This window comes from Odocoileus virginianus, chromosome 21, assembly GCF_023699985.2.
Source record: "Odocoileus virginianus isolate 20LAN1187 ecotype Illinois chromosome 21, Ovbor_1.2, whole genome shotgun sequence".
Classification (NCBI taxonomy): Eukaryota; Metazoa; Chordata; class Mammalia; order Artiodactyla; family Cervidae; genus Odocoileus; species Odocoileus virginianus.
This window is the reverse complement of record NC_069694.1, coordinates 51346390-51418478: the sequence shown is the minus strand read 5'-3', so window position 1 is coordinate 51418478 and position 72089 is coordinate 51346390. Positions and strand designations below refer to the sequence as shown.

The 72089-nt window shown below is 37.7% G+C and overlaps 1 long non-coding RNA gene across 1 annotated transcript; it reads right to left on the bottom strand.

Moving 5' to 3' along the window:
• Positions 1-62245: 62245 nt before the first annotated feature.
• LOC110134604 (uncharacterized) lies at positions 62246-63268 on the bottom strand. The gene is made up of 3 exons (XR_002313128.2): positions 63186-63268; positions 62793-62992; positions 62246-62318 (listed from the first exon to the last, which is right to left on the bottom strand). It is a non-coding gene; the product is annotated as an uncharacterized lncRNA (long non-coding RNA).
• Between the last annotated feature and the right edge of the window lie 8821 nt (positions 63269-72089).

The following is a 72089-nucleotide window of genomic DNA, read 5'->3' as shown; positions in this document are numbered from 1 at the left end:
ATTTAGAAAGAAAATTGCTGTGGACAGCAATATACAGTTCACACAGGGGGAGAAAAAGGTTGTTCTTCTCTGGTTATCTTTACATTCAGAGTGGAAGTAAAAACAGGGAGAAGTCACTCAAAGACGATTTCTAACAATCTGTCACCCACTCAAACTCATATCTTTCACAGTTTATTACATAAAAAGCAAACAAAAACCTTACTTTTGATATAAGAGATTTGAGTCTGTAAAAAGATAACATTCAATAGGCAGCAGTATAACCTGGAGAATTATGAAATAAGACGATCCTTTAGCTAGTGGTATTCAAACCAGATTCCTTAAAGCCCAACTTTAATGGTCATTTTTTTGGGGGAAATGAGAATCAAAATAGACAACACAAGAAGACACATCTTTTAATCAGAATTTTCCTTTTAACTATGATGATTACTTATAAGGTTTTGAATGGAAAATGTTTCAGCACTAGATAAATAAATAAATAAGTAATTAGTTTGAAAATTACAACTAGAAATCAGAATGAAATTAACAAGACCATGATAGACTCATCATTTAGGAGGAGCTACTCTCTTAACTCATATGCAGAGTACACCATGAGAAACGCTGGGCTGGAAGAAGCACAAGCTGGAATCCAGATTGCTGGGAGAGTTATCAATAACCTCAGACATGCAGATGACACCACCCTTATGGCAGAAAGTGAAGAGGAACTAAAAAGCCTCCTTATGAAAGTGAAAGAGGAGAGTGAAAAAGTTGGCTTAAAGCTCAACATTCAGAAAACTAAGATCATGGCATCTGGTCCCATCACTTCATGGCAAATAGATGGGGAAACAGTGGAAACAGTGTCAGACTTTATTTGGGGGGGGGCTCCAAAATCACTGCAGATGGTGACTACAGCCATGAAATTAAAAGATGCTTACTCCTTGGAAGTAAAGTTATGACCAACCTAGACAGCATATTGAAAATCAGAGACATTACTTTGCCAGCAAAGTTCCATCTAGCCAAAGCTAAGGTTTTTCCAGTGGTCATGTATGGATGTGAGAGCTGGACTGTGAAGAAAGCTGAGTGCCGAAGAATTGATGCTTTTGAACTGTGGTGTTGGAGAACTCCGACTCTTGAGAGTCCCTTGGACTGCAAGAAGATCCAACCAGTCCATCCTAAAGGAGATCAATCCTGGGTGTTCATTGGAAGGACTGATGCTGAAGCTGAAACTCCAATACTTTGGCTACCTCATGTGAAGAGTTGACTCATTGGAAAAGACCCTAATGCTGGGAAGGATTGGGGGCAGGAGGAGGAGGAGGGGCCAACAGAGAATGAGATGGCTGGATGGCATCACCGACTCGATGGACATGAGTTTGGATAAACTCCTGGAGTTGGTGATGGACAGGGAGGCCTGGCGTACTGCGATTCATGGGGTCGCAATGAGTTGGTCACGACTGAGCAACTGAACTGAACTGACTGAACTGAATCCTCTTAATGTCATGGGACTTGAAGATATAAAAGTCAGTCAGAACATGCCCCTCGTTTTCTAAAGGGCAAACAGTACTATAAATCAATCTCCAAATAACTTACTCCACATATTAACAATGTAAAATATACTGACTCGCTAAAAGCATTTGGCTAGGAGGCTGACCTCTGCTATGTTGTGTTCTATTGTTTTTGAATCACATTTTTACCAAGAATTGATGGCACTTTTCATCAAGACCTGTTACATCACTGTAATTGTCAGCATAATTATGTAATTTAAATATTGTATAAACAAATGAGTGAGTATACAGCATCTTTTCTGTTAATATTTTTGAAATTTTATATAGTTGTGAGGTACTAAAAAAAGGCTGCTTGCCAAAATTAGAGTAAACAAGGCAAGTCTTAAAATCTGGAAAATTTATAAAATATAGGGATTGCTGAATTAGAGCTCTTTTCACTCCACTTATGAGAAAATAAAACTAGATGTGTTTTTTTGTTGTGAGAGATCGACACAGATAGATGTCGCACTCAAAGGAAATGCCTTCTCCCCAAACTGACCATTAAATGTACATTTATATGCTTTAAACTAAAATAAAATGTTTAAGAGGTTTATACATCCTTACTTTTTTGTTACTTCAAATAACATTTTCAAACAACCAATCAACTATTATATCTCAACAGTTGGGTAAGACAGCTTCTACTCTGCATGTCAGGAAGGGAATATAGTTAAGTAGGAATTTCCTAGCATTAGATAGAATGGATGAAAGAGATTTTGAGACACCCGCCCCCCTTTTTTTAAATCAGGAAAAGTATTCCTGCAAAATGACACTTAATATACAAGGAGGTATGGTGCAGTTTCTATCAATACAGCCTTAATGTTTGTATGGCAAGCATAAACATGAAATCCAGAATGCACTAACAGTTCAAAACTTCTGTTTCCGGTAGTGATTTAGCACAACACTCAGAGTGCACTAAAAATGTTGCTGCTCAAATAGAGCAGCGGAAAGGAGATTGGGGTGGTCTTCACTCCATGCATCTCACCATAAGCTTCTCTAGTGGGTGTCAGGTACAGTGGATGCTTTTGGTGCCTTACCCAGGTTCCATTTTCCTGGACGCTGCACTCATTAGCCAAGGGTTGTGAGTGATGAAGGTGCTTCCTCCTTGAAAGAAGTAACCACAGGCAGATAGAAAGCCCCTAGCTTAGAGAGCTCTGCTCAGCTACAGATCACAATGATTAAATGGCTCGAGGGTATTGGTCAGGGTCCATGTATAGGCATGAACCAGAAAAGAATTCCTAGGAGTGGATATTGAGGCTGTTGGGTCAAGCAGGGAGATGGATAGGGGAGAGTTTGTCAATATGGAGGTTTTAACACAGCTCCAGGCTGATTCTAACATGCTGCAAGATGCCTCTTGAAAGCAGTGTACATGATAAGTGGCTTCTGTCAAGTCCGACTCTTGATGACCCTATGGACTGTAGCTGGCCAGGCTCCTCTGTCCATGGGATTCTCCAAGCAAGATGCTGGAGTGGGTTGCCATGCCCTCCTCCAGGGGATCTTCCCAACCCAGGGATTGAATCTGCTTCTCTTGTGTCTCCTGCATTGGCAGGCAGGTTCTCTACTACTAGTATCACCTGGGAAGCCCACCTTAAAGCAGCAGTTCACGGGACATGAAGCAGAGATAACCAGCAAACTGTGAAAGAAGGAATTTGTGCTCCGCTTCCTAGGCCATTAGACTTTGTGTATCTAGAGGCTCCAATGCTAGAGTAGGGCTGTTTTTACCAGCGGTCGTGGTAAGAGCCTTCCCGAACCTATGAATTTTACAGCTCTCTGGTCACTTAAGACTTCTCATACCAGAAGGAAAGTAATCAGACTAGTTACCATACTGGCATGGTGTTAGACCTCGTTATCATTAGCAGGTAGGGCTGCTGCTAAATTGTAGTGAGAAGCAGGAATTTACGTGGCATAGAAGTGACTTATTAGGCTGTCTCTTGGTATGTTATGCCCTTGGAAAGTATAACTAAGCAAATTTCACAACTACAGCCTGATGAAAAGATATGGTAACAGGTGCCTCATGATGAGTAATAAAAGTCTTCAAATAAATTACATAGCACTAACCAAAGGGGAAAGAAATTTAGGATGTCTCATGCAGGAAGGAGATGCTCAATATCAGTTATAATCTCAGGACCAACTAAAGCATTAGGAACTATAGTTCAACCTACTAACTCTCCTCTGAAAAACTTTCACAGGATTATGATGAATTATAGTCCTGGAGAACCTGTGCTTGGATGGTGTGAACATAATATGAGAAGCTTTCAACAAAGTGTCTATAGCCAATAAAACTACTATTCTGACCAGCTTCACTACCATCCCATGCACCCACCCCCAGCGGATGTGAGGGCTGGCTGATAACAATAAACAAGTTGCCCCCTTTCCGGAAAATTGCTCTTGGCTGAATAAGAGCCACCTTTACCACTTGGATATGCTCTTCTTAGCCCTCCTCCCTCAATATAGGATTGTGAGATTATGATCTCAAGAGCAGTTCTAGAGCTTTGCTATCAGATTTGACTAAAGCTAGTCTCCACCTGAGAACATGTGTCTGCTTGCTTGACTTTTTTTTTGCTCAAATTTGCATTCCTAACTCTTCTTGTCTCAAGAGCAATTTCTTAATAAATCATTTGAACAAGAATCCTCACTCAAGGCTTTGCTTCTCAGGAAACCTCTGTAAGACATGAGCTACTATTTTTTTATTTGCTTAGGATGCATCAAATAACCTTTCCTTTTGCATTGTATTGATTTTTATTAGTTATTTTTTAAAATACAATAACAATCCAATCTTTATTTCTCTGTATTTCTTATATCATCAAAAATTAACAAAAACACAGACTTAGAGAACCAAATGCTGTGGATATTCAGTTTTTAAAAAATCCTCAAATTACTATTTCTTTTCTCTTAGAACATACCTGCATGGATTAAGGGTTTTGTATTATTTGACGATGCTCCTCTTTTGCACAACGCATCTTCTCATGAAGAGAAAATATGCACTTCTCAGAAATGAGGGAGCCAATAAAGTTAAGGCTGTTCAAACTCAGTTCCTTGGGCTCTTAAGTGGGAAGCACTGGTTGCAAGCTACATGCTGTTGATTTCCAAACAAACTGTTTATTTTCCTACATTTAGATATGGTATATCTTTAACATTTCTTGAGCATTTTAGGAGTGTGGTTAAATTCTTCCCATAACCTGTTTGTGATAGTAGTGTGCAAACACTTGAAAGAAGCCGGTACTAATACTGAGCATGTATCTACTTGAATAACACTTTCAAGGTTATAGTCACACAGAAGTATTCAGTCTTTATTCTGCCAACCTCAAAACTTTCTCTGGAAACTCCATCCTGACTACAGTCAATTCTTATACTTTTATCTTTGCATTAAAGCCACAAAGGCAGAATCATAGCAAATTTTATCAACAGAAATTGGTGATATAGGCTTATAAAATTACTGAAAATTTTAAAGTGACTTGGCATGTTCCACACAAATTGACAAAGTTCTCACTTCATCTGAATCTATACTTTCAACCACCCAAGGAGAAGGAAATTTGAGGTAGGGTGGAATTGAGGTCACAGCGCTGTGGAGTTGGACCCAGTGATCTGCAAAACCCAGCTGCACCAGGCTATAGAACCCTATGAACTTTTGGAGATTGTTCTAAACATTCCCTATTGTTTACAACACAAATGAGTGGTTACATGGGAGTGTGTCACTTGGAGATTACATGAGTATACGCAGCCATGAAATTAAAAGATGCTTGCTCCTTAGAAGGAAAGTTATGACACCACTAGATAGCATATTGAAAAGCAGAGACATCACTTTGCCAACAAAGGTTCATACAGTCAAAGCAATGGTTTTTCCAGTAGCCATGTACAGATGTGAGAGTTGGACCATAAAGAAGGCTGAGTGCCAAACAATTGATGCTTTGAACTGTGGTTTGGAGAAGACTCTTGAGGGTCCCTTGGACTGCAAGGAGATCAAACCAGTCAATCCTAAAGGAAATCAATCCCGAATATTCGTTGGAAGGACTGATGCTGAAGCTGAAGCTCCAATACGTTGGCCAGCTGATGGGAAGAGCTGACTCATTGGAAAAGCCCCTGATGCTGGGAGGGATTGAGGGCATGAGGAGAAGGGGCGACAGAGGATGAGATGGTTGGATGGTATCACTGACTCAGTAGACATGAGAGTGAGCAAATTCTGGGAGACAGTGAAGGACAGGGAAGCCTGGATGCTGCAGTCCATAGTGTAGCAAAGAGTTGAACATGACTGAGCTACTGAACAGCAATCACTCTTATTAATAACAAGAGTTGGGATAATTTTGCCTGGAATTTAAGCACAATCCTTCTTTTGATACCTTACCTCCCTTCCCAAATTTGAGCATGTAGGTTCTTGACTCCCACTGCTGTCTCTTGAAAACTTTTTTAACACAAGCTTGGTGCTGAGCCACCACTCCTGGCAATCTATTTCAAATGAAAAACTTGCTGTGTTCTCAGCTTCTTTTCCACCTGAGTTAATTGCATTATGTGAGAAATTTAAGAAGGCACTGAAGTTAATTTTGTTCCTGATTTTGGCTTACATTTCTTGGCAATAAATGCTTCCTTATAATACTTCTTTGAACTACACTGGTTTTCTGGTCAAGTTCCATGTGTCCTCTGCATTGTGAAGATTTTCATAAATCCTATTACTTAATTCAAAATCTTTAAGCATTCTACCAGAATGGGTCATGAAAACATGTATCATGGGTCATGACATATGTATTCTTACTACATTCCACTCTTTCAAAGATGTATTCTAAAATCAGTAACAATAAATTAATTAAAAATAGTAAAACCAGTAACAAATCATGCACCAAAATTGATACATACATCCTTGACTTGCAGTTCATATATGACTTTAAGAAAAATGTCTGGGAAACTCTCTAGAACTTGAAGGGTAGCAGGATATACCAGTACAAGATATGACTATAGGGGATGTGGACATGCCATCCCAAAATATGCACCTTGGTATATTGATTATTTTTAGTTGTACATGCTTAAAAAAATAAACGTAGGGAGAAGCCTTCTCTGTACTGTCTTTATTTGCCTAAATACAAAGCTATCAGAAGAACTCAGTTGTCATAAATCCTCTCCCTGGGAGTTTCACAAACCAAAGGAGACTGACATCACAGGAGAGGAGACTAAAGCTTGGTGAAACACTTCATCACAAACTATCACTCCTACCAACTCCTCATCTTTCTTAAAAATTATTTACTCTAAAAGGCCTAGAGGGGGCTTTCCTAGTGGGTCAGATTGTAAAAAAAAATCTGCCTGCAATAAGGGAGAACCAGGTTTGACCCCTGGATTGGGAAAATCCCTCAGAGGAGAAAATGGCAACCCACTCCAGTATTCTTGCCTGGAGAATCCCCTTGGACAGAGGAGCTTGGTGGGCTACAGTGTATGGGGCTACAAAGAGCCAGACATGACTGACTAACACACAACACACACACAGAGTTCAGCTCAGTTCAGTTCAGTTCAGTCACTCAGTCGTGTCCACTCTCTGTGACCCCATGAATTACAGCACGCCAGGCCTCCCTGCCCATCACCAACTCCTGGAGTTTATCCAAACTCATGTCCATTGAGTCGGTGATGCCATCCACTCATCTCACCCTGTCGTCCCCTTCTCCTCCTGCCCCCAATCCCTCCCAGCATCAGGGTCTATTCAAATGAGTCCACTCTTCACATCAGGTGGCCAATGTATTGGAGTTTCAGCTTCAACATTAGTCCTTCCAATGAATATTCAGAACTGATTTCCTTTAGGATGGACTGGTTGGATCTCCTTTCAGTCCGAGGGACTTTGAAGAGTCTTCTCCAGCACCACAGTTCAAAAGCATCAATTCTTCCCTATTAGTATAGTATTTAAACCTAAATCCTGAGCCACCCCTTTCAACCACTGATTTTCCCCTTGCTGTCTCTCATGTACACATGAGGTACACATGTTTATAAATTTCTGTTTGTTTTTCTCTTATTAACCATATTTTATTACAGAGGTCTCAGCTAAGAACTCAAAGGAGTAGAGGGAAAATTTATCCACCCCACACAAGCCTATGTTTTGCTTCTTAATTTTCACACTTAAAACATTTGCCTAACATATTTTTGTGGTTCAAAATTATCATCCCCAACTTTTGCCTCTCCTCAAAAACACTTTAACTTTTAGGACCTGGAATAACAAACAAACAAAACATCCATACGTGCTTGCTAAGTCATTTCAGTCATTTCTGACTCATTGCGACCCCATGGATGGTAGCCCACTGGGCTCCTCTGTCCATGGGATTCTCCAAGCAAGACTCCTGGAGTGGGTTGCCATGCCCTTCTCCAGGGGATCTTCCAGACCCAGGGATGAAACCGTGCCTCTTAGGTCTCCTGCTTTAGGAGGCAGGCTCTTTACCTCTAGTGCCGCCTCAGAAGCCCCAGCAAACACAGGGGCTTCAAACTGATTTGAAGGTGGTGGTTTCAAGTGATCTGCCCAAGGTACACATCAAAGGGCCTCCTAGTCACATCTGCTCTGGCCCATCTCCCTTTCTGCCACACCAGTAGTGGCTATGCCTTTCACTTGATCTGAAAGCAATTTATCTGTTTTATAAAATAATGTTTGAGAATACTTGCCAAACAGCTTGGGCTTTTAAAACAGCACAGGTGACATCTCTAGTGAGAAATTTTGGAAGGATACCAACAAAGTAACCTTCCAGCATGCCTAATTCTGGTTCTCTGGTTAAAGTACTTATCTCAAATTCTAGTCTCACAAATTGACTCTAGTTGTGAAATCATTACTGAGCATTCTGTGTACTTTACTTGAAAGTATTTTTTTTTTTTTTTTTAGTTGAAATAAAACTGATGAATAAAAAAAATTATGCTAGTTCCTGAAAGTATTTCTAAACTGATTTATAATTTGCACTAAAACCATTTTTCCTCATTGGCACATTTCATTAAAATTTAAATGATATGATGGAATAATCCTTCCATCAGAAATAATGAATATTTTGATATAGAAATAGATATAGATTTAGACTTATATATACCATGCTGAACAATCTCAGGAAGTAGCATCTGCTTTTCTGTTACAGTTTATTGCAGTACTTTTACCTCTACCAAAGAAAGAAGAGAATTAAAGTCCATAATTATATGATTAAACCAGCCAGGAAAATGGACATAAGCAGATAAACTTTTACTTTTGTGTTTGTGTAACTGCAGGATAGATGAAATGAAATATGAAAATGGTTTTCTCTTTCATTAACTTTTATCCAAAATGTATTGGGCTTTAATACTTATACCACCTTATACAGTCACCTACTGATTGACTGTGGTCACTTTCATCACAGTATTTCTCCAACAACTTTTCATCCTTTTAACCGCTTCTTCCCATGAGGTCTTGTACTTGGTTCATGTTTTGGGTTGTTGACTAATAATCTTTGTACAGTTTTGTTATTGGATAGGACCCAAAATATGTGTGTGTATGTGTGTATTAGGGCAAAGTTGGGGAGGCAATGGGGGTGGAGGGGCAGTTACACTCTGTGATGGAACAGGGAAGATAGAGTCTTATGATGATCTGACTTATTCTTATGGTCTATATGGGCTTCCCAGGTGGCGCTAGTGGTAAAGAACCTGCCTGCCAGTGCAGGAGATGTAAGAGACATGGGTTCGATCCCTGGGTGGGGAAGATCCCCTAGAGAAAGGAATGGCAACCCACTCCAGTATTCTTGCCTGAAGAATCCCATGAACAGAGGAGCCTGGAGGGCTATAGTCCATGGGGTCACAAGAGTCAGACACTGTACAAAAGGTATTAAAGCACTGGCAAGATTAAATCTTGCATTATTAATCCTGCATTAATTATCTTAGATTATTTCTAATATATATTTATACTAAAACAACATCTCCATATTGTGTTGCAATATGAAAAGCCATTCTGTTTCCTAGCCTTGTTTTCATATAGTCTTTCACACTACATTGACCACTGCCTGCTGAAATGATGGAAGTGCATCCTTGCTCCAGCAATCAAGAGCGGTCCTTCTTCAGCGACTGTCACAGACAGTGAATGACAAGCTCCTACTTACTCAATCTACTCTTGTCTGCTGAGTCCATTTTTAGTTTCTAGGAGGTTGATCACCTTAAAGATATTGGGACAGATTTGTTGTACATAGAGAAGGCTATAAATAATAAATAGGATATGAATAGAGTTTAGCACTATACTCAATCTAGTGTATGTGAAAATTTTTCAAAGACATTTATTTAGTACAGTGATAATTCTATGCTCTTTAGTAAATAGTTATTAATAACATTCTTATCAAAACAGCATGTCAAGATAGAAACCTATCTAAAATCATCTTAAGAAAATAAGATAGACGATTACACATTTAGCCAGAAAGGAATCACAAATCACAGGAATATTTGGCACTACCAAGGAAAAAGATCTAGAATGGAGTGACATAATGGGTGCCCCTGGTTGCCCCTCAGACCAAAGGCAGAAGGGTCTGGGTTGAATCGGGACTGTGACAAATGAGAAAGAAGAGAGTTTGCAAAGGGAAAGTGAACAGAATTGGTGAAAAATAGCTCTCCTTTTGCATCTTGGCTAGTGGTTTGTTTTTGTGAGGTCAATCATAATGTGTAAATGGAAAGAATTAAAGAAGGGAAAAATCTGTGTTTATATTTAGCTTACTTCTTCTTCCCATGCCTACCATAGTAACTATTGGTATCTATTGTGGACTGAATATTTGTATTCCTCCAAAATTCTTATGTTGAAATCCCAATCCCCAACATGATGATTTTAGGGGATGGAGGCTTTGGGTGGTAATTATGTTATGAAGGTGGAGCCCTCATGGATGGGGTTAGCATCCTTATAAAAAGAGACACCCAGAGAGATCTCTCGTTTTTTCCTCAGTTATGTAAGGATGCCACTAGAAGATTTGGTCTATGAACCAGGAGGTGAATTAGGGTGTCTCCAGACACCAAATCTGCAAGTGCCTTGCTTCTGGACTTCCCAGGCCTCCAGAACTAACAGAAATAAATGTTTGTTATATAAGTCACTCAGTCTGTGGTGTTTCTAAAACAGATCGCCAGTCCAGGTTGGATGCACGAGACAAATGCCCAGGGCTGGTGCACTGGGATGACCCAGAGGGATGGGATGGGGAGGGAGGTGGGAGGGGGGTTCAGGATGGGGAACACATGTAAATCCATGGCTGTTTCATGTCAACAAAAACCACTACAATATTGTAAAGTAATTAGCCTCCAACTAATAAAAATAAATAGAAAAAATAAATAAATAAAGCAGCCCAAATGGACTAAGACAGTGTATAATATAGAAAAGTAAGTTACTTGAGCCCAGGGACTTTATTTTGATTACTGCTATCCCACCTGCACCTATAAAAGTGCTGGGCACTTAGATATTATTCGATAATACTTGTTAAGTGTGTAAAAATGAATCAGTGAGTGAGTGAATGAATGCATTTTATACTGTAAAGCATTTCATACATGTATGAAGAAAGGAAGTTACCTCTAACAAACTCACACGTTCTCTATACAAAAGGTCCATTTGAAAATAAGAAGATATACTCTTAGTATTTTATCATTGTGCTATTCCTAGTCACTCGGTTGTGTCCAACTCTTTGTGACCCCACGGACTGCAGCACTCAAGGATCCTCTCTGTCCATGGGATTCTCCTCCATATATAAAATTAACTATAAAAAGAAGCAGGTAGTTCTTCCACAGGAAATAATATCACTGCAACATAGAGCTTCAGAATGTAAATCAGAAAATGGAAATGTGCTACAAGTTCATTTTATGAGGCTTCATACACATTTAATTCTGTGATTATAAGTGGAAACATCTTATATTATAGCTGGAGGAATCATGAACTTAACCCCAATAGGTGAACACAAAATCTATTGAACTGTGAAACTATTGAAAACAATGGTATGAAGTGTATTTCCTTTTCAGTAAAAATGAAAGGTATTTAGGGAAGTAAAAGACAAAATTGCGTGCAATTTCTCCGCCTTATTCATATTTTTATACAGCTTCAAACGGTAAACATTTAGAGGATTTTATGGTGACTCCTGCAAGTTGGTTTGTCATTGTTACATAAACCTGCACTTAAAAATCATGTCTATTATTTAAGGCAATATAATTTGGGGAAAATTTCTAACTTCTCTGGACCTCAATTTCTCAGTCAGTAAAATAGGAAAACAAAAAATGATATTCATACCAAGTATGAACTAAGAGAGATAACACATAAATAATCCAGCACAGTGAAAGTCAAAGTCGCTCAGACATGTCTGACTCTTTGCAACTCCATGGACTATACAGTCGGTGGAATTCTCCAGGCCAGAATACTGGAGTGGGTAACCTTTCCTTTCTTCAGGGGATCTTCACAACCCAGGAATCGAACCCAGGTCTCCCACATTGCAGGCGGATTCTTTACCAGTCGAGCCACAAGGGAAGCCCAAGAATACTGGAGTGGGTAGCCTATCTCTTCTCCAGCAGGTCTTCCCAACCCATTATAAAATGTTTATAAATAAGAGAGACAATCTGGCTGCCAATGTTCTAGTTCTACACTACTATTATCTTGTGACCAAAGACCAACATTATTTGGGCCACAGGAAAATGAGTGTAGGGTTTGCTCTTTTTTCTTTTATGTTCTTTTCATGAAGGAGCACTTTGATTTCATTTTAAAGAGAATTAAGTTCCACTAAGAAATATTTCTTAGGTATGGTCACAATGAAAATGTCTATATTTAAATTGCATTACCTTCAGTATTTAAGAATGAGCTGCTACTTCTTTTTTTGGTGTTGCCAGTGCTGCTGGAAGTTCTGACATGAATCGGCCAGCCCCCATGTCAGCTTTCGAGATGGTGCTTTGATGTGGTGCTGAGCTGGAGGCTGTAGAAGAGTGGGTCTGGGGTGGGGGCAGTTATTAGAGAAGAATTCACTCTCAGATGACAGTGTTTTGCCCTGGGGATCTCAGGCATGAACTTCAGCTGTATCATTTGTAAAATGAAGAAATTAGAATTGGGGGGGGGGGGGGGTGGTCCTAGGGTCCTTTAAGTGTTAACAATGAATGATATCCTGCCATCTTAAATTCTTGTCTGTAAGGATTTGGATGCTAGTATAGGTTTTGGATGCTATCATTCATGCTTTTTTTTTTTTAATTTATCTAGTCTTTCTAGATTAAAAAAAAATGTATATTTATAGTAACATGCCATCAAATGGTAGTCATTTGATGCCCTCTTCTGGCTGAAGGTCAAAGTGCAGCCTTTTTCTGCTACTGTTCAGTTCAGTTCAGTCACTCAGTCCTATACTCTTTGAGACCCCATGAAGTGCAGCACGCCAGGCCTCCCTGTCCATCACCAGCTCCCGGAGCTTACTCACTCATGTCCACCGAGTCGGTGATGCAATCCAGTCATCTCATCCTCTGTCATCCCCTTCTCCTCCTGCGCCCAATTCCTCCCAGCATCCGGGTCTTTTCCAATGAGTCAACTCTTCACATGAGGTAGCCAAAGTATTGGAGTTTCAGCTTCAGCATCAGTCCTTCCAATGAACACCCAGGACTGATCTCCTTTAGGATGGACTGGTTGGATCTCCTTGCAGTCCGAGGGACTCTCAAGAGTCTTCTCCAACACCACAGTTCAAAAGCATCAATTTTTCGGCACTCAGCTTTCTTCACATTCCAACTCTAACATCCATACATGACCACTGGAAAAACTATAGTCTTGACTAGATGGACCTTTGTTGGCAAAGTAATGTCTCTGATTTTCAATATGCTGTCTAGGTTGGTCATAACTTTCCTTCCAAGGAGTAAGCATCTTTTAATTTCATGGCTGCAACCACCATCTGCAGTGATTTTGGAGCCCCCCAAAATAAAGTCTAACACTGTTTCCACTCTTTCCCCATCTATTTGCCATGAAGTGATGGGACCAGATGCCATGATCTTAGTTTTCTGAATGTTGAGCTTTAAGCCAACTTTTTCACTCTCCTCTTTCACTTTCATCAAGAGGCTTTTTAGTTCCTCTTCACTTTCTGCCATAAGGGTGGTGTCATCTGCATATCTGAGGTTATTGATATTTCTCCCAGCAATCTTGATTCCAGCTTGTGCTTCTTCCATCCCAGCGTTTCTCATGATGTACTCTGCATATAGGTTAAATAAGCAGGGTGACAATATATAGCCTTGACATGCTCCTTTTCCTATTTGGAACCAGTCTGTTGTTGCATGTCCAGTTCTCACTGTTGCTTCCTGACCTGCATACAGGTTTCTCAAGAGGCAGGTCAGGTGGTCTGGTATTCCATGTCTTTCAGAATTTTCCACAGTTTACTGTGATCCACACAAAAGCTTTGGCATAGTCAATAAAGCAGAAATAGATGTTTTTCTGGAACTCTGAAAATTTGCATGTTCTTAGTTATTTTCTACATATAAACTTTTAATTATTTTTTCAACAATTTTTAGTCTGTTTAGCTCTTACTAACTCTAAAAACAAATGCATTTTATTAATGATGTAAGCATTCACTTGCTTAACAACTCAATTTAATAAGTATAGGCAACCTAAAATAATTTCTTAAAAATCTTGGACTGTAATCTGTTAGTTGGGATATTTCTGCTGATAAAATTAATCAACTAGACCCACATTTTACATTGTATTTATAAAGGACAAAGTGGTAGATAAGCTCTAAAGACAGCTTTTTTTATAATTACTTTTCCCTATATGTTCAAGTTTCTGCCACTAGATTTACGTGGGAGCTAGCTCAATGATTTGTGCTACCCCCGAATCAAGGCATAATCGCTGTGACACTATTTTATCATTACTTTTCTTACAGTTTTCACTATCTAAGAAAGTGACTGTCAACCGTTAGGGCCACATCAGAATCACTTGTAGATATGGTGGGAAAGACTAAATTTTCTCCAGTGACGAAATGTGTGGTATTCTTCGGATGTGTTGGGACACTTTGAATGTGTGTGTGTATATATATATGTATTTGCTGAGTTGCTCGCTTCCGTCATGTCCCACTATAGCCCACCAGGCTCCTCTGTCCATGGGACTCTCCAGGCAGAATAGCAGAGTGTGCCGCCATGCCCTCTTCCAGGAGATCTTCCTGATCCAGGGATTGAACTCAAGTCTCTTATATCCCCTGCATTTGCAGGTGGCTTCTTTACCACTAGTACCACCTGGGAACCTATATATTAAAACAAATAATAATAAACCTATTATCCAAATTGCAACACTTTTGAGGGTGAAAGAATTAACAATAATTCCAGGATACTGGCCTAAACTAGGGCTATTGAATGTGAAGCAAAAGCACTCTTTATGCTTTAAAATGTATCAGCTGAAATAGTAGGAAGCTGAGAATCACTGTGGAAGATCTGCTTTTACCTTTATTTTCAATGGTGTTCCTTATCTTCAACTTACAATTTCTGTTGCATGGCAAATAGAAATCATCTTGAACATTGTATTCTCCTTGAAGCCAGATGGCCTAGTTTCAAATCTTGACAAAGTGCTTAATTTTTCTGGGCCCCCTTTTCCTATCTGTGTGATGGAATTAATAATAGTATTATAGAGTTGTTACACGGATTAGAGAGTTGACAATGAGTAAATACGTGGTAAAACATTTAGAATAGTATCCCTGGAGTATATTACTGTGTGTGCTCATTACTCAGTCTTGTCCGACTCTGCCACCATGTGTTCCGTATTCCCTCCAGGCTCCTCTGTCCCTGGGATTTCTCAGCCAAGAATACTGGAGTGGGTTGCCATTTCCTCCTCCAGGGGATCTTCATGACCTAAGGATCAAACTTGCATCTCCTGCACTGTGCCATGTAGGAAGTCCAGAGCGTAATAATAAACCCTAGTATTCATAATAAAATTATTAGTGCCTGCGAGTGAACGGTAATGTACTTGAATCTTTATAAAGTCTGAGCATTTTGGGGTTATGCATTTGTCTCAGGAAAGCACTGTGGTGGGCAGCCTCTAAGGCGCCCCCAGAGAGCCCTGCCCCCTGGTGATCCTGCTGTCTGTGGCCCCCTCCCCTTGACTGTGTGCTGACCCCATCTCTGATAAACAGCAGAAACGACAGTGGTGGTAGGCTGTCACTGCTGAGATTAGGTCACAGAAAGACTGTGCATTGACTTTTGCCATTGCCCCCTCGATGTTTCTTCTCCTTTCTTGGATCTATTGCTCTGAGTGACGAGCAAGATGGGGTCTTGTGAGCACCTGTAAGCAGAGGCCCCCATGGTAAGGAACTGCCTCCGGCCGAAAGTCAGAGAGAACCTCAGGCCTGACAATAGCCATTTGCAGTACAAATGGTAATTTACAGATAGTAAAGAATCAAATGGTGGATCACAATAAACTGGAAAATCCTAAAAGAGATGGGACTACCAGACCACCTGACCTGCCTCTTGAGAAACCTGTATGCAGGTCAGGAAGCAACAGTTAGAACTGGACATGGAACAACAGACTGGTTCCAAATAGGAAAAGGAGTACTTCAAGGCTGTATATTGTCCTCCTGCTTATTTAACTTATATGCAGAGTACATCATGAGAAACGCTGGACTGGAAGAAGCACAAGCTGGAATCAAGATTTCCGGGAGAAATATCAATAACCTCAGATATGCAGATGACACCACCCTTTTGGCAGAAAGTGAAGAGGAACTAAAAAGCCTCTTGATGAAAGTGAAAGAGGAGAGTGAAAAAGTTGGCTTAAAGCTCAACATTCAGAAGACTAAGATCATGGCATCTGGTCCCATCACTTCATGGCAAATAGATGAGGAAAGAGTGGAAACAGTGTCGGGCTTCATTTTGGGGGGCTCCAAAATCACTGCAGATGGTGACTGCAGCCATGAAATTAAAAGATGCTTACTCCTTGGAAGGAAAGTTATGACCAACCTAGACAGCATATTGAAAATCAGAGACATTACTTTGCCAACAAAGGTCTGTCTAGTCAAGACTATAGTTTTTCCAGTGGTCATGTATGGATGTGAGAGCTGGACTGTGTAGAAAGCTGAGTGCCGAAAAATTGATGCTTTTGAATTGTGGTGTTGGAGAAGACTCTTGAGAGTCCCTCAGACTGCAAGGAGATCCAACCAGTCCATCCTAAAGGAGATCAGTCCTGGGTGTTCATTGGAAGGACTGATGCTGAAGCTGAAACTCCAATACTTTGGGCCACCTCATGTGAAGAGGTGACTCATTGGAAAAGACCCTGATGCTGGGAGGGATTGGGGGCAGGAGGAGAAGGAGATGACAGAGGATAAGATGGCTGGATTGCATCACCGACTCGATGGACATGAGTTTGACTAAACTCCGGGAGTTGGTGGTGGACAGGGAGGCCTGGCATGCTGCATTTCATGTGGTCACAAAGAGTCGGACACGACTGAGCGACCTAACTGAACTGAACTGAAAGAATCAAAATAAATAGTAGGAAGGTGTGCTTTCTGAAGTATCTATACCTGCCTCCTCCCCCTCCCCCCAAATCTAAATACTCCATATCAGGTCCATAAATAAAATCATCAGAATTACCAAATTAAAAATAGCTCAGATTGTGCTCTGAAATGAGGAGATATTTGATTATAAACACAGCCTTGGTAAGAATTCTAGTATGGAAATTAAACTGATTGCATTTTGAGACTAATATAATCCTGCAGTTTCATGTCAGTTTTACCAGTTGGTGGAGCTATAATTCCAGATAACACTTTTATATGCGTCCATGAAAAAACCATAGTGTTTACATGGAAGCAATCTCTCAGAATGTAGATAGGATGAATATTGCTAATTATTAGATATAAGTACTCGCTCCAGTGGTTATTCTCCAAATTTGCCAAGCAATTTTTGAAACATATCAAAGGGAAAACTTTATATAATCATGGACTGTTAGTGCAGGATAATTTGCTTATTTTTAATTCAGAAGATTTGAGGAGAATATTTCTTAGAAAATAATATGTTTGTACTGGGAAAGATATAATCCAATAAAAATTTAAAGATGAACATTAGGTCTTCTAAGATGTCATTGTTTGGAGATTATGAGAAGGAAAAGTGAAGCTTTGTCAACCACAAATCAGCACTTACCAAGAGCGTCTGCCAGCGACTGAACAACAGCAATGGCGTCTGCCATGTGCCTCTGCAGAGACTGCGCCTGCGCTTCTGCAACTGCGGACCTTCAACACCCGCCGAGGGGAATTCAGGGTGGAGAGGGAGGCACTCTGTGCTCCAGGGAAGCTGGCAGAACAGGTCTTTAGATGGTTTGTTACTTTCAGGAACTGATTTCATGATCCCGATCCTTACATCTCCTTATACCTAGAAAAGCACTAAATCCATTCATGGTGACACCAACTGCTCCTGACCAGCAGAAAACTTCTTGTAAAGCAAGCACTTCATTGCACTGAATTTCCCCTTCACCAAAATCTTATATAGTGACCTTCCCCTACTACCTCTTTGGAGGAGTCTCTCAGAGTGATCTGAGGTGCTCTCTCCTGGACTGCAGTACTCATTTTGACCCAAATAAAACTCAACTCACACTCTTACTTTTTGCATCTTCTTAGTCAACACCTTGGAGAGCAAAGCCTACGAAAGTTTCCTGAATCAGGCAGTAGTAGAAGACTGATTTTCCCAAAGAAGAAAGAAGACAAAGGGTGGAAGTGTGGATCACAAGCAAATATAAAAGATGCATAAAAGTTCTATAATATAATCCTTATGGCCTCTTCCCCCTATTCCATTTTATTTAATAAACACAAGTCTGAAATCCCTTTTCTGAAAACATTGGGGCCAACAAAACTTAAAAATTAGAAGCTTTTCAAATTTTTAAAAAGGAAAACAATATTTACACCATATGTGTGTACGTGCTTAGTCGCTCAGTCATGTCTGACTCTTTGTGACCCCATCGACTGTAGCCCGCCAGGCTCCTCTGTCCACGGGGATTCTCCAGGCAAGAATACTGGAGTGGGTTGCCATGCCGTCCTCCAGAAGATCTTCCCAACCCAGGGATTGAACCCAGGTCTCCTGCATTGCAGGCAGATTCTTCACCATCTGAGCCACTGGGGAAGCCCATTATACCACATAGTACATGACATTTCCAGCCTGTTGGAGGAATGACCTTTAAATAAATGTGAATCTCAGACTAGGTTCCACAGGAATCTGACTCTGAGACAGAGGTCCATGGAAGGACGTTTATCATTCCCGTGGCATGATCCAGACTAACATCCCTGAGGTTTCTGAGTCCCAGATAACCTAGCTCTATTCAGAAAAATATTACTAAGTTTTTCCACCAAACTTTTCCATTGACCACCAAAACTTGGGAAGTGGGCACCAAGAGGTACCCCAATGATCATTTGAGTATAGACATATTGCTCCCTGCCCACTTTGTATTACTTCTACTGGTGAAAATGGTCAGTTACTCCTATCAACGTACTAACTCCATTCATACTCTGGTCATTTGCAAGAGGAACATGATGCATGTAGGAGGCAACCCTTAGCTGACAGTTGAGTAGAGGTCTTGTCATGTCCTGGTGGATATGCTTCTTTTTTGAGGGAAGAGGACCCAGAGTGGCAGGGATGGGAAGCACACATTTGCCAGGTGAGTCACTTAGACTGATGACAAGTGGGATTAATCCTGCGTCTGCGCTTTGGTTTCTGGATTTATACATTCTATTTACTAGGGACACAGCATCATATAAAGACCTCTGAATTAGAGGGGACACTATGTCCAGAAGGAATGACGTCACTATAACACATCATCTCTGAACTTGTACATACTTCCTTATCCTGCAGCAGGCAATTCCGTTGCTCTATCTGGCCAGTAGCTTCTGCGTGCCACTGTGTGGATCATGTGTCACAGACCATCAACGATTCCCCTTTTCAATAGAATGGGTCCTTTGACCTGACATAATATTTGTGGAGTCTTGTAGTGATGAGTCATATGTTTTATAGATCCTAGAACAATGGTGCTGGCTAGGGATTCATGGGTAGGAAAAATGACTCCATAACTGTAGCTGTTATGGACATAACAGCTATGTAGACATAAAGTTATGTAGACATAACTCCATGTCTGTTCTAATCAAAACGAATCTGTAAACCTTCCAAGGTGGAAAGAGTCTAGTGTATTCTGCTGGCCTCCCACTGACCAGCTGGTGCCATATAGACAGCTCCACAAAGGTCTCTGTTTCTGGCAGGTGGGATATTCTGTGGCTTTGGCAGGTAGGAGCCCAAACTGTTGCATAGCCTCCAACTCTGTCATCATGGATACTTCTTTTATGTTCCTCGTGTGTCAGCACTGGGGTGGATGATGACAGAGGCTGGCTCATGTAAGTTGGTCAATTCAAGTTTATTTACCGGGGTGTTTAGTGTTGTTTTCATGGTGGATATCTCTGGTGGGCATTAACATGTGCTACAAATACATCCACAGTGTGTGACCATACTCACATGTCCAAACCCACATCTCTAGCCAGAACTCACTGAAACTGATCTTTCAACATTTCTCTTTCCAGGACCCTGATCAACCAAGCCACTTCCCATTGCCCAGAATTCCACATATCTTCTAAGCTTGGACCACTTCTATATCCCCACAAGATGGATGAGTAGGGCACCGTCTGAAACCTCTGATCATTGAGATGATTTCCTACCATCACTGTCTTATCCTTGAATAAAGCTATAGTAGTGTTGTCATATAATTCTGTCTTGTACCCATATCTCCAGCTTACCCATTCATGAACGCAACCCCTCCATCAGCTGGTTGTAAATGATCTTTGTTGCAACCAGAGATGTGAGCTGAGGAACAGGAGCTGGTGAAAAAGTGATAGAGGGCATGAGGGTCATTATCATCAGTCGCACCCACCAGGCTTCTAATGGTTAAGCAATACTACCAGCCTTTATTGTTTTGGGATTTTACTCATTTCTTCTGTTCCTAGTGAGTTTAGCCTTATAACACATTCTCCTGCTCCAGGCTGCAGGAGAGAGTCGTCACCTGAATTCTTAGCAATGTTGGTGCTCTTCTCACCATTGTAATCTTTACTGTATTGGAAAATCATGTGACATCTGGGTTCTTTAACTTATTGGCTTTATTAATGATAATTAAAGCTATAAATGTCATCATGTCACTTCAACTAATTTTCTGCTGCCAAATGAGTTTGCAAAAAGAAAAATAACTGTTGGATGTCAGAGATCTTGGGATTTCAGAATTGTGGATAAGGCATTGTCAGATGGACAGAGAAAGTAGGAAAGAATACATTCTATGGGATTCCTGTGACAATCTTTTATGAACAAGGTGTCATGGTCCTATACCCAGAGACAGCAAGGCTTCAGTGCTGCTTTTTGTTCTCCACATGTGCCCATTCTCCTATGTCGATCCACATGCCTCTACACCAGACCTCCTTGATCTTTTAACCATTTTCCTTCCAGGCTCCTGATCAGCCAGAATATTTGCCATTTCACATGATTCCATATATCCAGTATGCTTGGGCTTAGATATGTAGTGGGAGGTAATTCTGGAATATAGGGGCAGAAATGAAAGTAGATCGGGAGGCTGGGGTCTCATGTCACAGCAGATCATTGCAACCACTCACCTATGACCTGGTACCAATGGGGACAGGAGGAGTAGCACAGCTATAGTAGGAAGTTAGAGCGAAGACAGAAAATCCTGTTTATCTGGTAGCCACTAGCTAACAACACAATTAGTGGTTATAATGAAATATAACAAAACATGAGTTTGGTTATTTAAGAATGTGTTTCAAAGACAGAAAAAAAATTCCCAAGACTCTTCACTGTTCATATTTGTAGACTGTTGTCACCATAAACTGTTTATTTAAAATAGAATAAAACAAACTTTGAGAAAAACAATGGGGCAGAATACCAACATTTTATGTTTCTAGCACTGGTACATTCTTCTCAGTCTCAAATTCTGGAATCATTTGTGATATATCTCTTTAGATTGTACATTGAACCAATTCCTATCATTCTTCCCTTAAAAGGTTTGTGTGCATGCTAAGTAGTTCAGTCGTGTCCAACTCTGAGACCCCATGGACTGTAGCCCACCAGGCTCCTCTGTCCAAGGGATTCTCCAGGCAAGAATACTGGCGTGGGTTGCCATGCCCTCCTCTGGGGATTTTCCCGACCCAGGGATCAAACCCACATCTCTTTACATCTCCTGTTCTGGCAGGTGGGTTCTTTACCATTAGCACCACATCCTTTAAAAGGTATTTGACACTTATTCATTAAGTTTTGTTTCCCTCTCTGGCTTTTGACTGCAGAACCTTGTCTCATTTTTCAATTATGAACTGATGTACTAATTGAGCTTTCCTTATCTAATCAATCCTGCCTACCACTGCTAGATTAGTTTTCCAGAAAAATATATTTTCAGTACCTCACTTTTTTTTTACCAAAAACTATAAAAAAAATAAAAGTTGCTTTTTAAAATAATTTTAACAAGATTTTTGTTAAACAATTTAAAAAAGAAAGTCTAAACTGAGAAAGTATTTTAGCAACCCATTTGAGGGATTAGTGTTGAAGCTAGCTGTTACATAAAAGTTGTTTCCAACTTTGCAAAAATCAGTCTCTAAAGAAAAACTGGAAAACATCATGATCATTCACTAGTGAAGACATATAAACCAACAATGCACATGAAAAAATGTGTGAGTTGATAATAATAAAAGTACAAATAAAAATATAACTCACCTTTCTGCACTAACCAGAGAGGACTCCATACAGCATTGTTCTGGGCTCCTATTGTAACTTAAAGGGAAACTTTCATGACATCCAGAGACCTTGATGTTTTGCTAATGAGAGATAAGGATGTCCACAGACTCCTTGCAGCAGTAACCCACAAGGTGACATTAACCTTGACTTCCAAATGGAACAGCATATCAACAACAACAAAAAGTGGAATCTAATTCATTAATCTGTAGGGAAACTGGGAAAAGCTTAGAAGCTTTTGCTGGCAAACTCAGCTAATACCAGTATCGCATAATCGAGGAATACTGGCGATTGAACTGTGCTAAATAAAGTTTGCAGCTGCCACTGGAGCCACTCCGATTGCTGGCCACTTAACTCCTGGAATCTTCAGCAGCCAGATCCAGGCAACCTTCTGCGAACCATGGTTTCTGGTGGTGACTGACCCAGGGTTGGTCACTAGCCTCCCACAGGGACGCCTCGTGTGAACTTGCCTGCAGGCACTCAGCAGAATACGGACTCTCCTCTGCACCACGTGAAGGCTGTGATGGGGAAGACAGAGACCGTGCTCTCCAAGGGGGCTCACTGGTGAGTCTGAGCGGGTGGGTGCTGACCCAGAAAGTTCGGCACAAGTATGGCACCTTCTCCTGTGAACACCCATGGAAGGTCACGTGTGATCTCTACTTCTTCAGAGGCCCTAAAGGGACGGAAAGGAAGCTCAGGCTGTTGCATAAAAGGCTGTTACAGACTTGTGGACTCTGTGGGAGAAGACGAGGGTGGGATGTTTCAAGAGAACAGCATCGAAACATGTATATTATCGAGGGTGAAACAGATCACCAGCCCAGGTTGGATGCATGAGACAAGTGCTCGGGCCTGGTGCACTGGGAAGACCCAGAGGGATCGGGTGGAGAGGGAGGTGGGAGGGGGGACCGGGATGGGGAATACATGTAAATCCATGGCTAATTCATTTCAATGTATGACAAAAACCACTGCAATGTTGTAAAGTAATTAGCCTCCAACTAATAAAAATAAATGGGAAAAAAAAAAAAAGGCTGTTACAAAGGAGGGATTTCAGGATGAATGAACTGCTCCAGCTCTCAAATTTACTGCTACTCAATCCCAGGTTCCAGGCCGGTCTGAAGGTGGGAGGGGTCCTCGGTGCCTATCCAGCAGTTTCCTACTGAAGAATGGAGAGCTCCACTCACCACTGGAAGACTGGTCTGCAGTTCCCACTGCTGCTGACTGGATAGTGAATGGAGGCAGGCATTGGAAGAAAAGAAGTCCCCAGGGCATGATCAATTTTCATTTTAGCACAGGATAACCTTTCATGACACTCATATCATGTTAAAAAAAATATTACATGAATCAGCCATGGATTTACATGTGTTCCCCATCCTGATCCCCCCTCCCACCTCCCTCCACATCCTCTGGCAAAAACCACTACAATATTGTAAAGTAATTAGGCTCCAACTAATAAAAATAAATGAATATATATAACACAATATTAAAAAATAACAACCTGAATTACTTGATGAAAACCATGAGAAAATAACAATGTCTATGGGGAACAACAACTCATAAAAAGCACCCTGGGGGTGACGCAAGGACCATTTGGTGGGGGAAGGGGTTCAGTTTCAAAGTTTTACCTATAAGATATAGGAACAAGTGTTCAAATCTTAAATTTTAGTTGTAGGTGGAATTTACATAAAACATTAAAAGTGGACATTCCCCCAATTTGTGTTTAATGTACTCTGTGCATGCTTGCCAAGTTGTGCCCGACTCTTTGTGACCCCACGGACTGTAGCCAGTCAGGCTCTCTGTCCATGGGATTCTCCAGGCAAGAATACTGGAGTGGGTTGTCATGCCCTCCTCCAGGGGATCTTCCTGACCCAGGGGGCAAATCCACATCTCCTTTGGCTCCTGCATTGCAGGCAGATTCTTTACTGCTGAACCACTAGGGAAGCACTTGATGTATTCTGATGATGATCAGTTTGAAGGAGAAGCACTCCTTCCAATCCCTGGCTGCTCAAAGAAACAGACATCCTCTTTTGTGTCTTAACTTTGGCGAATGGCTGAACCAGGAGGTGTTTTCCTTTCTTGTTGGTGGAGCTTCTCAGCCACCTATCGCTTCTACTGTTCAAAACTCTTTCATGTGAATGTCAATTGTTGTGTCCAAAACACCCAGTGGTCCATTTTCTACTTCAAGTTTCAAACAATCTTCAAGAGTTTTCTTCATCAGCTTCTGCTTTGTGGCTGTATCTTTGAAGCTTCCGAGCTCTTCTCCAGCTTTGATCACATAAAACTGGAACTTGTGGACCATCTGATAGTCCTCCGTGAGTCCTTCCTGCTGCTTCTGCTTGGTGGAGAAGTCTGTGTTGTTTCCTGACCTCTTCGACACAGTTCTTTTCAACATCTGAACTCAAAAGTTTCTGCATCACTTTGTTTTCCTCCCAGTTCTTTATGTTCTTTTTCATGAAGTTCTTGTTGCTCTAGGAATCTTAGTTTCTTCTTCCTTTTTCCAATAATTTTTAAGCAGGGTGAATTCAAAGGTCTAAATTCTTCACTTTTGTTTGTCTCCTTGGAAGTCAGTTCTCTCAAATGTAACTTTTAAACCATCACTCGTAAGAAAGAATATTAAGAGGGCTCTTAACTTTGTTCTTCTATGCAGATTTTTGCTTCTCCTCCTCTTCCTCAATTAAGTGCTAGCTCTTTGTCAACTTTTGGCAATTTCTTTAATTGGATTCTTCTTGCACGTGCTTCTTTTGTCTTTTGTGGATCTTATCTTTCCCATATGCTTCATGAGCACATGGATTATTGTGCATTTCATGAGTCTTATAATAGAGTTGTATCCATGAAAACTCCATGCATATAAGCCCAGAGAAAAAAGTGATCCAACAGGATATATGAGCCCTATATTTTGAAGGGCTTTCTTGGTCACAAATTTATAATCATCATAAATTTTGCTTTCTGTATCCTCTCCTAATTCTTCTGTCAAGTTGTCTAAGAAGGAACACATCATCTGGGAGCTGAACCCAAAACTAGATGACTGGTTTGTTACAAAAGGATGTTACTCAGGAACAACCAGATGGAAGAGATGCATGTGTTGAGGTTATAGGAAAGGGCAGGAGCTTTCATGACCTCTTCTATGGCATGCCTTTCCCTGAATCTCCATATTCACCAAGCTGGAAGCTCCAAGGATAGCATATATTTCATGAAGCAAAACATGAAACATACATGTTATATATAAAATTATATTTATGAGGACATGAAGCAGCATATTGTAAGTTGGAACTGCCCTCTGATAATCTAGGACATATGATTGGCTAAGAGACATCATCAGAAAGTGGCGGGAAAATTGTTTTTCTACTTATGTTCATTATCACTCCCAGGCTTTCAGTATCAGTGAGAAAAATCATTGACACTGAAACAGGGTAAGCTGTTCTTAAGAGTTTGAGGACATTGTGCCAAAAAATTAACAATAAAGCATTTCTTAAGAGTAGCAAATATATCAACATTTTCATAAGGAAATCCTAGGACTAGAAAAGGATATGACTTTTAAAATGCATTCCATATGCTAGGTACCTTCTTATACATTAACTTCTTGAAGCTACATATCCACTCCATAGGATATATATGGAAAAGGGTTTAGCCTAACTACTTTAGCAGAAATACTAAAGGAAATTAAATACCTCCTAGAATCTCCAGGAGAACTGGAAGAGAACCAGACTTGGGTACTGCAGTGACAAGAATAGCACAGGAAGGAAAAACTCCCAAACAGGCTTCAGACGTGAAAATTATTCTGAGAAGTTAACAACCATGAAGGAAATTCTTTCTGATGGCATCATGAGGAAATATAAGTACATTAGAAAATATATTCAGTATCTTTTCTCAAATCTCATATGATCTTCATATTTCATATGATTGACCTTCATCTGATTTCATGGCCACTATAGGTACTCAAAAACAGTGTGTGTCCTACCTACTCAATTACATTAACTATGATTCTAATGATTTTTAAGAATATTTTGCAAATTGCAAGACACTCAGCAAAACGATTTAGTTATCAGCTAACAGGCTAGAGTAGATTTATTATTTGCTCACAATTATTTGCCTCCTCTCCACCTTTGTCACACTTCCCATTGATAGGGAGTATATCCTCTTGCTCCAATGACATTGGCTTAGCCATGAGACTTCCTTTAGTCAGCAGAGTGTGAGTAGATGTGCATACAATTAGAAGCTTTAACGCTCTGTCTGGGTTGGCTCTGTCTTACCTAAGCTGTTGCCTTTCGGCCACAAGATCATCACCTCTCAGATGGTGGCGCTTCCTTCGCAATGGTTAGAGGCACGCAAGGAAGGACTCATAGAGCTGGGCTGAGCTCACTGATGCCCAGCAAAGAACAGCTTTCTAGTTACATACACAACAATTAAAAAAGTGTATATTGTGGAAAGCTGCTGCAATTCTGAGTTTGTTTTTGCATTAGCAAAAGTTGTTGATATACAGATCAAAATAATTTTTTACCATAGGGTCAAATTTAGACATTACTACATTTAAAGGAAAAAAGTCCTAAGATTAAGGTTGAATTATATTTGCTCCCACATATCATAACTAGAGTATATTCCACAGGGGACTCAGTCTAATGAAAGAAAGTATGTATATCACTTTTATACAATATATCAAACCTTTAGAGAATTTCCTAAGTTTCTTATTATAATTTTTATTCATTGTAATCAGTTTCAGATAAAAATACAACATAAAATTGAATGTAGAATTCAGAAGTCATGATAATTAGTATGGATTTGCTTTAAAACAATGATAAACTTCTATGAATTATACCTTATTATTACTGCTGGCCTTACACAAATATAAACCAAAGGTTTTTTCCTCCTAAAATATTAACCCTCAGATAAGAGGATATAGTTAGTTATTTTATATCTAAGTTCTTACAAAGTCTAGTTATAGCTCATCCTCTTTCAATTTACTAAATTTGGACTAATCAAATACTGTTTGGGAAAGAAAATATGTTAGTCTGAAATCACAAATTCAATAGTAACATTAAATTATTAACTAAATAAATTGATGAACGAAACAAGAAAAAAACTTTAATACAGATTTCTTCATTACTCTCACTGGGATGACTTCACAACTGCAAGAGTTACTGTAAACAAGGCTTGTAAAATTTACTTAAAAAGCAGAAAGTGTGGTTATGTTTTGGAGATCATAAATGCATGCACACAGGACAATATAAAAAATGTGTTAAAGTTTTGTGATTATATGCTCTCAGGATAAATTTTCCAGTGAGAATAACAAATATTAATACTAATCCAAAATGTGTTCTATCTAAAAAAAATGTGGTCAGACCAAATTATGTTCTCTCTGTGAAAACGATTCAGCAAGCAACTCTGAAGGCAATGAGGCTACTTTTTAAGATACATCATGAAAAGCAAATAATGTGTTTGCAAGAAATGTGAAAAAGCATACTTCTATATAAGTAAGGTAATTATATAAGTTATTTTGAATATGTCTTATAACATTTAACAAATTAAATGTTAAAAGTTAATATTTTACAATTATGGTATAGTTAATAAAAAAATCACAAACCTTTTGGACCTTCTCCTTGGGAAAATGGGAGATGGCTTTATATTTTGGGGTTAACTCATATTAGGAATGCATGGTATCTAACTCAATTTTGGATCAATTCATTTTAATATTTACTAAGCACAATTAATCTCTCATCCTTTTTCCATGCAAGATCAGTTCGCCCGTTTACTAATAAGTTAATCAGTAGAATGTAATTTACAATAGGAAATGCCCATGTCTCCTAACTCCAGAAGCCTAAACATTTGACGGAAAGGCAGAGCTCTTATTTAATCATTCTAACATATTTATTTTTCTTTTGATTAACGAAGAAGCAAATAGAATTCAAGAGCCAGAGGGTAAGTTGTCACCTCAGACTCAGATCAACCCTTTGCTAATTAAGATATTGCTGGGCCCAGTAGACAAGTGATGATTTGACTACTGTCATCTGTAAAGGGAGGCAGCCAAATTGGTTTCCTTCAACCACCAATGAAGTTTATTTATTTATTTATTTATTTATTTATTTTTCACTATAATGAGCCCTTTTTTTTCATTTATTTTTATTAGTTGGAGGCTAATTACTTTACATCATTGCAGTGGTTTTTGTCATACATTGAAATGAATTAGCCATGGATTTACATGTATTCCCACCAATGAAGTTTAAATCAAAACTTCATTAAAACTACCAAGGCACATTTCTTCAAAAGTGGCAAAAAATGCTATATAGTCCACTTTGGGGATCTTTTCCCCCATAGTTCTGAAGTTCCAAAATTATAGGTTGACTTTTACTAAAGTGAAAACCCCAAAATAGAAATACTTTCCTATAGACCTGTGAATGGATTAGTATCAGCACATATAGGTTAATCCTTCGAGAATGACATTTAGTAGGACAATCAAAGTTATACTAGAAACTTAAACTCACATTGTCTCCAGGAAAACATGGCAAAAAAATGATAACCCAATGATTCTCTTGGTGCCAACTTGCAAAAATTTGATTTTGACCTGTTTCACTTGGTCCAGTATTTTTATTTAAAGACCAGTCTTTTTTTAAAAGTGCTGGAGAAGACTCTTAAGAGTTCCTTGAACTGTAAAGGAGATCAAACCAGTCAATTCTAAAGGAAATCAACCCTGAATATTTGCTGGAAGGACTGATGCTGAAGCTTCATTACTTTGGTCACCTGATAGAAAGAGCTCACTCATTGGAAAAGACTCTGATTCTGGGAAAGATTGAGGGCCGGAGAAGAAAGGGACAATAAAGGATGAGATGGTTAGATAGCATCACTGACTCAATGGACGTGAATTTGAGTAAACACAGGGAGACAGTGAAGGACAGAGGAGCCTGGCATGCTGCAGCCCATGGGTTGCAAAGGGTCAGATGTGACTTAATGACTGAACAACAAAGACAACATTTTTTTTTAAAGTACTTGTGTTTTGTCATTGATCTAAAAACATTGTAAAAACTGAACATGTTTGCAAACTCTACTGTCTTCTACTCCCACTTCTGATATCTCTTCCTGAGCAACCAATCCTTACACCAAACTAGTCACCCCCAGCTAATCCGTTGTTCAAACTGTGGAAGATGTATCATATATGTCTGGCAAATCTGCTCTAGAGCTTTGCTCCTTGAAGCGTGGTCTGTGGTCACACACTGCTCAGAGCAGCAGACTAGCAATGCAGACTCTCAGGCTGCACCCCAGACTTGCATCAGAATCTGCACTTTTAAGAGTAAACTAGACGTTTGGTTTGCACTTTAAAGTTTGAGTTACACTCCTCTTAGGATTCCTTTGTCATTACTCTTCAGAACTGCACTTCTCAGCCCTGGCTGCACATTAGTATCACCTGGGGAACTTTCAAAATTCCCGGTCTTGATGCCCAGGTCACACACTTGTCTACAGTCAAATCACTGAGTGTGGTCCAGGAGACAGTATATTTTAATAATCCCCAGATGATTCTAATGTGCAATCAAGATTGAGCCCCTTTGGAGTGAATCAGAATCACCTGGTGATATTCTTAAATCGTAGATTCTGGCCCCCAAATGCCAGAATTCCTGATTTAGTAGGTAATGGGTGGGATCTAAACACGTACCTTGAGCAAGTTCCAAATTGCTCTTGCCACTGCTCAAGTGGCCATGCTTTGAGGAAGTGGCTCCAAGGTGGGGATTTCAAAGATTGTTGCCTAGGAAAAAGGATTACTCCATCCCTAGCCTATCTCATGCTAATTACCTAATAAATAAATTGATGAATTTAATATTTATGAGCCTTCTGACACCCTGAACTTCTTTACTCTGAAAGCAATGTCTCTACTGTTTGTGGTTTCATCTCCAATAGCACTACGGTTCTTGTTTTCAGCATCTAGAACAGTTTCACTTTTTAAAAAAGTCAGACTTCATACTAAATGGATACATTTGAACACAACCCAAGAACCACTGACAACATACTCTTGTTTCTAGATTTTTCATCCCAATAAGTGATATCACCATTTCTCTCAGCTATGTGACCTATTATGTTCCAGAGTCATTTTTGATTCTCTTTTCTATTTTACCTTATGTTTAGCATGTCAAGAAGTTCTATGGATCATTTCCCTCTAAGACTCTTAAACATCTATTCTTTCTCCATTAACCAAGAGAAATCAACTGAGTCTCTATTTCCTCAGACAGTTGTGTCTCTTCCATATCTTCATCCAGTCAGGCATGGATTAAATTGTTAAAATACAAACTGCTTGTCACATACAAATCTTGCTTCCACAATTAAAAGTGCCAATATTTCTCCACTACACATAAAGTAAAATCCAAAATAAATAGGGCATTCAGAATACTTCCACAATCTTATCTTCTCCCTCAGTACACCTTTACAGTCTATTGCTCACAATTTTTCTTCATAAGCCTGCTGAATTTCCAAACCCACTGAATCTCTCGTTTCCATAAACATGCTATTTATTTCTGCTCTTTTATATATCAACTAGAATATTTAATATATATTCTATGTAGTTTTACATAATTCTAAAATATATAACTAGATACCATCTTTTCACTGGTCTTTCAAAATACAATTTATTCTCTAAGACTCAGATATTGTACTCCCTCAAATTCAAAGTCTTTCTCAATACCTTTGAGCAGAATTAATGAAGAGATTAAAAACCAACAATGCACAGGAAAAAAAATGCATGAGTTGATAATAATAAAACTGCAAATCAAATACAACTCACCTTTCTGTGCTAACCAGAGAGGAGTCCATACAGCATTGTTCTGGGCTCCTATCATAACTTAAAGGGAAACTTTCACAATATCCAGAGCCCTTGATGTTTTGCTAATGAGAAATAAGGATGTTGCATTTTTTATTACATAAATGGCAGAATTATTGTCAAATAGTAATTCTCTGTCCTTCGGTATTGTTACTATGCCCCTCTTCATACATATACAAAAACATAAAATAGACTCAGGGAAAATTCTCTCTTTAATGTACATGGGGTATTCTTTTCTATTATTTCATACAGATTGAAAGAAGAAAGTGAAAGTCACTCAATCATGTCTGACTCTTTGTGATTCCATGGACTATACAGTCCATGGAATTTTCCAGGCCAGGATACTGGAGTGGGTAACCGTTCCCTTCACCAGGGAATCTTCCCAACCCAGGGACTGAACGCAGGTCTCTGGCATTGCAGGCAGCTTCTTTACCAGCTGAGCCATAAAGGAAGCCCAAGAATACTGGAGTGGGCAGCCTATCCCTTGTCCAGCAGATCTTCCTGACGCAGGAATTGAACCAGGGTCTCCTGTTTGCAGGCAGATTCTTTACCAACTGAGCTATCAGGGAAGACTTTCATACAGATTAGACAATCCTAATAATGCTATCAGCAGTTACTGTAGTACTTCTCTAAAAGAGTAAGTTCAAAACCATCAATCAGGTTTCCAAAGCCAAGTCCAAAATCATCAATCAGGTTTCCAAAGCCATATTTTAGCACATCCCTGTAATGAGAAAATAATTGGGGTAGGAAAATGATAGGGGAACTTTTCTCCTCATTACATAACAGCTATAATCCTGTGACTATGAAAAATAATAAAAAATGATCATCTATTTTCTGTCAATTTTAAAAGCAGCTCTTCAATATATATTTTAATATCAACATCAAGACTGAGAGTAAATTTGCTATTTTTCCAGTTAAGCAAGAAGAGACACAGGGAAACCAAATAATTGCCAGGTCAGATAATTAGTGGCAGGATTAAGATATAGCTAGTAGTCTGTTTTTTAACATACCAGAAGACATTACTGCCAATATCTGCTTTTCACTTCAGTTATGTGTATAGTATAGAGCAAACTGAGAGTATGATAAATGATATGATGTTTGTTATATTACTGAAGTCCAGAACTGGAGGACTCAACTACAGAATTAAACTAAAACCAACTTGATAGATATTAAACTAGCAAAAATTTACTAATTCTAAATTTACAAATTACTAATAGGATTTTAAAACTGAATTGTGCTTAGCAATTGTCTGCTAAATAGCAGTTTAGCAGACTAATGCATTTCAAGAAAAATAAGTGAATCCTACTTCTTGAAAGGATCATTTGTTATACTCCATAACTGAATATCAGCATGAGTCAGGGTAGGAAAATGACAACATTTAGCTAGTTCAGAAGTGACCCAGCTGGTATTGTGATATAATCACAAGAATTAATTCAGAAACAACCAAATTATTCAGAATTTAGGTTAGACATAAGAATATAAAATATATACAGATAGTTTTATAAATTTTATTCTATTCTTCCCTGCCTTAATATAGACAGTTGATTAAACATAGTTAAGCACTGACTTGATGACTCAGGGTAATTATTTTATATCAATTCTGTGCTACAGTATGAAAACATTCTTTCTCCCCGTTCCCTTGACTGTCAGCAAAGTGTGTAACTTCCTCAGTTCTGTTTCAGCACAACAAAGGTTTGAAACAGAGAACCAGTGTTACAGCTCAGAATTTTATTCAGTAAACGAAGTACTGTATACCCTCAAGGCGTGAGGGCGCGCTGACCCCAAAGTAAAGGCCTCAATCTGTCTTGGCTCCCCCTTGAGCCTGCCCTACGCAAATGAGGGCTAGCAGGAGGAGGGCATGTTTGTTTCACCTGGGGCTCCTTATGGAGTGAGTGGATTTTCTTTTGTTCCATTTTTCTGGGCTTTTCCCGTTGTCTTTTAGCCACTGGGATTTTGGCCTCCTTTTTCCTATTCTAACTACCTAATGACTTGATACTATGTGTAAGCTGTAGCTCTCTTTTTGCCAAAAATCCTGGCAGATATCTATGTTTCTCATTGCTCCTCTTTTTCCCTAAGATCTGTCACTTGTTATTGCTATCAGACTTTTGTTTGTTTGTTTAGTATCCCATGGTTCATTTCTCTTCTCCAGTTATAAATTAGAATGGATTTGAGGATTAGCAGGAAATTCCAGAAAACCGAACCATAAAACTATTGAAAAAAAAAATGCTGTCAAGTATAGAGATTTGCTCTTTTCATTTTCACTCAGGAAACAAGAGTGGGGGAAAATACTCCATAAAAGAATGAGATCTGTCCCAGTAAAACAAGGAAGGTCAGTCAGGCTTGAGGTAGAGTCAGAGGGACCCTGATTTGGAAAACAAAAGGCCATCCTGGACTATTCCAAGCATCTTGGACATGAGAAAATAAATGTAACCTTGAAGATTATTGAGACCTGAGGGTTGCCCTATCGAAGAAAGAAAACAGACTTTAGAACCTGAGACCAACCCTGAATTTAGGGATGAATTTTTTAAAGAACCATTATCTCTGGAAAGATAAGGAATGTATTTTAGATGAAAACAAGGCTGACAAGAGAGTTGGCCCATACAGGATCTTTTAAAGGATATAACACATTTTCCTGAACATTGGCATCTGGGCTTGGGTTTCCTGTCCATCTCCCATATCACTATTTCATATTAAAATTCCCTCTGGTTAGCATGAAACCTGTGCTGAGTCTGTAACTTTTGTTTTTGGTGCAGTTATGAGAAATCATGGCAGAGGGCAGTAAAGAGAAGTAGGATTTTGCCTATATGACAATCACAATGAAAATAGATGGGAGGACAGTGGCGCAGGTGTTTTGAGAGGTTAATCATAGTGAAGCGCTCCAGACAGTTCTGAGAGTGGGAGGGAGAAGATAGCAGTGTGAAGACATTGTCATATGGTTTGAAAAGGATGTGTGACATATACCCTTTTTTTTTTTAACTGTTTGTCATAGATAAATGACTAGGAGAGGTCACAAGTTACGATTTGAATTATAATAAAAAGATTTTACAGCTACCATTTATTTCATTAATTTCACTTATGGTGTTTTCCTGATTTGTTCAAGGTCATTTCAGAAGTCTGAGGTTGCTGTAAAGCTCTGATCTATTTAGTGGTCACTTGAAGCACAAATATAGTCACGTAGGTTTGCCAAAACTAAGTAAAAGATAAAAATCTGGTGTTCTCCGGAAAGTGTGTGTCTGCTGCCTCGAATCCACACAGTTAATAACCACGGACACACACACATACACAGACTTCAGAAAGAAAGAAAGAGTATGCAGTCTGCACTATAAATCATTTCTCTATTTTAATAATGTGCCCCTTTAGACATTTTACTGGTCTAAATTATCCTTATCTGTTAAAAGCATACATCATGTTCTTCTCAAGCAAATTATTATAATAAATATTTAAATGTCTAAGGTGGATTACAGTACATTAGAGGTACATCTTAACATCATATTATTTTTCTTTGGGAGCTTTTACACGCCACTGGGGAAGTACAGTCTGGGTGCTATAAATCATTAACTAGAAATGAAGAGTAATGTTGAAATTGCAACATGAGGATGAGTTCTCTACTGGAAATTAGAAGATAGAGTAAGAGTTTGAAATTCTTCAAACTCAAATCTGTGGTATCTCTGATACGTATCTTTCTGAACCAAACTTCATACTGGAGTATTGTTGTTTCTGTGTCAATAGCTGTGCTGTCTAATATGGTAACCACTAACTACACGTGGCCAGTTGAATACAAACCTAATTGCAATTTAATAAAATTAAACATTTGTTCCTCAGTTACACTAGCTATATTTCAGATGCCCAATAGCCACATTTGGCTAGTGGCTACCATATTGAATACAGATAAAGAACATGCCCATAATCTCAGCACTATTCTATTGAACAGTGTTGGTATATGGGATGACTTTCCTATTTTCCTTCTACATTGCCTGGGTACACATTAAAATGTAAGCCATTATGGCAACATTTGAGAATGGATTATCCCAATACTCTGGCTAGCTAAAATGGAAGACAGTCTAATGATATAAACACACCCCCTCTCCCACCTTTTCTTTCTTGGACTGAAGATACAATAAGGTTTCAATACTTTCAGAATTCATTCAGTTTCATGTTTAGGTGGGTTATGATTATGTCCCTGAATAAAAGAAATCCAGTTGCTTATTCTATTTTGTTTCTTGAATTCAGCCTTGGAGAATGATAACACAATTTGGGAAATAACACACAATTAAAGAAAAGTGCAATCCTCTCCTCTACCAGGTGACAAGAGAGCATGGAGACATATACTTGCTTATGGAACCACTGAATAGCTCCATGAATTAAAGATCCTTGCAGTAAATTCAGATCTCTACTGTAAATTCTCAATGGCTTCTCACATAACGACATCAGGACAAACATAAGTTCTTTGTTGGTAAAATTTCCTTTCTCTTTCCCCAGGTAATGGATTTTGAAACAGTAATCAAGATTAGGATTGCCTTCATTTGGACTGAGATGTGATTTAGTTAAAAAAGGGAACTCTTAGTATAACCACTAAAGAAATGCTCTATGTATTTGAAGATCAGAAATCTACTAACTGGTCTGAGGCATCACATTAATGTAATGGACAGTAGACAGTGAGGTGCTAGTTCGGGCACCAACCACAGAGATGCTGAGATTTTTTTGGAGGCCCAGAGTAGGCAAAAAACCACCAAAACTTAGCAAGTATCTAAGGAACTATTGAAGAAAAGAAATGCACCAGAAGTTTAGTTGTGAATTAGTTGTGCTCTGAACACTCAGCAATCAGGATTTTGTCAAGATTTGAAAACAATGTCATATGATAGTCATTAGCTCAAATTATCAGCATGTCTTAGAAGTTACTGAACTTCCTGGTATCTATGAGTCCTTTATCTGGTCCTCTACCATCATATGCACTTTCTCCCTAATCAGAGTATGTTATCGTAATGGGTTTCAGAAGTTTGGTTGACCCAACCATACAACTCTAATGTCTCAAGTAAAGAACATTGGACTGTCATTGAATAATGCCATGTTGGGCCCAACCTGAACACTACACAATTAGGGTTTGACATACGGTTAATATGATTTGTTTGAATGAGTTACTTGAATATGGTCAAGAGCATACAAGACATCCATCCACACAAATCACAGTTACAGCTCCTGCCGATAGATTATTTAGGTGAAAATTAAAGGCTATTTTGGGGAAGCCACCTCTGGTAAATGTGTGGCAGAGTTCCTGCCTCGTATGACCTCTTTCTTAGATTACCTAATGTATCAACATCAATTCATGATGATGCTTGAGATGTTACCAAGTAGAACTTTACCAGGCCCAAAAATCTTTTCTTTTTTATAACAGGAAATCTTCTCAGAAGGGTAAAATGACCAGTACAATAAGCTAGTAAAAATTACTCCAACTAGATTGTTCTGTATGAAGACCTTGCCCATATCACCTAAACCATGGGTGGGAAATTAGTTGGAAAACTAATTTGAACTATTTAGTGGGAAAAGAAAAAAACCATCCTTATATATCATATACCATAAGACCAGTCCATATACCATATATGTAAACAGGAATATTTATAAATTAAAATAACAAATTATTACATCAAATAGTTCCCTACAGATAAATACATCTTCATAATTAAAAATTTTTTAATGAAAATAAGATCATTGTTTTTATATTATTGACAATTAATAAAAGAAAATCAAAGACAAGTAAATCTGTTATTGCTTACCTTTTGATGTCCCATTAATGGACTGACAAAATATGAATAATAAATGGAATATTAATAACTTATAAATGATTTTGTATTTATCTAATAAGATTTATTTCTTACTTTACATACTATTTTGGGATAAAGAATATGTGGTATGTGAGTATATATATATATACATATATACATACATAAAATGGAATACTATTCAGTCATAAAAATGAATGAAATAGTGCCATTTGCAACAACATGGACCTAGAGATTATCCTACTAAGTGAAGTAAGTCAGAAAGAGGGAGACAAATATCATATGATATCACTTGCATGTGGAGTCTAAAATACGACACAAATGAACTTACTTATAAAACAAAAGCAGACTCACAGACACAAAGAACAGACTGTCATTTCCATTCCAACATGAAGTCCATTATACATATCTATATATATATATGCCACATTTTAAAAATGGTAGACTAAAGTTGACAATTTTTCCAATCCAAGGATAATATAAATTTGATACAAGATTACAAATAAATCTTTATTGTTACAGTTGGAGAATAGTTAGACTCAGGGAAATAGCAAAGTGAATGAAAAGCATCCTTTTTAAAGTAGCAGCTAAAGCAAAGTTTTTGAACATGGACTTTTATTTAAATCTTAATTTTATTACTTATCAGTGGCTGATTTTTGAAAATTCTTTACTTCACTAGGTGTCAGTCTTCTTCCCTGTGAACTGAATCTCCTTCGTGGCCATCAGAAATATATGACATAGCTCATTTAGAGCACATGGCACAATATCTGGTATATGGGAAGTGTTAATAGATAGTGTTCTCCATAGATCTTTAAATTAATATGGGTTTAATGCTGTCACTTTTGTTTGTAGTAAGAGGAACATAAAAGGTTAACCTTGGGTCATATGTTCCACTTATTGATATTTAAAATAGGAAAATAAGAATCCTCCATACAAGCACAATGTAAAACATCATTGAGAAAATTGTGGAAGTGAATGTTTTATTCAATAAGACAACTAAATAGCCACCTGGAGAAAAATTGTCATGTTGGATCCTTACAGCACATCTTACAACAAAATAAAAAATCATGATGGATCAATGATTTAAAGAATAAAAAATGAAACCACGTAAGTACTAGGATCACTGTGGGAGAAGTTCTGTATAATCTCAAAGTGGGAAAAAAACTTTCCAATACAACCCCAAAAGTAGAGTCCATGAAAAAAATTTCACTACAGGGAAGTTTAAAATATTTTCAAGGCAGAGAAAAGAAAGTGAAATGAAAAAATGACAAGACCGTTCTCAATTATATCATCCATGCAGATGACATGGCTAAACGCATCCTGAAACAATCAGCTTTACCATCTCTTTAAAAGAAGTTATTACAACTAGTTACAACGGCTCATAAGGGGAGCCACTGATGGTGCTTCTTTTGCTTTTGCTGCTCTCTCTGAAATATGTAAGATACACACATTAAAATCTGCATTATTAATAGATCTCAAAGAAAAAATGGGGAGGAAAGGAAATAATTTTTGCTTTAGTTCAGCATGTGGATGAGAACTGAGGGAGAAGAGAAATGAAAAGGACCGAGAGAAGATATAGGGACAGCCATATCCTGTAATTTAAAAAGCAGATGACAAAAAATAAATAAATAAGTGAAAAGCAGATGCCAACTGACAGAGAGTAAGTTCAGGTTTTCAAACAATGCCAGGAGTGATGGTTTTAACTTCAAAAACACTGATTGTTTTCTTGGGACTAGGGGTTTATTAGGGGTTTATATCACATCTGAATACCCTTGTATGTCTATTCTTCTGGACCACTCAGGTCTCCCTGTCAGATGTTCACTCATTTCTGCACCCTCTTCCAAGTTTATTCTGGTCACTAAAACCACCTAACTTCACATCTCTCCATGTTCTCTCTTACTTAAATCAGCAGGAGAGTCCTTGACCTCCTGATATTCATTGGTTTTCAAAATTAGCAGGGTTTAAAGACTACCGAGGTAGAGTAAGCAATAAAAAGGAATGAAAACAGAGGCTGTGTGGTTGGCATAGGATGACAGAATATGATATGCTGAGAGTGCTTTCTCATCCTTACACCAGCCATCTACGGTTGCAAGTAAAAGCCTTTTCAAATGTGTTAAAATAATTTTTTAATGCCATTGAAGCCAAGATGTTTGTTTCCAAAATGATTATTAATGAAACCAACTCTTCCAAGAAGAACAATTTCTCATAATCAGATGAACACTTCCTCATGTCTTAAAATAACTCAGAACCATTACTTAAAATGGCTGGATCAGTGACTGAATATTGAAAGTTTGCTGAGTTCATCATTATACTTACAACAAAATGTTTATTACAGCATCAAATGGGGAAGTAAACACCTGTTTTCTGCACTCTACCCACCCTCCTTTCAGTTTGTTTGTTTGTCTTTTTCATCAAATTGTTGTTTGTCAAAGATAAACATCTCCCTCAATTTGAAGCCAACTCTTCAAGTCCAGTCATTTTGAAAAATTCAACAATGTTGTTATTTACTAACTAGTAGTTATGCTCCATACATCATATTTCTATCATATGCCAATCTGCAGATTACAAGACAGTGAGGGGATTCTCCTAAATGATTATACATGTGAAAATGATACTGTATCTAACCTCTTGCAACTACAAAACACCACTTCCATCTAGAGTGATTCTATGATGCTGCTTAGTTAAAGTGGAGATCCGAAAAGCAAATTCAGAGTGTGATGAGTTAGCAAAATTTTTTCAAGTATCTAGACAAAGTAATGATATAATTATAGAAAACAATACAGCATTCCTATTTCCAACTGAAATCTTGTACAGCTCTGCTTAGATTAACTCCTGATAAAGATGAGATGGAAAGGTTATAGGCATTTCTTTCATAATTGTGACTTTCAGAGATTTTTCCAAGAGTACTTTCCTGTGGGTGTCAAAAGAATTTGTGAAGTATGTTCATCCACTAGATACACAAATATGTATCTATTCCTGTATGATTCCCTGGAAGCCTAGTGGGCAAAGATTCTGCCTGCAGTGCAGGAGACCTGGATTCCATATCTGGTTAGAGAAGATACCCTGGAGACGGAAATGGCAACCCACCCCAGTATTCTTACCTGGAAAATCCTATGGGCTGAGGAGCCTGGCAGGCTACAGTCCAAGAAGTCGCAAAGAGTCAGACATGACTTGGCGACTAAACCACCACCATCTGTTCCTGTGTGATAAATAATGGGGTATTCACCACCTTTGGGCTTCCCAGGTGGTTCAGTGGGTAAAGAACCTGCCTGCTATGCAGGAGACACCAGAGGTATGGGTTCGATTCCTGGGTTGGGAAGATCCTTTGGAGGAGGGCATGGCAACTCAGTCCAGTATTCTTGCCTGGAGAATCCCATGGACAGAGGAGCCTGGTGGGCTGCAGTCCAAAGGGTCACACATAGTCAGACACGACTGAAACGACTGAGCAAAGCGCTGCGTTCATCTTTAGAAAGCAATGGAATTTCATTGGGCTACTCAAAATGATGTTAAAGTTTGTGTCCATCTGACTCAGTACGGCCTGTGTTTATATTATAGGAGCACATGGTGAGATTTATGTAAAGTGAGCCCTAAAATGAGTCATTATATACAACATGTTGGGATGCTTGCTTCTTTGGGCAGAGAATGAGTTATACATTTTATCCATAAGTATAGATTTGTTCCTAGTTAATGCTAAGTTGTTTTCTTTATTTTCTTACTCTATGTTTTTTAAAATGAATTTTTATTGGAGTATAGTTGCTTTCTAAACCTTTTCCTGAAGATAAAATATACAGTTCTAAGAAAAAAACCTGTCTATATATGCAAGCATGAAGGAAAGCCACACTAACAGACAATTAACTTATGTTACTGTAGCTAAACAAGTATTGGCAATTGCATTGGACTATTTAGGGGAAAATATTCATATCAGGAAACAGAGATGGCTCATTTCTCTTTGTATTGATTTCAGTGGTTGCTAAGGGCTTGTTCATAACTTTAACAGGAAATTCACATTGTTTATTCTACATGTTAAAGCTTTTTAAACTTCCATCCTTAATCTATTTAAATCTATTTTCTAATCCTATCTTCAAAAAGAATCCTTCATTTTTGAATGATCATGTTTCCATGTTCTTGGCCCTTTCTGACATACTTGATTGTTTGTGCAGAGGGCCAGCAACTTGATATTTCTTTCTTAAATTTTCTCTTCCTTTTCAGTAACAAAGAAATCTCAGGGATACCCCCGTAATTATTTTAGCATGTTTCTTTTAAGGAAAAAATTGGTATCCCTTTTCTATAAATATTATTCAATAGAACTTTGGAGAGGCTTTCATGGTAGTTCTAATATTAAGTTCTTTCAAGTATAACAGAAACATTTTCCTTTAATTGCCCTCAGTTGAATTTTGTGGAGCTACCTGACTTTCTGAAAAATTTCAGGTAAAATCCCATACATGTTCCCAAAAGGGGGAACAATTTCCGACTTTGAGGTTTAATTTGGTTTATGCATTATCAACTCATAAAGCAGCATATTCATTTACATAACCTTTTAAACTAAGGAGCTAGAAAAGCTAGTGACCTGATCATTTCAAGATTAAGAATTTTTTATTTTTACTTTTTTAAGTAGAGATTCTTAACCTCCTCAATTTGGGGAGGTTGACGTTTACATTTTGGATACAGTACAAAGTACTCTTACAAGTCATGGACGTTCTTTTCATAAAACTTGACAGTGTTTATTTGAATATTTTGATATCGTGAATTGAGGGAATTGAATGCTTATTTGATTTTATTATATATTTTAATTGCATTGTAATATTTTGAGCTATTTATTGTGTATTTTTTTCTTTTGTCTTCCCAGCATGTAGCAAATATCTGACACTGTCATCTACATTACTGTCATTTAATTCTTGCTCTGTATCTCACTGTCTTGTCAGTGTTTCCTCTTGGATGCTTAATAAGCACCTTAAATCTGATAATCTCAAATCCAAAATCTCTGATCCCCAGTTCTACGCCTCAAGTCCTATTCTCCTTTTCCATTTCAGTGAAAAGTTACTTCTCTCTTCCAGTTTTTAGGCAAAAAAATCTCAGACTTATCCTTAACTTTCTCTGTCTTTCACATCCCACATTTAATCTCTCAGTGTATCCTATCAGCTCACCCTTCAAAACCGCACCACCTCTCCCCACCTCCACTGCTACAACTTACCCACCGGCAACGAATGACTGTTTTCCCTTACCTGGACTCTTGCCTGTCTCCTCAGTAGTCTTTTCACCTTCATCTTTGCACAGCTGTATTTTCCAATTCTTTGTGACCCCATGGACTAGCCAGTCCATGGAATTCTCCAGGCCAGAATACTGGAGTGGGTAGCCTTTCCCTTCTCCGGGGGATCTTCCCAATCCAGAGGTCGAACCCAAGTCTCCCTAATTGAAGGTGGGTTCTTTACCAATTGAGCTGTCAGGGAAGTCCTCTTCTCAACACAGGACTAGAGTAATTCTTTTAAGAAGTAGTGCATATTGTCAGTCTCCTGTGCAAAACCATCCAACGCTTATCATTTCATGTGCAATTAAAGCCAAGATCCCCACAAAGGCCTGCACGTTCCTTCTAGATCTTCCCAGCCCTCGGCGCTACTAGAAACTCACTTTCCATACCACCCCCATCAACTAGCTTCACTCGCATCTCTCCTCCTGCTGGAAACTCCTCGCTCCTTCTCCAACAGACCAATATGCTTTATCTCAGAATCTGTATTTTCTTTTTTCCTCTGGCTCTAATGTTCTACCTTTTCAATATCCACTGCCTTACTTGGTGATTTCTTTTCTCTTCCCAATTATCATCTCATCGGAAAATTCTACCACGACCACCCTATATAAACCAGGACGCCCTCACCACCGCCACCAATCTCTAACCCCTCATCCTTTCTTTCTTTCTTCTTTGTTTTGGATTGCACTTATTGCCATCTGAACTGTTGAGTATTTCTTAAGATTTGTTTTGAGTTTGTCTACCTCCATTACATTATAAACGCCATGAGAAAGGAGCTTCGTTTACTCATTGCCGTGGTACCTGGCACAGGGTCTCGACAAGTATTAACTGAAAGGGTGTGTGTATGAACTGCACAGAGTTCTGCTCAGTTAACACCAGCTAAGCATTACAACACATGTTCTGGGTTGAAATAGTCGGGTAAAATGTACTGACCAAAGCCTAGTCTGTCTTTTTAGAATAACCCTATTTTCACAGAATGCTTCTCTAAACCTTGGACATGTGTAGAATCATCAAACACTTGGTTAAACAGTTCTTACTTTAACTTCTAAAACAGAAAACTTATGTTGATCATTATTCCACTAAAAAATGTCTTTATGTTCCCTATCAGGCATCACCTTCAACTAACATTTTTTTGTTCACCTCCTGTGTTTCAACCTTAGCTTGTCAGTATTATTACTTGAGCAGCTTACACTTTATCTTTAGAGAATAGAAAAGGATAGAATAGGAAGATTAGAAGACAAAGAAAATATATACATAACACAGGTAATGATCAGAATTATTGCCAAATACAGTAATTTTATTGGTTCAGAACAGACTCTGAAATATTTCTGGGGAGCTGTATCACCTACCAGCATGTCATTCCTTATACTCTTATTAGTTCTCCATCTCAATAATTTACTTTGTTCATTTCTTATTAATTTCCAAGTGGTAGGATTATAAATTAAGAAATATGTTGAACATTTGATCAATCCTCCTGATGACAGTGTCAGGTCATAAAATATAATGAATCCATGAAAGAACCCTCCGGTTTATTTTTGATAGTGAAAGCACTGTTTTATTGTTTTTATTTTTCCCTTGGCTTCTGCTGGGAGTATATTCTAGTTCCTAGTGACCTCATACTTAATCCTTTTTAACCTGCAGCATTTTGACCACTCAAATATTTAATTTTATGATAATAATATAAAATTCCGAGACTTACTTGAAGACTCACAAAAGAACAGTATCTTTTCTGTTTTTCATTTCCCAGGTTGTCCAAATTAAGCAAAGTGTTTTGTGTATTTAACAGTGTGCGCACAAGTGCCTGGTGTCCTCTCAATCTAAAAAAGCTGTGCTTGGAAGACGGGTTCACCATAACAATACTAAAGGTAAAATAAAGAGCCTGAAAATCTGCTAGTAATAGCCATATGTGTTATTTACAATAAAGCAACTAAATAGGCTTATTTAATTGTCTCTTTGTATTTTGTCTCAAAACTGCCTCTTCAGCATTTACATTTAAATATCTTATCTAGGAATGAATTTATATCAACCATAATAATTTTTAGGTCGTTACAGCTTTAGGTCTCTATAAAACTTCTTCAGTAAAAATGCACACATGAAAGAATATGCCGTCACAGGCAAAATATTTCGTTGCATAAAGTAAGACTTTTCTCAATTGGTAAACAAATATATAATAACTACTTTTTGTGCTGTATGAATTTCAACCATACTACAGAGCTTTAATTTCCAAATACAGAAGACTGTATTTTTACTACATCTATTTTTACTACATCTATTACCTATAGATGGAAATAAGATTATGAAATAAGATCGGAATTTGACATGTTAAAGAGTTGGTACCTTTCTTTAGGTATAATTATTTTTTTTACCAGAAGATTCTAACTGGGTCTATAATTAATCATTTATAAATAATTTTTTTGGTCCATCTACAAAGTGATTTGCCAATATCCAGCAATATTTTACACTGTACTTTGTTTTGACTGGTATTGTATGATCTGTTCAAAAGCAAGAAACGAATACATTCGTATTCGACTCTTTGCGACCCCATGGACTAAACAGTCCATGGGATTCTCCAGGCCAATACTAGAGTGGGTTGCCTTTCCCTTCTCCAGGGGATCTTCCCAACCCAGGTATCGAACCCAGGTCTCCCACACTGCAGGCGGATTCTTTGCCAGCTGAGCCACCAGGCAAGCCCAAGGGAAGTTAAGACAAACTTTATTCAAGAGGCTCCTCCTCTGTCTGTGTGAGGACCGCCACAGTGGGGGGAGGTCTGCTTGGAATATACGCGGACTAGTGGGGATCTATAACCAAGCAGCAGAGTCGGGGGTGGTGGATGGAAAGTCCTATGAGGAAATACTGAGGGTAACGGTGTATTCTGGCTCCACCAACCTAATGCGTAGGTGCTAAGTGGCTTCAGTCGTGTCCGACTCTGTGTGACTCTATATACTGCAGTCCGCCATGCTCCTCTGTCCTTGGGATTCTCCAGGCAAAAATACTGGAGTGGGTTGCAGCCTCCTCCAGAGGATCATCCTGACCCAGGGAAGGAACCGAGGTCTCTTAAGTCTAACCTGCATTGGCAGGAGAGTTCTTTACCACTAGCGCCATCTGGGAAGCCCAACCTGGAAATAGGCAGGCTGGTGTAATGAGCCATCACCTGTAGTAATAGGTACAGAGGTTGACTAGATATGGAGGAATGGGGACTCTCTAAACTGACTTTCCTACTAAAACTGAACCATCAGGTAAGAATAGGAAGTCCAAAATTCCAGGCCTAGTTGGAAAATGAGTTCGGAGGAGCCTAAGTAGAGTTTGGTTAAGGAGAGACTCTTGTCACCTGAATTAAAGGAGAAAACAAGACAATGGGAAGGAGCTACAGACACAGTGAATTTGGGTGTGTTAGGTATGTGTGTGCAGGTTCATGTATTTAATCAACAGATAGAGCCATCTAAAACTAAATTGTAACCAAGAATGGGTGACCACAGGATCCCTGAATCTCAGGGCAGTGCTTTTAAGAGTGTGAGAGAGCACTGTGTGTGAAGCTGCACAGTCAAGGGCAGCCTTGCAGTCTGTTCTCTGCAAGTATTACTCTACTGAGAACAGTTAACCCATAATGTTCACACCCTACTTCTGTGCTCTCACCATTTCTTGTGAAGCCATCTGACACGCACCCACGCCTATTCCCTGAATCTGGCTCAGGGCACATCATTGTTCTGAGTTCCATGCTACTGCAGATCCAGTAAGCATGAAATTATTATTCTGTGGCCATCATTTTAAAAGTTTACAAGTAGCAATTGCTGGAGGGGCTGTGGAGGAAAACCTATATGGCTGGGAGGAATGTAAGCTGGTGCAGCTACTCTAGAAAATAATATGGAGGTTCCAAAAAAAAAAAAAAAACCCAAAAAGCTAAAAATAGAATTACCATATGATCCAGCAATCCTACCCCTATGCATGTGTCTAGACAAAACTATAATTCAAAAAGATGTGTGCACCCCTATGTTCATAGCAGCACAATGCCCAGTAGCCAAGACTTGGGAACAGCCTAAATGTCCATCCATTGATGAATGGATAAAGAAGATGTGGTACATATATACAATGGAATATTACTCAGACATAAAAAAGAAAGGAATAATGCCATTTGAAGCAACATGGGTGCAACTGAAGATTATCATACTAAGTGAAGTAAGAAAGACAAATACCATATGATATCACTTACATGTGGAATCTAAAATAAGGCACAGATGAACTCACCTATGAGACAAATACAAACGTAGAGGACAGACTTGTGATTACCAAGGAGGAAGGGAGGGAGGGATGGACTAGGAGTTTGGAGTTAGTAGATGCAAACTATCGTGTATAGACTGGATAGACAACAAGATCCTACTGTACAGTATGGGCAACTGTATTCAATATCCTATGATCAACCACAATGGAAAAGAATATTAAAAAAGTGAACGTATGTTTATAACTGAGTCACTTTGCTCTACAGCAGAAGTGAATACAACATTGTCAATCAACTATACTTCAATAAAAATAAATTTAAAAAAAAAGAAACGAATACATTTATGATGCATTTTACAGTCTAAAATTGCTTGAAGAAGAGACAGTAATACTTTCTAAATGACTGAGTGTTTTCTAATATTGCAGACTAGAAATAGTTTTCCACCCTTAGGCTCCCCTCAGATCATCAAATACTAACAACTTTTATTCCTCTGGCCCAACTGTGCATTGATTCATCAATAGATTAATGACTTTTTTTTTTAATGTTCTTTTGAGATCAGCCTAGACTGGAGAAGAATATTTTACTAAACCTCTGCCTTTGAAAGTAGTCAGACACTGCTAGAGAACATATACCTGGGAGTTAGGACATTTGATTCACATCAGCAAGCCACTTGGGATGAATTTTCAGCAAGTTAGGACCTTGGCATATGGGTCAACACCATCATGTTTCACTTTCTGTCGATGGAAAATAACTAGTTTTTTTATTTTAAAAATGGTGTTTTAAGACCTAATTAGAATTTAGAATTAAATAAGAATGTTTGTGACCATCTGTGAAATTCAGATTTAGTTGTAGAAGCTTGAGAATGATATGAAGAAAAGTGAACCGACTGAACATTTCAATTTCTGTGAGAAACAGTGTGATGTGAAAAACCAGGAGCTTTAGAGACAGACACGGAAGTGTCTAACCTTGAATATTTAGCAGCTAGAATAAGCCACATATTATCATTACTATATTACTATCACTACTAGGACAGCTATACTTCAAATAACTTGGCAATGACAGAGATTAAAAAAAAAAACTTTTTTTATGATTCTATGTTTTAGGATTTTTGCTTGTTTTCATCATTTTTCCAGCTGAAAAGTAACCTTTTGCATTGTTGTAGAATTAGAATTAATTTCTATAAGGATGTTGATATTTAGTCAGATGTCAAAAATTGAGTACTCTTCTACTGTTAATGGTTAGTATTGTGACACTTATGGATAGTTCTTAACTCTAAACTGACTGAATTTAGCCCACATTTAGCTGTAATAGTGGCAGACAGAAAGAATTTTTTTTTACACAATCCTAAAATTTTCTGAACTCTAAATAGCTAGAGTTTAAGACGACTTCTGATTATAGTCTAGTTTACTAAAGATTATCAAATGGAACCATGTGTACATACTTGACTTCCATTATTTATTTGTTGAAAAGAATTTATTGACTCCATACATATAAGTAAAAAATACTGAAGACATTTATACCTATTTTTTTAACTTAAGTGTAGTTGACTTGCTATATTATATTAGTTGCAGGTGTAAAACATAGTAATTTGATATTTTTATAGATTATACCCCATACAAAATTGTTATAAATATTCACTGTATTCCCTGTGCTATACATTATTTCCTTGTAATTTGTTTAATACATAGTGGTTTTTATGTCTTAATTCCCTTCACCTATTTTGTCTCTCTCACTCTCGCCTCTGGTAATCACTAGCTTGTTCTCTGTATCTATGAATATGTTTTTATTTTTATTATGATTGTCCATTTGTTTTATTTTTTAGATTCCACATATAGGTGAAAAATACAGTATTTGTCTTACTCTGTCTGACGTTTCACTTAGGATTATACCTTCCAGGTCCATTCCTGTTGTTATGAACAACAAAGTTTCATTCTTTCTTATCACTAAGATTCCATAATATATCTTGGTGAGGATATGGAGAAAAGGGAACTATTATGCACTATTGCTGTGGATATAAATTGTTACAGTCACTATGGGAAGAGCATGGGGTTTCTTCAAAAAAATTGATATTTATTTTTTAATGAACATATTGAATTCATAAATTGCACCTGAAACTTTTGATTTGTAAAACCATCTAGAAAAATGAAGCAAGTTTGAGAAAGAAAAAATATTGTTTATTTTGCCTTTTATGCCACAGGCAGCCAACTAAGCATTTGAGTCACATCAAGACTGATACATAAATATACAATGGCTTTTTATTTTTTTAACAGCTTGCACTGAGTCCGCAGCATGGGGTGGTCTGTCCACAGTTGACAGGTTGATCACTGAACACCTCCAGGGAACACGTTCACCTTGGAGTTCTTTCTCATGACTTCATCTCAGTCCACTTATACACTTTATTTTCTATAAATTTCTATTATTAAATAATCACTATTGTTTTCCTACTCGCCCCATGCCTAGACAATTATACTTTAGTGGTTTAGAAGTTTAGAAGTGTGTGTATGTGTGGGGAGGATATTATGGTTCCTAAATTTGTACCCTGCACTCCCCAAAATGTATCCCTTTTGGGAAAAGATAGTTAAGTGGAAGGGAGGGGGTGTTATCCAGTTTCCTTGGTTAACCACCCATGACAAAACTCTGGTCCTCCTTTTAATTACTGTAAACTCCTCAACTTTTTCACTGTAGGTGGACTTGATGTTGACTTGTGGGACCCTATACGTGCATGCAGTTTGCTTGGCCACCAGCAGTCACTTCTGACATTAAGCCATATATTTTCATCCTCATGGAAGCCTCATACTTCATTCTTCTGAAAAGTATATGCTATTGGCACACACTCCTATGGTCTCCTATTCAACCATGACCCCATGTCTCCCAGTGAGTTCTCAGACCAGAGACACTTGTGAGATCAAACATTGAGACGACACTGTTTTCTCTCCAACTTCTCTCAGATTTGCCAGCAAACCATCATCACTTGCTTTTTGGTTTTTTTTTTTTTAGTACCCATGGTCTGGTAGCACAAAGAACAGGGAGTCTGGTAGCTAAACAGATACCAAACCAGAAAACAAAATGTATGACCTTCATTTTACAGATATCCCCAATTTATATGAGGCTTTCTTTGTGTGTCTTTCATTGGTTTTCAAAAGGAAAAGCATGCTACCTACTCAAATGGGAGATGGGTAGATGCAATGGCTTCTTTTCATAAAATTGTCCACAATTTTCTGTGTTTAGTCTTCATCTTATATCAATAGGGAGTTAAAACGGTGACAGTATCAGAAAGGGGGTGGCCTTAACTGTTGAAGATTCTCTGAATTTAGAGCATAAATTTCTGAGTTGTAGGTCCTAATCATTAACTCTGATGCATATGATATTACCCTAGAGAGATTTTTTCACAAGTTTAATATTCACAACTCAGCATGTTTTAAAAGAATATATATATATATATATTTATATGTGTGTATATATATATATATATATGATTTTGTAGTTAAATTGGACTTGAATTTCAATCTCTACCACCTCTTAGCTGTGTTAATCTTGGGCAACATTATTAATCATCCTGATCTTCAGTTACCACAGTTGTAAAATGAATAATAATTTCCTCGTAGGTTTTCAAAATAATTAGACAATGCATACCTTATATAAACAACTTAGGATGATGTGTGGCAAATAGGAGATATTCAATAAAGTTATTTTTTCTCCATTTAGTGGTTAGGAAACCAATGCTCCCTAGAGGTTACATAGCTTTGTCAAGATTATTAAAAGTATCAGAGACAGTATTTGAACTCAGATCTATCTGATGCTGCTGTGCTTACTCAGTCGTGTCTGACTCTTTGCAACCCCTTAGACTGCAGCCTGCCAGGCTCCTCTGTCCATGGGGATTCTCTAGGCAAGAACACTGGAGTGGGTTGCCATGCCCTCCTCCAGGGGATCTTCCCCACCCAAGGATCGAACCCAGGTCTCCTGCATTGCAGGTGGATTCTTTCACCATCTGAGCTACCAGGGATGCTGGGGTTTATGTAGTCTCCACTACTACACGCCACATGTACTATATTTGGTACTTATTATAGTAAGAAAAATTAATCTGTTGAGTCATTTTCCTTAAATATACAAAAGCAACTTATAGTTTAAAGTGGATTTTTTTTTTATTTCTAAGGATTTAGGATATCTTACAAACATGTACTATTGTAACACAAATGAGAAGCAATGAGGAAAATCTGAAAAAGGATAAATAATAATTAATGTAAATTGGAGTCAGCAGTAAGTCAAATACATAAGATGAATGCTATGAAAATGTCTATCTACTTCATAATGTTGGGTTTCAGAGAAAAGTCCCAGAGCAAATCACAATTCAGAATCTGAAGATAAACACCAATTATTTAGGGGGAGCAGAACACTGGATTGTTCCTTAGATCAGAAAGTACCTCCCTCAAGGACATTTCTGAAAAGGATGCTGAACAAAAGATTACTATGTGCCTGGATCATTCTTACAGAAATAAACAGAATCTCTCAATATAGGTTAATGACCTTATACCAAATGGAAATTATGGGGAGCCAAAAATGTTCATGTGCAGCTCTGATAAGTGTATTTAAAAGTGCCTAAAATAGGAAGAATCCTTACCTAAAATCCCTGAGCCAAACTTAGGTTTCAAACCAAGTTAATGAACCCCTGAAATTATGTACAATATTTTTAAGTGAATGCATATGTAAAATATCCTTGGGTATTCAACATGCTTTTATCAGAAAATTAAAATGAAAACAAAACTAGCAAAAATTCCATAATAATCCTTTTTTTCCATAGCATCATGTGTATATTCTATGAGAAATTCTCCTATAAAATCTCCTTTTTCTCATTCCAGTTTAGGTATTGTGTAGTACTGACTTTGAGAGAACAATTTTGAAAAATACTTAAAGAACTTTTCTTTTTCAGTTGTGAATTAAATGCATACCTTTGTGATTAAAGTCAGTAGGACTGGGGCTATGATCACCTCATGGCAGCTTGAAGTAAATGTAACTAAAACTATCTATCAGAATTTGAATAAATAATAATGACAGGAATTGGTATCATGTGTAAAACCTCGACTTATGAACACTAATTTGATCGTTATCTGTCATTATATCTTTGAGGGCACAGATCCAAGGTTCAGGGCCAGAAACTTTGTCAAAAATAGTCTGCACCACAAACCTAACTGCAGGAAAAGAATAAAAAGCCTTCAACAATTGTTCATCATTATTCTCATTTTTATATTTTGTAGTAGAAATCTTTTGAAAAAACTAAATTCTGTCTCATAAAAATTACCTATTATATGCTTTAAATCTTAAAAAGTTTTGAATAGCAAGACCTTTAAAATGTGTAAGTATAGATTTCACACATAAGCCATATCATATGGATAGTTGTTTTTCTCTGTCTGGCTTACTTAACTTGGTATGATTTTTCTCTAGGTTCATCCATGTTGTTGCAAATAGCATTATTTCATTCTTTTTTATGGCTAAGTAATGTTGTCTTATAAGCATACATATATATATATATATATTCTGTGTGTACTATGTACATATTCAGTACACATAAGATACAAATAGAACTTATCTACAAAAGAGAAAGAGACTCACAGCCATAGAAAACCAACATGTGGTTACTGAAGAGGAAAGTGTAGAGAGGGGTAAATTAGGAGGCTGTGCAGGTCATGTATGGATGTGAGAGCTGGACTGTGAAGAAAGCTGAGCACCGAAGAATTGATGCTTTTGAACTGTGGTGTTGGAGAAGACTCTTGAGAGTCCCTTGGACTGCAAGGAGATCCAACCAGTCCATCCTAAAGGAGATAAGTCCTGGGTGTTCATTGGAAGGACTGATGCTGAAGCTGAAACTCCAGTACTTTGGCCACCTCATGCGAAGAGTTGATTCATTGGAAAAGACCCTGATGCTGGGAGGGATTGGGGGCAGGAGGAGAAGGGGCCGACAGAAGATGAGATGGCTGGATGGCATCACCAACTCAACGGGCATGAGTTTGAATAAACTCCGGGAGTTGGTGATGGACAGGGAGGCCTGGTGTGCTGCCATTTATGGGGTTGCAAAGAGTCGGACACAACTGAGCGACTGAACTGAACTGAATTAACATATACACACTACTATATATAAAATATGTAACTAAAAAGAACCTGCTATATAGCATAAATTATTAAGTGTATATTCAGTGTAGCACAGGGAACTACACTTAATATCAACTACACTTAATATTTTGTAGTTACCTATAAGGGAAAATAATCTGAAAAAATACATATATATATATATATATATTTATATAAAATGGATCACTGGAAACCAGCATGATATTGTAATAAATCAACTATACTTCAATTTAAAAAGTGTATGTCTATATCAAAAATCTAAATTATTATAGAAATTATTATTTTGCTTATGCCTTTTATTATTCAAAACCTAGATTCATTTACAGATGTCATTTTGTTTATTGCATGAATCAAATTTCATTTTCATCTGTAATATAGTAGATGTATGGTGTTTGATTTAAAAAAAAGAACCCTCAAAAGACATTTCCAGCCTAACTCAATATTATAGTGCTATTCTTTTCTTAGTAATTTAGGGTAATTAAAGATTCTTTAGCCCCCCAAAACAGTAGAACTGCTTTAAACCTCTTAAATTCATGGTATTTCCTTGTTTGTTTGCTGTTGTTGTTGTTTTTAGTTTATCAGATATAAGTGAAAGTCATTCAGTTGTGTCCGACTCTTTGTGACCCTATGAATTATATAGTTCATGGAATTCTCCAGGCCCAATACTGGAGTGGGTAGCCTTTCCCTTCTCCAGGGGATCTTCCCAACCCAGGAATTGAACCAGGGTCTCCTGCATTGCAGGCAGATTCTTTACCAACTGAGCTATCAGGGAAGCCCTTTATCAGATATAAAGTCTTGCTTAAACTCACTTGAAAGGAGTAGTCAGCTGTAGTAATCATCTCTACAGCTACGCTAATCATCTCTGCTAATACCTCTGCTTCAGGCTCCGGGAGATGGTGAAGGACAGGGAAGCCTGGTGCGCTGCGGTCCAGGGGTCACAAAGATCCGACAGGACTTAGTGGCTGAACGACAAACAACAGGCAGATGATAGGTCTTATAATTCTCTTTGCCCTTGTCTACAACCTTCAGATTTCCTGAAAGTCAGTGATGCCTTTTATGACCTTTGCTTTTCTAAGGCTTTTGCATGTACATAATTTATTGTATTAAATATCTTTCTGTTTTCTTTATAGAACCCCAGCTGATAAAGTATCTCATTTGCCTAGTGTCATGAGTTCTTTATCAATTACCTACTTACTGTATAACACATCACCCCAAAACTCAGTGGCTTAAAGCAACAACAATGAAGTTAAACTAGAAATCAATTGAGAATATATCTAGAAAAATCTCCAAACACTTGAAAACTAAAAGACTTTTAAACAATCAATGAGTCATAGAAGAAACTGAAACAGGAACTAGATAATATTTTTATCTAAATGAAAATGAGAACACTTCTTTGTCAAAGCTGCCAAATTTCTGAGTTACTGATAAAACACTGCTTAGAGAGAAATTCATAGTGCTAAGTGCCTGTATTAGAAGAAAAGGAATATTTGAAATCAATGACTTCAGCTTCTGTCTTGAAATATTAGAAAAAGAAGAGCACACTAAATTCAAAGTAAGCAGGAGAGTAAATAAAATGTTAAGAACAGAAATCAATAAAATAAAGCACATACAAAAAGAAAAAAAAAATCAATGAAAGAAAAAGCTAGTTCTTTGAGAGGATCAGCAGAATTGGTTAATGTCTAGCCAGACTGATCAACAGAAAAAGGAAAGGACACAAATTCCCCATATCAGGAATATCAGAAGACATAACTGAAGACCTTATAGATGTTCAAATAATAATAAAGAAACATTATGAACAACTTAATGATAATAAATTTGGCTATCTAGATGAAATTCATTGACATGAATGAACAATCAAGGCTCATCAGGAAGAAATGGTTTCTTTTTTTTTTTTAATTTAAAAGCAAATGTTTATTTTCTGTTGAATATTAGAGTATAGCTGATTTACATTGTTATGTTAGCTTCAAGTACACAGCAAAGTGATTCAGTTATACATATACATATATTAATATCTATTCTTTTGCAGATTCTTTTCCAATAGGTTATTAAAGAATATTGAGTAGAGTCCCCTGCGCTATACATTAGGTTCTTGTTGATTATCTCCTTAATATATAGTAGTGTGTACTTGTTCATCCCAAACTGGTGCTGTGAAAAGGAAAAAAAGAGGAATGAGTTTTTCTTTTCTTTCCTGAGAACACAGAAGATGAAGAATACAGTAAGCAGGCCTGATCACTCCTAGTTTTTAACTTCAACTGTTCCTAATCTGTGACTAAATTTGCTTTCCTGCCCCCTCACTCTGCAAGCGCTACATCTTGTACCTATTATCCTTTGACTCTCTGCTAATTACTTCCTCTATCTGGTGCTCACTTTTTTAGCACTCCATTCACAGACCACTCCTACTTTTTCTCTGTTTGCATTATGGAAAGAAGGCCACAGTAAAATACACAAAAGACAATGGACCCGATTACCAGGCTACTTGATGTTTTTGAACTGTGGTGCTGGGGAAGACTCTTCAGAGTCCCTTGGACAGCAAGGAGATCAAACCAATCAATCCTAAAGGAAATCAATCCTGAATATTCATTGGAAGGACTCATGATGAAGCTGAAGCTGCGATAATTTGGTCACCTGATGCAAAGATCCAACTCATTAGAAAAGACCCTGATGCTGGAAAAGATTGAAGGCAGGAGGAGAAGGGGACGACAGAGGATGAGATGGCTGGATGGCATCACTGACTCAATGGACATGAGTTTGAGCAAGCTCCGGGAGATGGTGAGGGGCAGGGAAGTCTGGCGCGCTTCAGTCCATTGGGTGCCAAAGAGTTGAACACGACTAAGCGAATGAGCATCAACACCAGGCTACAGGACTGCCAGGCCCAATTACTGGGCTACCTGACACCAGCCTATGATGGTTTTGAGACAATGCAAGAGGAAGAAGAGTACAAGATCTTTACACCTTTGCTCCTCATCACCTACCCGTTACTGCGAGCCCTCAACGATATAATCCCCCAGATTCCTCATGGAGAGGGACACAGTTCTTGAGGCAGGAGCCTACTGTGTCCTCCCTTTCTGCCAGCTGAAGATTAAAGCCACCTTTCTATTTCCTCCAAACTCTGTCTCCATGGTTTCTATTCAGCTGCAGTGGGCAGAGAAAACCAAGATTTTGGCCACAACGAAACTACTAATTTATCTCTCCTCACACAGGAAGAAATGGTTAAACAGAACAGCTCTACATTTATTAAATATGTTGGATTTATAGTTTAAAACTTTCCCACAAAGGAAATCTGGAGCCTGAACAGTTTCACTGCTGAATTTGACCAAATATTTAAGGAAGAAATAATAACAATTTTACATTAATTCTTCCAGAAACTTAAGCAGAGAGACTACTGCACAATTCATCCCATGAACTCAGTGTTTTTCTGATATCCAAGAAAATGCAATAGGAAACCATAAACCCACATAACTCACAAAAGTAGATGCAAAATTTCATAAGTTTTTAGCAATCTATTCCAAGGGTTTGTATGAAAAATAAACATGATGGTCAAATGGGAGTTATAGAAATACAGGTTTTATTTCATATTTAAGAATTTATCACTGCAATTTACATGTCCACACATATTCATATATGTATGATCATCTTATTAGATACAGAAAAAAGCATTTGACAAATATATCAGCAAATAAGAAACAGGAAACTTCCTTGACCTTCATGAGAAAAGACTGAATGCTCTACCCCAAACATCAGGAAGAAGGCAAAAATGTCCACTCTTATTATTTCTATTCAACATTGTACTGGAGATTCTATTCAGTGCAATAGGCAGCAAAAAGAATATGTATATACATGCATGTGTGTGTGTGTGTGTGTGTGTGTGTGTGTTAGCCACTCAGTCATGTCCAGCTCTTTGCCACCCCATGGACTGACGCCCACTAGGGACATGGAGTCCATGTTCATGGGATTCTCCAGGCAAGAGTACTGGAGGCGTTTGCCATGCCATGCCAAGGTCCTCCCAACCCAGGGATCGATCCCGGGTCTCTATGTCTCCTGCATTGGCAGGTGGTTCTTTACCACTAGTGCCACCCGGGAAGCCCATTTGTGACTAGGGGCTAGGCAATTTCTTTTTCGGTACAACAGAAAAAGGATAATTCTTAAATTGGTATGTATTTGGATGGTGAATGGCTGAAAATTGGCACAGGAGGTCACTGTCTTGGTTAAGGAAAATATTTATAAAATTTTGCTTTTGATTTCCTCCCCACCCCACCTCCATTGCCTTTGGATAATTGTTGCTTGCTCTTTATTACTAGAAATTGGCAGCAACATCCCTGATTGCTGACGTTGTTTCTGATGAGTTAATAGCTAGAGAGGACAAAACCCCTGCTGAGGTGATGGAAAGATACGGATTGTCTAGGTTTTTGTTCCGTTATTACTTCCCTTTCTACGCCAAGAGCTGGAATTCACTTGTCCCTAAGGATTTACAGATTAAACTGGTCAGAAAATTTGCCTGATACTATGAAAAATAATATATAGCAATCGTGACATTCAGAAGCAGAATTCACTAATTGCCGGGGTTCAGCCTCAGCAGGATCCAGGGGGTACCCTCAGGATGAACGGCGTCGGCAAGAGAGAGAGAAGACACGTGAGACCAGCCTTGATAGTGCCAAATCTGCGAGGGAGAGAGAAAGAAAGAGAGAGAGAGAGAGAGAGAGAGAATGACCAGATTGGGGTGCAGAGAGTCTGGAAGAGTCTGGCAATGCTTTATTTTTTTACCATAGCTTTTATACCCTAAGTTAGTACATTTCTAAGGGGAAGATAGTTTAACATTACATCAGCTTGTCCTTCATGAAACCAGGGTGTTTTCTGCATACTTCTTTGTTTATGAGGGTCTTGTACATTATCTTCTGGCCTTGGGGCCTATTAACATTTTTGCAGGTCAGGTGAATGTAAACCTATTTTCTGTTTCTATGGTGACCTTAACTGAAAGGTAACAGGGTCATAGGGAAATAGCACAGAGTAGAATTATATTCTTGTTAATACAAAAATTAATCTTTCTGCAAAAGTTGTCAGTTGCGTTTATCTAAGAAGTTTACCCCATACAGACTCTGCGGCTTCAGTGAGGCAGCCTCTGCCTAGCACTCCTGGCTGACAATTAACAACCATCTCATTGTTACCACACTAGGGCTAAGTCCTTATTTCTCTAGATCTTCAACTATATTAACAATGGTTTCTATAACACTGCCTTAACACATTAAAAGCAAAACACAGCAAGCAAAACACAGCAAGCAAATCACAACCCAATAACCACCTATAGAATAATTTTTCTTATGTTTTCTAATAGAACTCCTTTACCCCTTTAAAGGGCTCTGTATCTATTAGGGCTTTTACATAATCAGGTTCTTTATGCTATTTTATGATTAGGATATTATAAGCAATCATGCATATTAGTACCAAGTGCATAAATGCATTTGGCTAACAAACTACCAGCAAAGGAGTTTAAATTAAAACACTCCTTTCACCCTGAATAATCTCATAAAATACCACCACCTGGGAAACTTATTGATTAAAGTTCTAAATTGATTCTTATTTGGGAAGAGATCGGGGAAGGCCTTCCTGCCTGTGTCAGAGTCCATTGAGGCAGGCATCAGAAAGACAGATATCATCTTTAAGGTGAGAGCCAGGGGCAGCTTTTCGAAATCCCTGAAAACCTGATCCGCCTTGCCGGTCAGGTTTTCTCCCTTACGGCCTTGTTAGGGGTAGGGTCTCATGAGCTGACTTTTTCGAAACCCCTGAAAACCTGATTCGCCTTGCCCATCAGGTTTTCTCCCCTATGGCCTTTTTAGGGGTAGGGTCTCATGTGTTGGCTCCCAGCATCTAATGTATTATTTATAGGAGATCTGCTTAAAAACATCAAACAGGATGACATTAAAAGGATACAGAGATCAATACTTAGTAAATAAAACAAAGAAAACTGGGGAAAACTGATCAAATAGATTTTAATGCAAAAAGATGATAAGGGGATTATTTCTATAAAAATACAATAGGGCAAGATGATATAACTATCATAAACATATATCTATCTAATCCTATTGACTCTAAATATATAAAAGCTACAGCTAAACCACAGAAAGACAAATATAAATGAGCAATTTTAGTTTCTGGTTTCTAGAATACTTTTCTTCAGTTCAGTTCAGTCACTCAGTCATGTCCAACTCCTGGCAACCCCACGAACTGCAGCACAACAGGTCTCCCTGTCCATCACCAACTCCCAGGGTTTACTCAAAATCATGTCCATTGAGTCGGTGATGCCATCCAACCATCTCATCCTCTGTCATCCCCTTCTCCTCCTGCCCTCAATCTTTCCCAACATCAGGGTCTTTTCAAATGAGTCAGCTCTTCACATCAGGTGGCCAAAGTATTGGAGTTTCAGCTTCAGCATCAGTCCTTCCAATGAACATTCAGGACTGATTTCCTTTAGGATTGATTGGTTGGATCTCCTTGCAGTCCAAGTGACTCTCAAGATTCTTCTTCAACATCACAGTTCAAAAGTATCAATTCTTCGGCGCTCAGCTTTCTTTATAGTCCAACCCTCACATCTATGCATGACTACTGGAAAAACCATAGCCTAAACTACATGGACCTTTGTTGGCAAAGTAATGTCTCTGCTTTTTAATATGCTGTCCAAGTTGGTCATAACTTTCCTTCCAAGGAGGAAGGAAATTTCATGGCTGCAGGTAATTTCATGGCTGCAGGCACCATCTGCAGTGATTTTGGAGCCCAAAAAATTAAAGTCTGACACTGTTTCCACTGTTTCCCCATCTATGTCCTATGAAGTGATGGGACCGGAATGCCATGATATTAGTTTTCTGAATGTTGAGCTGTACGCCAACTTTTTCACTCTCCTCTTTCACTTTCATCAAGACGCTCTTTAGTTCTTCTTCACTATCGCCCATAATGGTGGTGTCATCTGCATATCTGAGGTTATTGATCTTTCTCCCAGCAATCTTGATTCCAGCTTGAGCTTCATCCAGCCCAGCATTTCTCATGATGTACTCTGCATATAAGTTAAATAAGCAGAGTGACAATATACAGCCTTGACATACTCCTTTTCCTATTTGGAACCAGTCTGTTGTTCCATGTCCAGTTCTAACTGTTGCTTCCTGACCTGCATACAGGTTTCTCAAGAGGCAGGTCAGGGTGGTCTGGTATTCCCATCTCTTTCAGAATTTTCCACAGTTTATTGTGATCCACACAGTCAAAGGCTTTGGCATAGTCAGTAAAGCAGAAATGGATGTTTTTCTGGAACTCTCTTGCTTTTTCAATGATCCAACTATTGTTGGCAATTTGATGTCTGGTTCCTCTGCCTTTTCTAAAACTAGCTTGAATGTCTGAAAGTTCACAGTTCACATATTGCTGAAGCCTGGCTTGGAGAATTTTGAGCATTACTTTGCTAGTGTGTGAGATGAGTGCAACTGTCTGGTAGTTTCAGCATTCTTTGGCATTGCCTTTCTTTGGGATTGGAATGAAAACTGACCCTTTCCAGTCCTGTGGCCATGCTGAGTTTTCCAAATTTCCTGCCATATTGAGTGCAGCACTTTCACAGCATCATCTTTGAGGATTTGAGATAGCTCAACTGGAATTCCATCACCCCCACTAGCTTTGTTCAAAGTGATGCTTCCAAAGGCCCACTTGACTTCACATTCCAGGATGTCTGGCTCTAGGCAAGTGATCACACCGTGATTATCTGAGTCATGAAGATCTTTTTTGTACAGTTCATCTGTGTATTCTTGCCACCTATTCTTAATATCTTCTGCTTCTGTTAGGTCCATACCATTTCTTTCCTTTGTTGAGCCCATCTTTGCATGAAATGTTCCCTTGATACCTTTAATGATCTTAAAGAGATCTCTAGTCTTTCCCATTCTATTGTTTTCTTCTATTTCTTTGCACTGATTGCTGAGGAAGTCTTTCTTTCTTTCTTTCTTTTTTTTATTTATTTTTATTAGTTGGAGGCTAATTACTTTACAATATTGAATCAGTTCTAATCAGATGGATGAAACTGGAGCCCATTATACAGAGGAAGTCTTTCTTATCTCTCCTTGCTATTCTTTGGAACTCTGCATTCAAATGAGTATATCTTTCCTTTTCTCCTTTGCTTTTCACTTATCTTCCTTTCACAGCTATTTGTAAGGCCTCCTCAGACAGCAATTTTGCTTTTTTAGAAACTGATAGCACAAGTAGACCAAAAATAAACGTGAATATTGAAGACTTAAAGAATACAGTGAAAAACCTTAAGCTAGTATGTATGTCTATCTCTCTCTTTATCTATCTATCCTGCTTTACTCAATGGACATTAAATACATATTCTTTTCCATAACACATCTAACACAAGAGAATAAATTCCAAAGGACCAGTCCTTTTATCTTCTGCCAAAATGAAGTGAAATTAGAGATAAATAAAAAAGCAGATAAAAAAACTCATATGTTTTTAAACTAAATAACATATTCCTAAATAATCTTTGGCAAAGCTAGAAAAATGTAAAAGAAATATAAAGATAGTTACAATTTAGTGATGAAAAGTAATAGGTAATTGCATATTGGTATAGATATATAATATTTATATATATTCATATTATGCATTATATAGTTTCTATATCTATATATATGTATATAGATATATGTATATACATATATACATATACATCAGCAAACTGCTAAAGCTATACTTGGAGGAATATTGATAGTTTCAAATATTTTTACCAGGTGTCAAGTATGATTAGTAAGCTAAATATTCAAATCAAGAAACTAGAAATAGAACAAGAAACTGAACTCAAAGAAGAAGGTAGGAAATAAAGGCAAGAGCAGGAGCAAATAAGAATGAATAGAGAATATTAACAAATTCAAAATCATTTTATCAAAAAAATTAATAAGGTGACTGGTAAATCTGATAAGAGAAAGAAAGGGTGGGGGTAAAAAGGGAAAAGAAACAAATAAACAAACTACAGGATGGAAATAGAAAATCACCACTGAAACATAAAGATTAAAAGGAAAGCAAGAAACCATTCAAATTCACCAACAAATCTGAAAACTGGATCACATGAATAAATTTTTAGAAAAATTAAAAATACCAAACATTGGATTAAGAAAAATATGGAACTCAAATAGACCAAAAAGTATTAAATGATTGCAGTGCTAATGAAAATATTACCGTTACTAAATTTTAGACCCATTTGGTTTATAGTTTAATATAGTCAAGTTATAAATTACTAATTAATATTGTTTTATTAAAAAGTATGAAAGCTATATAATTCATTTTATTTGTAGAGATTTCATATGGTCCAATCTAATATTAGACTTGTGAATACTGATTCAAAGTCATAAATATAATATGAGAAAGTATAATTTTAAGTCTATTACACTTATGAACCTAGAAACAAAATATAGTAATATTTTATGAAATTTAAAATGTCATTTAAAAATAGTATAACATAATCAAGTACTGTTAATTTCAGGATTTTTGGTGTCAGTTTGTCCTTATAATTTATCACATTAAAAATCTAAAGTAGGAATTGATAAACTACAGTCCATAGGTTAAACCCAGCCTGTAGCTTTTCATATGGTCCTTTAACATTTTTAAAGGGTTCTAAATAATGAAACAAGAAAAAGACAATTATTATATGACAGAAACTGTATGTAGTCTGCAGCCTAAAATATTTACTGTCCAGTCCTTTGCTGAAAATGTTTGTCAAACCTTGGTCTAAATAATAAAATTAATGAATAGCTCAATCAACATATAAAAAAACATTTGCTATTTAAGATGTAAATTCTTGGCTAATCCAGGAAGAAAAGGAGACTTTTTTAACTTGGTAAATTTTTTATATTAAAAAAAATCTATGACAAATATTGAATATAATGAAGGAAATAATAATGTACTCACTTTTTAAAATCAAGGGCTAGAGAAAATGTTCATTATCACTGATTTACTATAATACTGGAGTTCCAGGCCCAAGCTATAATGAAAGAAAAAAGACATTTAAGTATTAAAAAGGAAGAGAAAATTTTTTATTTACAGATTATATTATTATCTACCAGGAAAAAAAAATCAATAGAATAGTTAATTTGAAGAAGTGAGAGCTCAATAAATTTTCTGTGTATAAATCAGTTACATTGAACTTTTTGACAACAGAATAACCACTAAAAAATAATAAAAACTAAGGTACTATATGCAAAACTAAGGAAGAATAGAAAAAGTAAGAAGCATCATAAACATGATCTGAATCAAACATATGTAAACATTTATAGAAAAAAATTAACTTGGAGAATTTATGCTCTTGGATGAGATGAGTTAATATTATAAAAATATCAATTATCCATAAATTAATTTATATAGTCAATGTTTTCTAAGTCTAAATCCTAGTATATTTTTTTTTTTTGCGGAATTCAATAGCTTTTCTCTATATTTATTTTCCCAAGTAAATTCTCACCTTGAGTTATAGATGATACATTAGAAGATGTTCTTTGCGGTAATATTTGTGGAGCTGAAGGCCTGGAGTCACTCTGGTCCCATCACTAGGAAAGTTGAAGGTAAAATGGGAGAAATACACAAACCGTGGAGTCTCACGCAGGAGATATAAGCAAAGGAGAACACATAGCAGCATGCAAGACTGACTTTCCAGCTGTAGTGCTAAGGGGAAAACAAATGATAAAGACAACAAAAGAAAAAGTGAAATATGTAAAATAACATCATTTTCATAATTTCAACATATAGATAAATTTTGCCTCAACACGATGAAGTATGTTAAATTGATTTAAATGGTTGGCTTTGCAGCACTGGAGAGGAGGGACTTGGGGGGACATAAGAGGGATTAAAAATGTACCTGAAGTAAGAGCAGGAGATCGTGTAGACCCAGGGGTGATGCTGCTGTAGCAGGAATTGAGGAGATTAATTCACCCAACTTTCGGAGCCTGAGATCCAAAGGAGATTGAAATCAACAGCCAAAGAAAAACACATGAAGGAAACAATGACTATAGATAGTTAACATTCTATATAAATTCATGGAACGAAAAGTGACTGAATTTTTCGCTCCCTTTTCTGTTTAATTCTCAGGCTCTCCCTTTGTCTGCTCTTTTACCTGAAATTATATTTATTCAACTTTCTTAAAACCTAAAATAAAAAATGTAATCACAATTTTTTGACCCCATGCTACCCCAAGGCTGTTCTCTTCTTCTCAAAGATTCTTAGAAAAGTAGCTTTTGTCCAGTGCTCTGTTTCCATACCTCTTATTTACTCTTTGTAACTCACTAGTATGTTTTATTTAATTTACTGTGTTTTAAATATTTTAACATCACATTTAATTTATTCTTCTCCTGTATCAAATAAGAAGTTTCTTAAGGACACCTATGTATAATTCATCTTTTCAACTACTTACATATCTTAGCACAGTTTAACTGTGTGCTAATATTAACTTGAAATATTAGCTATGTCAAAATAGTAAATGAATTAAAAAATTTAATTTAATAAATCTTAAAAGGCTCAGTTTCAAACAAAATCGAGAAGTTGGTACATTTGATTTTTAGTTTCATTTTACCTTATTTTTGTCTTTTGTCTAGTTACACCATCTGGGTTTATATGCTGGCTTCATCCCTTGTGGCCTACATATGTTGAGATGAACACTGAGAAAGCTATTTAGCAATGCCAAGCTTCCATTTCCTCATCTATAAAATAACAAGTGCAGAGTATCTATCACATAGGGCTGTTATGAAACATTAATAAAATAATACTTTTATGTAGTTATCTGGCCCATCATCTGTGAGAGCACAAAAATAACTGCAAGTGCCATTATTAAATAAATACATAGCAGTTCCTCAAGTCCTCTTCCTACCTTCTTTCTTCTTGTTCTCTACTTCCTCCCCATCAAAATTGGAGGTTATCACATTGCAGTTATTTAAATCATGAGACAAGCATATCGAACTTCATCCCAGCTTCCTTGGAATGTCACTACTAGCATCTAGATTGTGAACTGACAGACCAGACTGGGGACAGTAAGGATTAGAGCCAGAAAAGATCTAAGGCAGTCAGTAAATGGTCTTTACAGAGTTAGAAGGGTGAGCACTTGGGGTAGAGATGCTTTTTGTAGAAAACAGGCAGATGTTTTCCCAGGAAGTAGAGCATGGCATTGAAAGAATATGAAATACAAGGTATACTGAAGTTTAGACACAGTATTTATTTACGCTGTGTCGACTTAAATAGTCATAACCTAAAAACTGAGAGTTCCACTTTACTTGGTGGGACTTTCTAGGACTTGAAGCCTGGGAGACATCTCAAGTAACCCTGGGAGAACTGCTCCGATGAGGTGAGGGGAGAAACCAGGCTATAGAGAAGTTTTGCAACAAAGGGCAGCCAGTCTGAACATCAAAAGATTATTGTGATTTAAAGGAAACTAGATATCTCAAGTTAAGGAATTAAGTGCTTTTCTATGTGTGGGAAGATGCAAGAGTCTGGGCTTACTGAAATCATCCCTTTCATCTGTATCTCAGCTATCTGGGGCCAGTACTCTGCGTGGCTCACTCCCCGAGCTCCCTTGAGGCTCACTGTGGGGAGTGGCTGCAGTCTGAAGGCTGCCTGATCACAGGTACTCTTCTCCTTCCTGAATGCCTTTAGGGCTCAGGAGCTTATACTGGAGGGATGCAATCGCTGATGACTATGACATCCTTGTTTACTGGAAATACTCCATTTCTCAACTGGAATCTGGAGGATTGACTTAACGTCCCATGATGACTGGATATGCACAAGGGTGCAGGACTGGGGCAAATCCATCCTAGAGAGAGACTGAGGCAGATGCATTGTAAAGGAACACAATGCTTTCTTCTGATTCTTCCTTCTGCTTTCTTACCAATGACATAATATAAGGACATATCTTTCCACATGATGTCAGTGTCTTTCAGGTGAAGTTGACCTACTCCCAGTTCCAGGAGAAGGGTTGACTGGGGTAAAAGTAATCCCACTTCTTTTTATGTTTCTAGTGTGAATATGAAGCAATGCATGGTATTTTCCTGGCTTAGCATAAGGGTCTGGCTCAGTATTGACCTAAGACTTTCTCTGTGCTAATAAGAGGCAAGTGATGGATTGCTGGGGGTTTGGAGGAAGAGGTTTTCTCATTCTTTTTTTGATTTGGTGCCAGAAACCAGCCCACTCTACAATCTAGGATGATGTTTTGTGGGATGTGAATCCTAGAGGTGCTACAGCCATTTTACTTTTCTGTTGAGAAGTCAACTATAGCAGAGAATGACCACCAAAACCAGTTTCCCGTTCCTCCTAGGGGACTGCATACCCTCTGTCCTTAGGGATATCATCTATCCATGTGACTAAACTACAATGACTGCAATGTAAACTGAGGTGTTTGTGTCACTTCTGAGGAAAATGATCAAAAGTAGGTATTCTTCGCTGCACTCTCTTTTGCCTGACTGTAGAGAACTCCGAGGACTCAGAAGAGAGTGGAACCACACTTTGGGAAGAACCTTGGTCCCTCAATGACAATGTAGAAGGAGGTTCCATCGGAAACATTCACATTAGATGATGACGTGAGCAGGAATTGAATCTTTACTCTGTAAAGTCACTAAGAACTCAGAACTCACTAATTGCAAGTCTGAACTAAATTATTTGCCTTAGAATTAAGCCGATGCAAGCTGACAGAGAGGCAATGGAAAAGCAACTAGGTCCTTGATAATACCTTTGAGCTGTTGAAGCTAACAATCCCTAAAACTCAAATTATCCTGAACCTTCCAGTAATGGGAACAAAATAAACTGTCATTACTGTTCATAGTGTATGTTCAGCTTCAGTTACTTTTAACTGAAAGTTAATTTCATGAGATTAAGACAAAAACCAATCCATGAACACAGGTTACAAGACTAAGCAGAGCCACAAAGAATAAGGCAAAGAAATATACTGGACAGAATTATAATAGGTTGTAACGTGAGCAGGGTTCTAGCAATAAAGTATTGTAATATAGCCAATTTGATGCAGAACTGCCAAGCTATGCATCTCTGGATCTTTTTATTACTTTTTGCCCTTGGGCCAAAGTCATCCAATAGATTGGGTTAGAGCTGAGCCTATAGGTGAAGGTTAAGTAGCTTTAGGTATAGGGAATTTTGTAAGCAGGAAACCAGCTCCCCATTATACCAGGCACAGAAATCAGGAACTGGCTGGCCTGCAACTGAAAGAAGTCTACTTCAAGTAGCTGATAAGGATAGAACATCCTTTATAATGTTTGTTCTGCCCTATGCAAGCATGCATGCTCTCATGCTAGTGAAGAGCTAAACTGCAGAGCTCTGCCAGGCTACCCTCTTAGTCTCTTATATTTACCCTTTATAGATTCTTTCCTGTATTGGTAACTGTGACTCTTTTACTCTCTCTCTCTGATATTCTGTATATATTTTCTGATACATTTGATTTTGTCATTAGTATAGTCTATTTTTTAATATATAAGTGTCATCCTATATACTAGTATGCATATCTCTGCTTCCTGTATCACTTTGGCCTCTAGCAATACTACCTATAGGCCTTCCGGGTAGCTCAGTGGTAAAGAACCCTCTTGCCAATGCAGGAGATATAAGAGATGCAGGCTCTAACCCTGGGTCAGAAAGATTCACTGAAGAAGGAAATGGCAACCCACTCCAGCATTCTTTCCTGGAAAATCCCATGGAGAGAGGAGCCCGGCAGGTTACAGTCTATAGGGTTGCAAAGAGTTGCACGCCCCTGCGTGACTGAGCAGAGAGCACACACAGAACATCACACGATACTAGTTGTGAGAAACTGTGTCCTTCTGATGCATGCTTTGTATTATTAAAAATGTCATTAATATTATACTAGTATCTTTCATTAATAGTGAAAAAATCTTGCCTAGTTCAGCCAATCCCTAAGGATAGCACTTTTTGCATATTCAAGGAGAATGGGTCAACAGTAGTGAAGGTATTTTATCAATAAACAGCGTAATTTATCTGAGAGAATTAGATCACATTTTAAATTCTGTTCTAAAACCTAGCAGAAATGGTTTATCTTCTTGGGTCTATTGTTTTATCTGTAAATTATGATAAATTTTAGGGTTCTTTATTTTATTTGTGTTATCTGTGATTCTAGTAGCTCAGCATGTCTTTATAATTGCAACTGCAAGTAATCAAGATAATAGCCCTTTACTGTGGCCCTAAGGAAGGACTGGAAAGGATCCAAATTTAAACTATTTTACAGTTAATCATGAAGAGAATGAGGAGATAAAATCACTCTCCAACCAGGAAAATATTTGAAGCTCAGTAAAGCAGGATTTCACACAGTCATCTGAATTTGCTGAATGCAAGTATAGAAATAGAATTCAAACAATAGCCCAGGCTACCTTTCAGTAAGTTAAACAATATCTTTTGAGGATCTACCTGTAACTAGTTTTATTCTTGGACCCCTAGTAAACTGGCAGATATTAGATGCAATCTCTCCCCTCAGGCAACTTACAACACAATAGCTTTATTAAAGATATAGTGCTCCTACTGGGGAAAAACCCCACAATATAATCAAATGAAAAATTACAACAATCGTAAAAGAAATGAATGTTTTTAGATAAAGCATAGACTCTCCAGGAAACTGAGGGGCTCATTTTTCTTATTAGAATTATATATTTTTCTGCACTTGCAGAATCTGGACACTGTGAGTTCAGCAGGTTACCATGAATCAGGTGTCATTCTATATCCTACCAATGCAATGAGCTTAACTATAATGAAAAAAATTTTTTCACACATTGAAATGATTACATGATAGTAGGTAGTTTTCTAGCTATTTTACTGAATAGACAATTGTTTAAGCAAGTCTTTATATTGCTTTTGTATATAATGGTAAAGAATATTTCATTCACAAGACTTTTTTATATTGAAGGACTAAAATCCCAGATGGATATCTAAATAGATTTTCAGTAGAAGAACAATATATTCTGTTGTACTATAATGGCTTTGAATATGACCCGAATATGACCTTGGCTAAAAGCTATTAAAATAATAGAGCTGTGGTGGAGGAAATCTTAAACTTAGTCTTAAGTAATGAAAAGCAGTTCATTATTCAGCTCAACAAATTAAAGGAAAATCCTATTCTATTTTGTATTACTTTTGAATTCCCAGGTAAAGATCTTAAAGACTGAAATAAATGTTTTTAGAACACTTTCCAAATACTTGTCTGATACGTGGAACTTTGACAGCAAAAACTTGATCTTTAAGCTAAATGAAAACCTTGACCGACATTGACTCATGCACTTGTCTTCAACTAGTATAAACAGCATTATAAATCATATCATGTGTGATGAAATGGATTTAAATATTGCAGTTTTTCAATTTTTCCTTACATAAATGGAAAAGTTAGAAATTTAAGAAATAAGCTGCAAACAAGTAAGCTCCACTAAGATTTTGGAATATCAGTATATTACATTGCTGAGTTCAGATCTCCTTAATGAGACAGAATATTTTACAATTTGCTGAAGAGTTCTATTATCCATTATTTTGCTAAGGTAGTGGCCTTACTGCTTGTGAACACCACCTAGTTTAAAGAATAGAAAAGTTTGAGTGTAAGAATATTTGTTCAGAACTGGAGAAATTCTGCTTTTTAAAGGAAAGGGCTACTTGGTTAACTTGAAGTAACTAACTTCAGTATGGTAGCTCTTTCCCCACATTGAAGCAAAACATTTACTTCCCCATACATTTAGCTGAAGAAACAGCAAACTCCAATTTTTCTTAAAAGGAACTATCAATTATCACTATTTCTATTTTTGTTATACTTCGTCCTTTGAAGGATGGTACAACAAACTGAATGTGTGCCTCCAAAATTTACACATTGATACCCTACATCCCATGTAATAGTGTTTGAAAGTGAGAGGTAATTAGGCTATAGAGATGGAGCCTCTTATCTTGTTTATAAGTCACCAGTTTATGGGATTTTGTCACAAGAACCAGAGCAGACTAAAACAGAGGGTACCCAGAGATAGCCTGTTACTCACATTGAGCCCACAGTCTTCTGTTAAACATAACCCCACAGACAACCAACATCCGAGAAGTGTGACAATGGTGAAGTAAGATAAAACAAAAACCAGTTCATAATCATATTTGAGCACAGATACACACGTCACTAAAAAAACTACAAAATGATTGATTTTTTCTCTCTCCCAGTTGACAAGAGTGACTGTGAGTTTTAAAATGTTAAACTAGTTACAGCTTTAGCCTCGCCATCTGGCTTTTGAGATAAGATATCCACTCACAGAATAACTCTTTCTTTCTGACATTTTCCTTGAACCTGCCCCCAAATCACCTACCACAAGCCCAAATCCTACAATAAGTTCCTTCTACCACTTCCTACTGAGGAGCCCCAAGCTTTACAATGTCTTCTCTGCTGCGACAAATATCAATAAACCAAGTTTATTTAACTACAGATGTGCTCTTGGTGGTCTCTGACTAATGGGCCTCAATATTATCCAGTTAGTAACGTAGTAAGTATATTTCATTTTTCAGGACATCATTATCTTTGACTAGCTATATACAATCTAAATGGTTTGAAACCCAGGTACTACTTTCAGATTCAAGAAGTCCAAACCTCAGAGGCTGTAATCATCTGGTTTGCTTTTCCAGCTAGCATTCCTATATCTCTGGCCTGTTACATGTAAGTTGTGCTCTCTGAGCCACTAATAGACAGTCTCCTTTCTAAGCATTAGACAATGAAATTTTAAAAAAAAATTATTAAAAAGATGCATTTAGAATTTCATTAACTAACAAGTAATAAATGAATAAATGAAAATAATCAAGGAACCCCTCACTGTGCCATTTAAAAATATTCATATATATATAAATATATATATATATATATATAAATATCCATATAAAGTGCAAGAAATATTTTATGATATTTTACATACTCAGCTAGGGCCCACAGTCTGATGCTCAATGAATATAACTTTTCACCTGTTGTAAATCTTTAGCAGTCTTGATTAATGTTAGGTGAGTTAATAACAGAAATTAAGTGATGTTTTCATACCACTTGATGGTGTTAACTGTGAACAACATAAAGAGACTAAATCCTGCCCTGCCAATCACTCATAATTCAATCCCACCTGATCTCCAAATAGTTACAAAGAACACAAGCAGAATCGAGATCAAATGGCCTTTTAACTCATATCTGAAAGGATATCAATGTAGATTTCTGGTAAAGGATTAATGGACACAGAACATACACAGGGAGTCTAAGCTTAAAGCCTGAGGGGATTTCTGCATTACTGTTAAATATTAACAATGGGGCCAGCAAGTCCAGATGTGTCTCAGTGGTAGAAGAAATTGAAAAAAAAAAAAGGAATGAGGTGGGGGAGGAGAGAGGTGGGGACAGGAAGGGAGAGAGAGAGGGAGACAAGATAGATACAAAGAGAGAGAGATACCAAGGACCTGTGAAAGACCTTATGTTCATTTCTGGGTAAAACTACACTGTGCCAGAAAAAGCTCACGAGGCACAGTAGCCCAGTTTCGGGGCTTACTTATATCCTTTCCATCAGATTAGCACATTCTTTTACCCTTAGACATACAAGAACTTTAAAGACAAGATCACCTGTGTTCAGATCCCAGCTCTACCTTTTATGAGCTGTGGGGCTCTGGATAAGTTGCTTAGCCTTTCTAAACTCTTTCCTCATGCATGGTTTTGGATAATAAAATTATCCACCTCATCGGGCTTTTGTTAGGATTAAATCAATGAGTGTGTATAAAGTATCCCTAAAATGATGCCTGATATATATAGTAAGGCCCATGTATTAGATTTTACTTCTATTATTAGTAACTGAAATCTAGAATGTGAGCAAGGTATAAGAGAAAGGCTGACAACTCCCATCTCTCCTACACTCACTGGGTTTTAGAATCCAGCTTATGATTCCCTCACTGGGATAAGATACCAAGGTGATTCTGTTCTAGTCCCCTTAAATCCACTCCCCTAAAATCTACAACAGACTGTTTTGTAGATATTCCCAGGAAAAGAGAGATAGGAAGTTCTGTTTTTGCCTCAGAAATGTGTCTGAACAAACATTAATTAGGTTATCTCTAAGGTTTCAGCATATACTAGGTTGAAAAATCATTCCCTAATGTGTTATAAATTTCAAAATGTGCCTAGTCACATTGTTCAACCCCATTCACTAGGGAAGTTTTTTCAATGTGTACCAAATGGTGGCTTAGTTTAAATGTAATGCCAGACAAATAAAAGTGCCACAAACTAGAGCCCTTTTTATTAAGATTTCACAGAAAAAAATTAAATTTAAAGCTAATTCATATTTTAAATTAATAGAAATTAAAATCTAAGTTCTAAAATTATCTTCCCTTCAATTTTTCTCATTCTCAGCAAAGTGAAAGTGTTAGTCACTCAGTTGTGTCCAACTCTTTGTGACTCCATGGACTGTGGAACTCCAGGTTCCTCTGTCCATGGAATTCTCCAGGCAAGAATACTAGAATGGGTAGCCATTCCCTTCTACAACCCAGGGATCAAATCCAGGTCTTTTACATTGCAGGCAGATTCTTTATCATCTGAGCCACCAGGGAAGCTCAGCAAACAGGTTCTGCTTTAACTTAGTAGAATGTTAATTTGCTTTTTGACAACTCCAAAGTCATCAATCAGCATCTGTAATATTTCCAAGGTTGGATGAACTCAACCCCAAATTTCACTTTATTCTATTTTTTATTATCTGAATAGCTAACAGAAACTAAAAGACTATCAGAAAACTAGTCCTCTACC